At 41.0% G+C, this 71,855-nt stretch overlaps 2 protein-coding genes across 7 annotated transcripts; both read left to right on the forward strand.

Moving 5' to 3' along the window:
- The first annotated feature begins 12,976 nt into the window (after positions 1–12,976).
- Positions 12,977–16,886, forward strand: LOC120311208 (phospholipase A2 inhibitor subunit gamma B-like). The gene is made up of 5 exons (XM_039350430.1): positions 12,977–13,792; positions 14,323–14,448; positions 14,712–14,864; positions 15,357–15,500; positions 15,658–16,886. The coding sequence occupies exons 1-5, from the start codon at positions 13,738–13,740 to the stop codon at positions 15,807–15,809; spliced, it is 630 nt and encodes a 209-aa protein (XP_039206364.1). The 5' UTR covers positions 12,977–13,737; the 3' UTR covers positions 15,810–16,886.
- Positions 16,887–29,563: 12,677 nt separating this feature from the next.
- LOC120311206 lies at positions 29,564–44,990 on the forward strand. Of its 6 annotated transcripts, none has more exons than XM_039350429.1 (10): positions 29,564–30,218; positions 30,305–30,373; positions 30,915–31,040; positions 31,294–31,446; positions 31,950–32,093; positions 42,130–42,285; positions 42,748–42,873; positions 43,303–43,455; positions 43,949–44,092; positions 44,669–44,990. In XM_039350429.1, exons 3-10 carry the CDS (start codon positions 30,974–30,976, stop codon positions 44,857–44,859), a joined length of 1,134 nt encoding a protein of 377 aa, XP_039206363.1. In that variant the 5' UTR covers positions 29,564–30,218; positions 30,305–30,373; positions 30,915–30,973; the 3' UTR covers positions 44,860–44,990. The 6 variants fall into 6 exon arrangements, with proteins under 6 accessions (XP_039206363.1, XP_039206360.1, XP_039206361.1 ...); XM_039350426.1 differs by lacking the exon at positions 30,305–30,373 and having other exon boundaries at positions 29,574–29,735; positions 29,853–30,218; positions 44,669–44,981; XM_039350427.1 differs by lacking the exon at positions 30,305–30,373 and having other exon boundaries at positions 29,574–29,735; positions 30,093–30,218; positions 44,669–44,981.
- Positions 44,991–71,855: the final 26,865 nt, after the last annotated feature.

Genomic DNA, 71,855 nt, shown 5'->3' on the forward strand with positions numbered 1-71,855 from the left:
CCTTTGGAAAATAGCTTGACTCGCTCTTCTTTGGGGCAGCCCCTGAGATATCGGAACACTGCTATCATGTCCCCTCTCGTCTTTCTCTTCGTTAAACTAGACATATCCAATTCCAGCAACCGTTCCTTATATGTTTTAGCCTCCAGTCCCCTAATCATCTTTGTTCCTCTTCTCTGTACTCTTTCTAGAGTCTCAACATCTTTTTTACCTCGTGTTGACCAAAACTGGATTCAGTATTCCAAGTGTGGCCTTACCAAGGCATTAAAGAGTGGTATTAATACTTCACGTGATCTTGATTCTATCCCTCTGTTAATGCAGCCTAGCACTGTGTTGGCCTTTTTGGCAGCTGCCGCACACTGCTGGCTCATATTTAAGTGATTGTCTACTAGGACTCCGAGGTCCATCTCACAGTTACTACTATTGAGCATGGTGCCACCTATGCTGTACTTGTGCATTTGGTTTTTCTTGCCTAAATGTAGAACCTTGCTTTTTTCACCGTTGAAATGAGAAAGAAAGAGTTGCTCACGTGCACGTATACTTAATTTCGCTTTGTAACATTGGTCCTCATCCCCGAGACAGAGAACGGATCCATTTATTTCAGAAACACCATTTTCTTCGTAAGAGCCTGGGCAGACAAACCCGTTGGGTTTAAGGATGTCACGCCCTGGAACTGCAGAAAGGAAGCTTCCGAATTAGCAAATCATTTCATAGCCATAATCCTTTCTGAAATATTTATAGCCCAACTAAATGCCCTCTAAGCATTTTGACTATGGTTTTTATTCTCAGTTAGGAAAAGATTTGTTTTCCCCAAACAGCTGATCACCTCGTGTTCCTACTCGAGTAGAGTGTGAAATCTGGAATGCACCATTTCTTAATGAACTTCAAGCACATAGTGGAGTCTTTAGAAATAATACAAAATAAAATTTTAAAGAAAGACAAAATGTTGTCCTTCTTTTCGCTACAACCTCTTTCTAGGGATTTTCATTCTACTTGATCCCTCCACCACCAAACATACAAGGTGCTGAAAGCAACAAGAATCTACTCTTTCAAACGGAGAGTCTGCTGGCTGATAGAATGGATATTTTAATCTTAGGTTACTTACTGGGAAGAAGTGCAGTATTACAGCCATCATTCTCACAACATGCTATTCTCATCTGTTGGTACTTTCCAGCTAGTGACGTGACGCTATGATAACCAATAGAACATTGCTCAGCTTTTGCACATGACTTGGCAGTAAAGGAGAGTGGAGGAGAGACTGCAAAATTTAATCAGATAAAAACAAAAGCCCATTGTGGCCAATAACAGAGAAATAAAAACATCAAGACTTCCTATTTAAAGTCAGATGCATCTGAGGATCTATTCTTAGTGGCTGAGAAGATTTAAGTTGAGGATAGGAAGGCGTAAATGTTGGGTTGCTCCCTCTAGGTATGCTGAGATTGAAATGGAAATAATGGAGATATTAATAATGTTTTGAGGTGAATGAGATACAGTATGATAAAAATAACAGATATCATTCTGTTCCTGGATTGGTGGCCACCAGACCTAGAAACAGCCCAGGTATGATGAAAGATCTGTTGTGATTCCCACCAAGGCCTATAAGTTATTCCTTGATGCTCTGGGGACCAAAGGATGAAAATGGCAGCCATCATTAATACTGAAAGTGCATTTTACTCACACATAGTGGTACTAAAGGAAAATGTAAGGCAATATTTTTCATCCTCTCCACATTCCACCAACTGCATGTCCTCATTTCTGCATTCATCCCTGCAGGAAAAACAGGTCTGGCATTTCAAAGATGCCGCTGCAGATAGAAAAGAAAGAAAAAAAGAAAGAAAGAAAGAAAGAAAGAAAGAAAGAAAGAAAGAAAGAAAGAAAGAAAGAAAGAGAAAAAGGGAGGGAGGGGGAAGGAGGAGAAAGAAAGAAAGAAAGAAAGAAAGAAAGAAAGAAAGAAAGAAAGAAAGAAAGAAAGAAAGAAGGAGAGAGAGAGGGAGGGAGGGAGGGAGGAAGGAAGCCATTTTTTCATTAGTGATGCTGTACTTCTAGCAATGTTCGAGATGTGTAATGAGATAATTACAGGTAGTCCTCAACTTACAACCATTCCTTTACTGACAATTCAAAGTATAGAGATTGCTTGAAAGAACCCACAATTGAAGTTCTTCCTATATTTTGGAGAAATCCTTAACCATAATTTAATGAAAATTCTTCCAGACTTCTCTTCCCTCCCAAATTTACCCTTGTGTCACTTACCTGTTGAGATGAGTGAAGAGAGGAGGCACAGGACAAGGATTCTAGCAGACATCATGATGACAGCGTGAATCAACTGTGTCTAGCAAAGGCATTTATGTGAGGCATTTATAGTTCCTGGAGTATGCCTACCTTGGAGGATGAGTTTGAAGAATTCTCTTGAGGAGGTGGAAGGGGAGACAATCAAATCCCACACAGAGTAGAGCAATATCGACTTACACAAGAAGTTGGAGAAAGGGAAAATGTGCACACAATCCATCAAGATGAGTAAGGCAGTTTTGTTACATTGATGGTGAAGGAAAACTTGATTTGTGCTCTTATGTGGGGCCCATGTTTAGCAGAAGCTTTGCGTGTCAGTAATGCCCATCTATTAATGGGGTAAGAAATGAGGTTCAAAATCACCATTGGGTTGAAATTATTGTGGTAACATTTCAGGAGGAACCACACTTGTGATCAGGCAGAGTAGAGGCCCCTGGCTCAATAGTACTGACTGTGAGAAGGATTTTCGAGTGCTAGTGGACAGTCACTTAAATAGGAGCCAGCCGTGTGCTGCAGCTGCCAAAAAAGCCAACACCGTTCTAGGCTGTATGAACAGAGAGATAGAATCAAGATCACATGAAGTGTTAGTACTGCTTTGCAATGCCTTGGTAGGACCACACTTGGAATATTGAATTCAGTTTTGGCTATAACTGGTTTAAAGGGCCTTTTAATGAGGGGCCTATTTAATAATAATAATAATGATGATAAAGTTGGAAGGGATCTTGCAGGTCATCTAGTCCAACCCCCTGCTCAGGTAAGAAACCCTATACCATTTCGGACAAATGGCTGTCCAGTTTCTTCTTAAAAACTTCCAGTGTTGGAGCATTCATGCTTCTGGAGGAAAGTTGTTCCACTGGCTAATTGTTCTAACTGTCAGGAAGTTTCTCCTTAGTTCTAGGTTGCTTCTCTCCTTGATGAGTTTCCACCCATTGCTTCTTGTCCTGCCTTCAGGCGCTTTGGAGAATAGCTTGACTCTCTCTTCTTTAGGGCAGCCCCTGAGATACTGGAAGACTGCTATCATGTCCCCCCTCGTCCTTCTCTTCTTTAAACTAGACATACCCAATTCCAGCAACCGTTCCTTATATGTTTTAGCCTCCAGTCCCCTAATCATCTTTGTTGCTCTTCTCTGTACTCTTTCTAGAGTCTCAACATCTTTTTTACATCGTGGTGACCAAAACTGGGTGCAGTATTCCACGTGTGGCCTTACCAAGGCATTGTAAAGTGGTATTTAGACTTCACGTGATCTTGATTCTATCCCTCTGTTAATGCAGCCCAGCACTGTGTTGGCTTTTTTGGCAGCTGCAGCAAACTGCTGGCTCATATTTAAATGATTGTCCACTAGGACTCCGAGGTCCCTCTCACAGTTACTACTATTGAGCAAGGTACCCCCTATACCAGCGGTTCTCAACCTGTAGGTCGCAACCTTTTGGGGGGTCAAACAACGCTTTCACAGGGGTCGCCTAAAACCATTGGAAAACACATATTTTTGATGGTCTTGGAAATTGAGACACCACTGCTCTATCCGGCCGTGGCTGCCGCCACCCTCCTCCTCCTCCTCCTCCTCCTCCCCCTCTGCCAGCTCCTCCACCTCCAGGGTGCCCTTCTCCTCTGACAGCGCCTGCTCCTGCCACTGCAGTGCCATCGTGCGCACCCCTGATGCTGCCCTGGGCTGGCTCAGCGGCCAGTCCGAGCCGAGCCGGGTCTGGGCCGTTGCTGGCGCTGCCGCTGGGCTGCTCCACCGCTGCCGGCTGAGCTGAGCTGAGCTGCAGCATCGAACTAGTCTCCATCCCTCCTGGTTGCCCAGCTGCACTCCGCCCCCGGCCGCCCTTTCCGCTGCGTAGGCCCTCTGGTGCCCGGCGCGGCCGTGGAGGTGCCGGGCAGGATCCTTCCTGGCTTGCCGGGCTCCGTGCCTCAGAAGCAGCCAGGGGGCGGGGAAGAAGGCGAGGTGACGGCGATGCCCACATGTGCGTCGGAGGCCAGGTGGCCGGGCCAGGAGGAGAGAAGCGGCGCCTTCCGAGTGGGAGCTGGCACTCCGGCCGCGCCCCTCTCGCATGCAATGGGCTTCCCGGTGTGGAAAGGGGCTCCCACAACCCCGCCACTGCGATGGTGCTCAGGAGGCTGGAGAGGCGGGCAGGTCCCGGGGGGGGGGGGTGGCTGGGAGAGGGCAAATTTAAATTACAAATTTAAATCAGCATTCCCATATGTGTAATTAGCAGGGCTTTTTTGTCATAGAATGCACAGAACAGAATTCTGGCACTTTTTTTGGATGGAACCTTGTAGGATAGGCAAGGCGAATGACATGTGTGAGTTCCAGAACCTTTTGTTTTTACGAAAAAAGCACTGGAGATTAGTATTAAAATATGGCTAGGTTCTAGTCTAGACATAATCTCTGGAATTCCCCAATAGTTTCCCACAGTTAGCCCTATTCCAACATCACCCAAAATAGACAGGGGCTACCATCTAGTGCAAGATTTCTCAACCTCCACAACTTTAGAAAATGTGGACTTCAAGTTCCAAAACTCTCCAGCTGGAATACTGAGGTTGAAAAACACTTGAAGTTTTTTTTTAACACTGAAAGTTGTGTTAAGAGAATCTGGACTATAAGCAAAATATGATGAATCACAGGGTAGGAAAAATGGAAAAAGAAGGGAGGAGGAGGAGGAGGAGGAGGAGGAGGAGGAGGAGGAGGAGGAGGAGGAGGAGGAGGAGGAGGAGGAGATCCACTGGATCTTCATGTAGATTTAACCATGTCACCTGCAGTAACAACTAGGTTTGAATAGTTTCAACATTGGATAATTGTGATTTAGTGGCCTACCATATTGCATGATTCCATTCAGTTAGCCAATATTGCAATTGTGCAAATAAAGAAAATAGAATAACCAGTTGTGAGTAAATACAGCTTCTGTTTTTCACAGTTAAGTAAAAAAGTTGAACCTCGTCCAATTCCAATTCTTTATCCACTAAAGGGGAGGGTAAAATTTCTTGAGTAGCTGGCTGAGGGCTGCAGTGCAAAACATTGAGTGGGGCCAGGGTACAATTATCAAAGTACTCAAAGTGCTCCTCCCTTTATATTTCACACTGAACATACAGTGAAAGCTTGACAACCATATTCAGATCCAGTAAAATCACCCTGATGTCCTGTACTCACACTTTAACAATCTGGCTCTTCTGGAAGGAATGAGTTTGTGGAGCCTTCACAGGGCAGGGTCCACGTCTTCCCCACTGATCAGGACCAAAGAAACAAGGAACTGGGTGCATAAATCAATCCCATGCCAAACTCAGGTTTCAGGCTGAGTTTTTAGCCACTGGAAAACTAGTACCAGAGTTTGCCAGCCTTTCTCAATTCTTTGGAAAATCAAAGGTACAACAAAGTCTCTGAGAGGGAAGCTGAAAGCAGACCAACAGTTTACCACAAGGGTGGAGGCCAAGGGAGCTGGCTCCAAGCCTTACAGGGACCAGGTTCAATTATTTCCTCATTCAACCAGCTACTATTTCTCACACCTCTCCATCCTCCTTTCCCACCCACACACGTCATAATTCTGGACTTTCTTACTGAACGGTCCAAAACGTTGCAGAGCTCATTTATGTGAATTCTTGCAAATGTTGCAATCTAGTGCAACACTAATGGAACTTGACCGTATTGAATTCAGGGTGATTTACAATAAATGGTTTTAGGAATGGGTGGTTTTTTGAGCGTGTCATGTCTCTCCTATCTGTGAGCATGGCAAACTGGCCTCACTGGACAGAATAGACATGTTCAACCTTGATGATTAGGAGTGTCACCAGTGCTTCAGTCCATAGATAGAGATGCTAGCGAGAAGGACCTTGAGGACACTTTTTTATCACACTTTCCTGGTAAATAACAATGTAACACAGGGGTCCCGAACCCTTGGTCTGTGGACCAGTACCGGTCCATGGCATGTCAGCAACCGGGCCACCAAAACAAGCAAAGCTCCATCCACGAGATTCAGGCAGCACATAAAGCCATGGGCCCTCCGGTCTGTGGAAAAACCTCTCTCTATGGAACTGGTCCAAATCTGTTTGGAAGGGACCCTGGAGGTTTTCTAGTCCAATCCCCTGTTCTGGCAGGAAAACTTACACCATGTCAGACAAATGGTTGTCCAATCTTTTCTTAAAAGCCTCCAGTGTTGGAGCACCCACAACCTCTGGAAGAAACTTGTTCCAATAATTAATTGTTCTCATTATCAGGAAATATCTCCTTAGATCTAGATTGCTTCTCTCCTTGATTAGTTTCCATCCTTTGCTTCTTGTTCTGCCTTCAGGTGCTTTGGAGAATAGGTTGATCCCCTGTTCTTTGTGGCAGCCCCTCAAACATTGGAATGCTGCTATCATGTCACCCCTAGTCCTTCTTTTCATTAGATTAGACATACCCAATTCCACCAACTGTTCTTTATACGTTTTAGCCTCCAGTCCCCTAATCATCTGTGTTGCTCTTCTCTGCACTCTTTCTAGAGTCTCAACCAGTGGTGGGATTCAACCAGTTCGCACCAGTTTTATACTGTGGCAACCAAAACTGGATTCAATATACCAAGTGTGGTCCTACCAAGGCATTATAAAGCGGCACTAACACTTCATGTGATCTTGATTCTATCCCTCTGTTAATGCAGCCTAGAACCGTGTTGGCTTTTTTGACAGCTGCAGCACACGGCTGGCTCATATTCAAGTGACTGACCACTAGCACTCTAAAATCTCTCTCACAGTTAGTACTATTGAGCCAGGGATCTCTACTCTGCCTGATCACAAGTGTGGTTCCTGCTGAAATCTTACCACAATAATTTCAACCCAATGGTGATTTTGAACCTCATTTGTTACCCCATTGATGGGCATTACTGACACACAAAGCTTCTGCTAAACATGGGCCCCACATAAGATCACAAATCAAGTTTTCTTTCACCATCAATATGACAAAACTGCCTTACTCCTCTTAATGGATTGTGTGCACATTTTCTCTTTCTCCAACTTCTTGTGTAAGTCGACGTTGCTCTACTCTGTGTGGAATTTGATTGACATCCTCAGCTCCACTTCCACCTCCTCAGCAGAATTCTTCAAACTCATCCTCCAAGGTAGGCATACTCCAGGAACTATAAATGCCTCACATAAATGCCTTCGCTAGACACAGTCGATTCACACTGTCATCATGATGTCTGCTGGAATCCTTGTCCTGTGCCTCCTCTCTTCACTCATCTCAACAGGTAAGTCACACAAGGGTAAATTTGGGAGGGAAGAGAAGTCTGGAAGAATTTTGACTAAATTGTGATTAAGGATTTCTCCAAAATAGGGGAAGAACTTCAATTGTGGGTTCTTTCAAGCAATCTCTATACTTTGAATTGTCACTAAAGGAATGGTTGTAAGTTGAGGACTACCTGTAATTATCTCATTACACATCTCGAACATTGCTAGAAGTACAGCATCACTAATGAAAAATTGCTTTCCTTCCTCCCTTCCCTTTTCTTTCTTTGTCTTTCTTTATTTATTTATTTATTTATTTATTTATTTATTTATTTATTTATTTCTCTTCCTTTCTTTCTCCCTCCCTCCCTTTTTTCTTTCTTTTTCTTTCTTTCTCTCTGTCTGTCTTTCTTTCTTTCTTTTTCTTTCTTTCTGTTTTTTCTTTCTTTCTTCCTTCCTCCTTCCCTCCCTTCATTCCCTTTTCTTTCTTTCTTTTTCTTTCTTTTTCTCTTTCTTTCTTTCTTTTTTTTCTTTCTTCCTTCCTTCCTCCCTCGCTTCCATCCTTTCTCCCTTTTTCTTTTTTCTTTCTTTCTTTATCTTTTTTTCTTCTTTCTTTCTTGTTCTAACTTACTTACTTCCTTCCTTCCTTCCTTCCTTCCTTCCTTCCTTCCTTCCTTCCTTCCTTCTTTTTCTTCTTCTATTTGCAGTGGCATCATTGAAATGCCAGACCTGTTTTGCCTGTGGGGATGAATGCAGAAATGAGGACATGAAGTTGGCGGAATGTGGAGTGGACGAAAAATATTGCCTTACATATTCCTTTCGCAGCACTATGAGTGAGTGAAATGCACTTTCAGTATTAATGATGGCTGCCATTTTCATCCTTTGGTCCCCAGAGCATCAAGGAGTAACTTATAGGCCTTGGTAGGAATCACAACAGATCTTTCATCATACCTGGGCTGTTTCTAGGTCTGGTGGCCACCAATCCAGGAACAGAATGATATCTGTTATTTTTATCATACTGTACCTCATTCCCCTCAAAACATTATTAATATCTCCATTATTTCCATTTCATCTCAGCGTACCTGGAGGGAGCAACCCAACATTTATGCCTTCCTATCCTCAACTTAAATCTTCTCAGCCACTAAGAATTGATCACTAGATGCATCTGAGTTTAAACCTTTAAATTGGAAGCCTTGATGTTTTTATTTCTCTGTTATCTGCCATAATGGAGTTTTCTTTTTTCTTTTTTATTAAATTTTGCAGTCTCTCCTCCACTCTCCTTTACTGCCAAGTCATGTGCAAAAGTTGAGCAATGTTATAATGCTTATTATTATGGCGTCACGTCAGTAGCTGGAAAATACCTGCAGGCAAGAGTAGCATGTTGTGAGAACGATGGCTGTAATGCTGCACCTCTTCCCCGTAAGTAAGCTGAGATTAAAATGTCCATTCTAACAGCCAGCAGATTCTCCGTTTGAAAGAGTAGATTCTCCTTGCTTTCAGCACCTTGTATGTTTGGTGGTGGAGGGATCAAGTAGCATGAAAATCCTTAGGAAGACGTTGTAGAGAAAAGGAAGACAACGTTTTTGGAAACCCTCTCCAGCATCCGTGGAATGATCTGGTTCCTTCTGATAGAAATTGGAAGGTGCAAGAGGGGAGGAGATTAAAGATTTTTTTGCATTATTTCTAAAGACTCCATTATATCCTTGAAGTTCATTGAGAAATTGTGCATTCCAGATTTCACACTCTACTCCAGAAGGAACACAAGGTGATTAGCTATTTGGGGAAAACAAATCTTTTCCTGTCTGAGAATTATAAGAACCATAGTCAAAATGCTTAGAGGGCACTTAGTTGGGCTATAAATACTTCAGAAAGGATTGTGGCTGTGAAACTATTTGCTAATTCGGAAGCTTCCTTTCTGCAGTTCCAGGGCGTGACATCCTTAAACCCAACGGGCTTGTCTGCCCAGGCTCTTTGAAACAAAATGGTGTTTCTGAAGAAAGTGGACCCGTTCTCTGTCTCGGAGATGAGGATCAATGTTTCAGTTCGAAGTGCAGTATGCGTGTTTGTGAGCAACTCTTTCTTTCTCAATTTGGGGAGGAACATTCTAGAAAAAAGTAAAATTAAGCATACGGGAAATGGAAGAAAAACATAAACAAAGTAAAACTAATAGGAAGTCATTCCTTGGGAGAATATTTCATTCATTGGCAATGTTCAGTTCTTTTTTTTTTAAGTGCATAAGAGAACAAAATAGATTTAATTTGGATTAAAACTGATTTTACTAATTTGGGGGTAATAATATTAATAATAATAATAAAGTTGGAAGGGACCTTGGAGGTTATCTAGTTCAACCCCCTGCTCAGGCAGGAAACCCTATACCATTTCAGACAAATGGCTGTCCAGTTCTCAGTTGACAGAATGGGAGTAGGACATGCATCAGGGGAGAGAGTGCCCTACCAAACAAAGACCTGTTACCTCATCTACTATTTATTTACCTTGCAAGTAAGGGGAATGCTCAACAGGCCTTGTCTAGATGACCAAACAGATACAGTATATACTTTTGTTAATTTATCTCAATGCTACGCCATTACAAGTGAATAGAAAACTAAGAAATGTGTCCTAAATCCTTTATTCTTGCCCTTCCCAGTGTCAGCATACTTGTCAATAATCAATGGCCAGGGATGTACAACCAGGAATTTCTGTTCCTACCCAAGAGGAAGGACAGAAGAAGGAAATGGACTAGTAATTTTCGACATTGGAACAATAAAATGCCAGAATCCTCAGGCACTAGAAGGATGGAGGGACCTTTCAAAAACATTTGGTCGGAGTTGGAATTAAGGACTTAATCCAAAGAGCAATAAGAATTTTAGATGAAAGACACTGAAGTTTAAGATTAAAGTTTAAGATTTGAGTTGGTGATGGGTGATGGGATTTTATTACTACACTGTGATATTCTAGCCCACTGTGAGGTTCTTTCTTAACTTTCAACTGTCATGAAGCTGTAACCAAAATAAACTAGAATGCAAATAATCGAGTCTTATGTAGTTCATTCAAGTTCATTTTAATAGCTTTTTATCTCATCTCTATTATTTTTATAAATACATAATACTTCTTTCTCCTCCTGTTTTCCTCATGACCACTACCGTATGTGAGGTCAGTTGGGCTGAGAGAGAAGGCCTGGCCCAAAGTCACCCCGTCAGCTTTCATCCTTAAGGCAGGACTAGAACTCACAATCTCCTGGTTTCTAGGGTGAAAGTTGTCCCTCATAGCATCCATTCTTAAGTATTCATATCAATAATCTCAAGGAATTTTCCTTTCAAAGACCTCCTGTAGTTCACCCTTGGGAGTCAAAAGGGGGATAAGGATATTTTACCCTGGATAATCTGGTATGCTTATTGAGATAATTTATATAACTACTGAAAATTGTATTAAGAGAATCTGGACTTTAAGCAAAATATGATGAATCACAGGGCAGGAAAATGGAAAAAGAAAAGAGGAAGAGGAGGAGGAGGAGGAGGAGATCCACTGGATCTTCATGTAGATTTAACCATGTCACCTGCAGTAACAACTAGGTTTGAATAGTTTCAACATTGGATAATTGTGATTTAGTGGCCTACCATATTGCATGATTCCATTCAGTTAGCCAATATTGCAGTTGTGCAAATAAAGTGGAATTGTGAGTAAATACAGCTTCTGTTTTTCACAGTTAAGTAAAAAAAGCTGAACCTCATTCCAATTCTTTATCCACTAAAGAGGAAGGTAGCCAATTCTAGGAGTTGAAGTCCACAAGTCATAAAAGAGGCAAGGTTCTCCACCCCTGACCTAGATGTAGGAGAGATAGAGAATTGTTTCGTGTCTGTCTGTTTGTGTGTGTGTGTGTGTGTGTGTGTGTGTGTGTGTGTACAGATGGTCCTTGCCTTACGAACACAATGGAGCCCTAAATTTCTATTGTTAAGCGAGACAATTGTTAAATGAAAGATCACGGCCTTCTCTGTCCCATTTTACGTCCTTTCTTGACACAGTTGTTAAGTAAATCACTTAACAACCAAGTTAGTAACTTGGTTGTTAAGGCAATCTGGCTTATCAGATGGTCACAAAAGGGGATCACGTGACCCCCAGGGACACTGCAGCCGTCATCAATCTGAGTCAGTTGCCAAGCCTCTAAATTTTGATCACGTGACCCTGGGGATGCTGCCACGGTCATGTGAAAAATAGTCATAAATCACTTTTTTCAGTGCCGATGTAAACTTTAACGGTCACTAAACAAACTGTTGTAAGCCGAGGACTCCCTTTATATATGTGATATGCCAGCAGAATAAATGTTTCCAAATTCTGGATACATTTCCAAATTTTTTGACACATTTTTGACACAAGGTTCACCATCACTGCTCTATGATTTGACCCTTGGTTGTGGGAAGTCAGCCCCCTCAGAGAAGGAAATATTAAAAGGGTAGAATATTATATTTCCTCAAATGATCTTAAAGAGGCAGAAAAGCATGCCCACTTTTTCTTAATAGCCCCAAGTCTCCCTCCCCCAAACAGAAACCAGCTCTGTGGAAATGCAAATGTAATAATCCATTCAGGAAGGTTACAGCCCTCCAGTTAGAAGCTTAGGAAGACAAAGATACCTAAAATCTACATACCCCACCCAAACTATAAGAAAGGACATAATAGGATTAACCCACAAATGCCAAATGGGCACAGTCAGACTCAGGTCAAATACATGACACAGGAAAAACAAAGCCTCAAACAGGAACAGGAAACAACTCCAAACAAAAGCCCAAGAGGGTATAAAAATCCATTCCCTACTACATGTGCTCACTTTTCTTCTTTCCAGAGCGATCTTTCTGTCTGGCAACCCTCCTTAATAAACTACAACCTTCTTTCTAAAGCAGTCGCCATATTGTTTATTCCCAGCTTGGACCGAACCCTGATGAAGACTTTTGACCTTCCACACGGGCATTCCAGTCCTGGCTCCATCGGTGATTGTGGACCGATGTTGTGGAATTACCATGAAACTATTCATCTTAATATTCCAAATGGTGTGCCTTAACCGTGGGGCAAAATTTATTCAATGGTTTGAATCATTACTGTCCTGTCCTTTGAGCTTTTTTGCCTCCCTCGATTTTTAGCTGGTTGAATATGATGTTCACACTCATGGAGAAATGTAACAGGCCTAATTTAGTATTTGAATCAAGATCTACATCTACAATCTAACTGATTTTATCTCCTGTGCAGAACCAAAGCTCAAATCCTAAAACAATCTTAATCATTTTCATTCATTTTAATATGCGTCAACCAAAATTCTTTGCACTTTAAAGCTGAAAAATCATGACAGGGAACCAAGCACTATCCATCATTTCAAAAGATCAGATTCATAAAGAAAGATACAGGTTGAACCATTTCTTTCTGTACGCAACGTAGTTCCTGTTATTGTTAAAAAATTAATGATTAAGAGAAGCCCTTGGGTTTCTTTTCAAATGGCTAATCTTTTGCTCAAGGAAAGGATTCTCTTCCACCTTTGCCCAACCCCAAATTCACATTCCGGTTGGCCTAACCCACAACGTCTCTTTCTAATACTTCACAACAAAAAAGAATCTTTCAATCAGGCCACTCATTAAAAGGCCCTTTAAACCAGTTATAGCCAAAACTGGATTCAATATTCCAAGTGTGGTCCTACCAAGGCATTATAAAGCGGTACTAACACTTCATGTGATCTTGATTCTATCTCTCTGTTAATGCAGCCTAGAACGGTGTTGGCTTTTTTGGCAGCTGCAGCACACGGCTGGCTCCTATTTAAGTGACTGTCCACTAGCACTCCAAAATCTCTCTCACAGTCAGTACTATTGAGCCAGGGGCCTCTACTCTGCCTGATCTCAAGTGTGGTTCCTCCTGAAATGTTACCACAATAATTTCAACCCAGTGGTGACTTTGAACCTCATTTCTTCCCCAATAATAGATGAGCATTATTGACATACAAAGCTTATGCTGAACATGGGCCCCACATAAGAGCACAAATCAAGTTTTCCTTCACCATCAATATGACAAAACTGCCTACTCATCTTGATGGATTGTGTGCACATTTTCCCTTTCTCCAACTTCTTGTGTAAGTTGATGTTGCTCTACTCTGTGTGGGATTTGGTTGTCTCCCCTTCCACCTCCTCACCAGAATTCTTCAAACTCATCCTCCGAGGTAGGCATACTCCAGGAACTATAAATGCCTCACATAAATGCCTTCGCTAGACACAGTCGATTCACACTGTCATCATGATGTCTGCTAGAATCCTTGTCCTGTGCCTCCTCTCTTCAGTCATCTCAACAGGTAAGTCACACAAAGGTAAATTTGGGAGGGAAGAGAAGTCTGGAAGAATTTTGACTAAATTGTGGTTAAGGATTTCTCCAAAATAGGGGAAGAACTTCAATTTTGGGTTTTTTCAAGCAATCTCTATACTTTGAATTGTCACTAAAGGAATGGTTGTAAGTTGAGGACTACCTGTATCTTATTACACATCTAGAACATTGCTAGACGTATAGCATCACTAATTAAAAATTGCCTTCCTTCCTCCCTCCCTCCCACCCTCCCTTTTTCTTTCTTTTTCTTTCTTTTATTCTTCATTCTTTCTTTCTTCCTCCTTCCCTCCCTCCCTTCATTCCTTTTTCTTTCTTTTTCTTTCTTTCTTTTTGCTTTCTTTCCTTTTCTTCCTTTTTCATCCTTTCTCCCACTCTCCCTCCCTTCCTTTCGTCCTTATCATCTTTCTTTCTTTCTTTATCTTTCTTTCTTCTTTCTTTCTTTTTCTTCCTAACTTCCTTCCTTCCTTCCTTCCTTCCTTCTTTTTCTTCTTCTATCTGCAGTGGCATCTTTGAAATGCCAGACCTGTTTTGCCAGCGGGGATAAATGCCGAAATGAGGACATGCAGTTGGTGGAATGTGGAACGGACGAAAAGTATTGCCTTACATTTTCCTTTCGTAGCACTATGAGTGAGTGAAATTTTTATCATACTACACCTCATTTACCTCAAAACATTATTAATATCTCCATTATTTCCATTTCATCTCAGCATACCTGGAGGGAACAATCCAACATTTATGACTTCCTGTCCTCAATTTAAATATTCTCGACCAGTTAGAATTGATCCTCAGATGCATCTGAGTTTAAACCTTTAAATTTGAAGCCTTGATGTTTTTATTTCTCTGTTATCCACCATAATGGGGTTTTCTTTTTTTCTGATTAAATTTTGCAGCCCCTTCTCCACTCTCCTTTACTGCCAAATCATGTGCAACAGTTGAGCAATGTTCTAATGCTTATTATGGCGTCACGTCAGTAGCTAGAAAATACCTGCAGGCAAGAATAGCATGTTGTGAGAACGATGGCTGTAATACTGAACCTCTTCCCAGTAAGTAACTTGAGATTAAAATGTCCATTCTAACAGCCAGCAGACTCTTCCTTTGAAAGAGTAGATTCTCCTTGCTTTCAACACTTTGTATGTTTGGTGGTGAAGGGATCAAGTCCTTAGAAAGACGTTGTAGCGAAAAGAAGGACAACATTTTTGGAGGCCCCCTCCAGCATCAGTGGAATGATCTGGTTCCTTCTGACACAAATCGGAAGGTGCAAGAGGGGAGGAAGTTAAAGTTTTATTTTGCATTATTTCTAAAGACTCCACTATGTGCTTGAAGTTCATTAAGAAATGGTGCATTCCAGATTTCACACTCTACTCCAATAGGAACACAAGGTGATTAGCTATTTGGAGAAAACAAATCTTTTCCTGACTGAGAATTATAAAAACCATAGTCAAAATGCTTAGAGGGCATTTAGTTGGGCTATAAATATTTCAAAAAGGATTGTGGCTGTGAAACTATTTGCTAATTCGGAAGCTTCCTTTCTGCAGTTCCAGGGCGTGACATCCTTAAACCCAATGGGCTTGTCTGCCCAAGCTCTTTCAAACAAAATGGTGTTTCTGAAATAAATGGATCCATTCTCTGTCTCGGGGATGAGGACCAATGTTTCAATACAAAATTCAGTATACGTGCAGGTGAGCAATGCTTTCTTTCTCAATTTGTGGAGGAACATTCTAGACGCCCAAACAGATATAGTACATATTTTTGTTAATTTATCTCAATGCTACACCATTAAAAGTGAAGAGAAAACTAAGAATTGTTTCTTAAATCCTTTATTCTCACCCTTCCCAGGGTCAGCATATTTTTCAACAGTCAGTGCCCAGGGATGTGCAAACAAGAATTCATGTTTCTACCCAAGAAGAAAGATGGAATTAGCAAATGGATTAATCATTTGTGACATTGAAACACTAGAATGCCAGAATCCTGAGGGACTGGAAGGTTGAAGGGACTTTTCAAAAATATTTGGTCGGAGTTGAAATTAAGGGCTTAATGCAAACAGCAATGAGATTTTGAGATGAAAGACACTCCAGTTTGAGATTAAAGTATAAGGTTTGAGTTGGTGATGGGTGATGCGATTTAATTACTACACTTCAATATTCTCGCTCACTGTGAGGTTGTTTCTTAACTTTCAATTGTCATGAAGCTGTAATCAAAATAAACTAAGAATGCAAATAATCGAGTCTTCTGTAGTTCATTCAAGCGATTAAACAAGTGGCAGGAGATATTTATTTTAATACCTTTTTATCTCATCTCTATTATTTTTATACATATATAATACTTCTTTCTCCTCCTGTTTTCCTCATGACCACTACCGTATGTGAGGTGGGTTGGGCTGAGAGAGAAGGCCTGGCCCAAAGTCACTCAGTCGGCTTTCATGCTTAAGGCAGGACTGGAACTCACAATCTCCTGGTTTCTAGGGTGGAAGTTGTCTCTCATAGCATCCATTCTTAGGTATTCATATCAATAATCTCTAGGAACTTTCCTTTGAAAGACCTCCTATAGTTCACCCCTGGGAGCCAAGAGGGGGATAAAGATATTTTACCCTGGATAATCTGGTATGCTTATTGAGATAATTTATATAGCTTCCATTCTCTTAATGTCTCTGGATGCTTTACCAATATTAATTAAAAATTTGTTGGAGGTAGTAATTTGTGTTATACAAGAACTAGTAAAGCAATTAAGTTAAAGCAAGTGAAAGAGGGGTGTCATTGGAAATAAGCTTAGAATGGTCCCAGGGGTTCCAAATGACAAAAATAGTGGACCAGAGCAATGCTGTGGATATAATTTACTTGGACTTCAGTAAGGCATTTGACAAAGTAGATCACAACCTACTACTTGATAAGATAGAAAAATGTGGGTTAGAAAGCATCACCAACAGATGTATCCATAGTTGGTTGACCGGCCGGACTCAGCGTGTGGTCCTCAATAGAACTACATCTACACGGAGGGAAGTCTGTAGTGGGGTGCCCCAAGGCTCTGTTCTGGGCCCAGTGCTCTTCCACATCTTCATAAAGGATCTGGACAAGGGGATAGATGGGGAACTCATCAAATTTGCAGACGACACCAAGCTGGCAGGAATAGCCAACACTCCAGAAGACAGGCTTAGGATACAGAAGGATCTGGACAGACTTGAACACTGGGCGCTATCTAAGAAAATGAAATTCAATGGTGAAAAAAGTAAGGTTCTACATTTAGGCAAGAAAAACCAAATGTACAAGTATAGTATAGGGGATACTCTGCTCAGTAGTAGTAACTATGAGAAGGATCTTGGAGACCTAGCGGACAATCATTTAAATATGAGCCAGCAGTGTGCTGCAGCTGCCAAAAAATCCAACACAGTGCTAGGCTGCATTAACAGAGGGATAGAATCAAGATCACGTGAAGTGTTAATACCACTTTACAAGGCCTTGGTAAGGCCACACTTGGAATACTGAATCCAGTTTTGGTCAACACGAGGTAAAAAAGATGTTGAGACTCTAGAAAGAGTACAGAGAAGAGGAACAAAGATGATTAGGGGACTGGAGGCTAAAACATATAAGGAACGGTTGCTGGAATTGGATATGTCTAGTTTAACGAAGAGAAAGACGAGAGGGGACATGATAGCAGTGTTCCGATATCTCAGGGGCTGCCCCAAAGAAGAGCGAGTCAAGCTATTTTCCAAAGGACCTGAAGGCAGGACAAGAAGCAATGGATGGAAACTAACCAAAGAGAAAAGCAACCTAGAACTAAGGAGAAACTTCCTGACAGTTAGAACAATTAGCCAGTGGAACAACTTTCCTCCAGAAGCATGAATGCTCCAACACTGGAAGTTTTTAAGAAGAAACTGGACAGCCATTTGTCCGAAATGGTATAGGGTTTCTTACCTGAGCAGGGGGTTGGACTAGATGACCTGCAAGATCCCTTCCAACTTTATCATCATTATTATTATTATTATTAAATAGGCCCCTCATTAAAAGGCCCTTTAAACCAGTTATAGCCAAAACTGAATTCAATATTCCAAGTGTGGTCCTACCAAGGCATTGCAAAGCAGTACTAACACTTCATGTGATCTTGATTCTATCTCTCTTTTAATGCAGCCTAGAACGGTGTTGGCATTTTTGGCAGCTGCAGCACACAGCTGGCTCCTATTTAAGTGACTGTCCACTAGCACTCCAAAATCTCTCTCACAGTCAGTACTATTGAGCCAGGGGCCTCTACTCTGCCTGATCACAAGTGGGATTCCTCCTGAAATGTTACCACAATAATTTCAACCCAATGGTGATTTTGAACCTCAGTTGTTACCCCATTAATAGATGGGCATTACTGACACGCAAAGATTCTGCTAAACATGGGCCCCACATAAGACACAAATCAAGTTTTCCTTCACCATCAATGTGACAAAACTGCCTTACTCATCTTATTGTGTGCACATTTTCCCTTTCTCCAACTTCTTGTGTAAGTCGATGTTGCTCTACTCTGTGTGGGATTTGATTGTCTCCCATTCCACCTCCTCACCAGAATTCTTCAAACTCATCCTCCAAGGCAGGCATACTTCTGGAACTATAAATGCCTCACATAAATGCCTTCGCTAGACACAGTCGATTCACACTGTCATCATGATGTCTGCTAGAATCCTTGTCCTGTGCCTCCTCTCTTCACTCATCTCAACAGGTAAGTGACACAAGGATAAATTTGGGAGGGAACAGAAGTCTGGAAGAATTTTCACTAAATTGTAGTTAAGGATTTCTCCAAAACAGGAAAAGAATTTCAATTGTGGGTTCTTTCAAACAATCTCTATACTTTGAATTGTCACTAAAGGAATGCTTGTAAGTTGAGGACTACCTGTAATTATCTCATTACACATCTCGAACATTGCTAGAAGTGCAGCATCACTAATTAAAAATTGCCTTCCTTCCTCCCTCCCTTTTTCTTTCTTTCTTTCTTTCTTTCTTTCTTTCTTTCTTTCGTTCTTTTTCTTCCTTTCTTCCTTCTTTCCTCCCTCCCTTCCTCCCTCCCTCCCTTCCTTCCTTCCTTCCTTCTTTTTTTTCTATCTGCAGTGGCATCTTTGAAATGCCAGACCTGTTTTGCCTGCGGGGGTGAATGCAGAAATGAGGACATGCAGTTGATGGAATGTGGAGCGGACAAAAACATTGCCTTACGTATTCCTTTCGCAGCACCATGAGTGAGTGAAATGCACTTTCAGTATTAATGATGGCTGCCATTTTCATCCTTTGGTCTCCAGAGCATCAAGGAGTAACTTATAGGACTTGGGGAAAATCATAACTGATCTTTCATCATACCTGGCCTGTTTCCTAGGTCTGGTGGCCACCAATCCAGGAACAGAACGATATCTGATATTTTTAGTATACTGTACCTCATTCCCCTCAAATCATTATTAATATCTCCATTATTTCCATTTAAGCATACCTGGAGGGAGCAACCCAACATTTATGCCTTCCTATCTTCAACTTAAATCTATTCAGCCGGTTAGAATTGATCCTCAGATGTATCTGAGTTTAAACCTTTAAATTGGAAACCTTGATGTTTTTATTTTTCCATTATTGGCCACAATGGGGTTTTGATTTTTTCTGATTAATTTTTGCAGCCCCTTCTCCACTCTCCTTTACTGCCAAGTCATGTGCAAAAGCCGAGCAATGTTCTAATGCTTATCATAGCGTCACGTCACTAGCCGGAAAGTACCAACAGAAGAGAATAGCATGTTGTGAGAACGATGGTTGTAATACTGCACCTCTTCCCAGTAAGTAACCTGAGATTAAAATATCCATTCTAACAGCCAGCAGACTCTCCATTTGAAAGAGTAGATTCTCCTTGTTTTCAGCACCTTGTATTTTGGTGGTGGAGGGATCAAGTAGCGTGAAAATCCTTAGAAAGAAGTTGTAGTGAAAAGGACAGCGTTTTTGGAAACCCTCTCCAGCATCCGTGGAATGATCTGGTTCCTTCTGACAAAAATCGGAAGGCGCAAGAGGGGAGGTTAAAAAGGTTTATTTTGCATTATTTCTAAAAACTCCACTATGTGCTTGAAGTTCATTAAGAAATGGTGCATTCCAGATTTCACACTCTACTCCAGTAGGAACACAAGGTGATCAGCTATTTGGGGAAAACAAATCTTTTCCTGACTGAGAATTATAAAAACCATAGTCAAAATGCTTAGAGGGCACTTAGTTGGGCTATAAATATTTCAAAAAGGATTGTGGCTGTTAAACTATTTGCTAAATCGGAAACTTCCTTTCTGCAGTTCCAGGGCGTGAGATCCTTAAACCCAACGGGCGTGTCTGCCCTGGCTCTTGCAAACAAAATGGTGTTTCTGAAGAAAGTGGACCTGTTCTCTGTCTCGGGGATGAGGACCAATGTTTCAGTTCGAAATTAAGTATACGTGCACGTGAGCAACTCTTTCTTTCTCAACTTGGGGAGGAACAGTGTACAAAAAAATAAAATTAAGCATACGGGAAATGAAAGAAAAACATAAGCAAAGTATAAATAATAATAATAATGGGGATGCTCAACAGGCCTTGTCTAGATGACCAGACGGATACAGTACATACTTTTATTAATGTATCTCAATGCTACACCATTAAAAGTGAAGAGAAAACTAAGAAATGTTTCCTAAATCCTTTATTCTCATCCTTCTCAGTGTCAGCATACTTTTCAACAGTCACTGGCCAGGGATGTACAACCAAAAATTCATGTTCCTACCCACCAGGAAAGGTGGAAGAAGCAAATGGATTAATCCTTTATGACATTGAAACACTTGAATGCCAGAATCCTGAGGGACTGGAAGGATGGAGGGACTTTTCAAAAACATTTGGTTGGAGTTGAAATTAAGAGCTTAATGCAAAGAGCAGTAAAAATGTGGCATGAAAGACACTCAAGTTTATTTATTATTTATTTATTTATGAGACTTATATACCGCTTTAAGTGCAAGCACTCTCTAAGCCCGTGGTTCTCAACCTGTGGGGTCGAACGACCATTTCACGGGGGTCTCCAAACAACGCAGCCCACCATTTTTTCCCCCCTTTTCCTTAGCTGTGCTACTCCCTTTTATTCTATTGGCTTTTGAAAGCCAATAGAATAGACTCTCTTGAATAGAGTCTAATTCTATTGGCTTTCAAAAGCCAATAGGAATTGTCCAGGCTGTCTCTGCCCTGCTGAGCCCGCCAAAAGTCCCATTCTGCAAACGGTGCTGCACCAGTTGAGTAGTCCTCGACTTACGACCGGTTGGGGGTCGCGGCATTAAAAAGGTTGAGAACCACTGCTCTAAGCGGTGTACACCAGTAAGCAATGTATATATATATATATATATATATATATATATATATATATATATATATATATATATATATATATACATTGCCCCCAGCAATCTGGGTCCTCATTTTACCTACCCCGGAAGGATGGAAGGCTGAGTCAACCTTGAGCCAGTGAGATTTGAACCGCTGACCTGCTGAACACAGTCAGCTAAAGTGGCCTGCAGTACTGCACCCTAACTGCTGCGCCCCGCCAGTGGTCGGCCTGCTCCGTTTCTGCCGCTTGCCAGCTACATCTCGGCCGGCGCAGGGGCAGCACCACGCATGCGCGGCGCTCCCGGGCAGGGAAAATCCTCGACTTACGACCGGTTGGGTAGTCCTCAACTTACGACCGGTTTAGTCCTCAACTTACGACTGGTTGGGGGTCGCAGCTTTAAAAAAATTGAGAACCACTGATCTATATAGAGTAATAAATGAAAACAAGTTGTTGCACTAACAGCTGATAATACAAACACAAATTTGGTGGGCGAAGACACAAAGGGGTGAATAATGTGTATGTAAAATTACAAGATTTACTCGAAAAGAAAATACTAATAGGTTGTAACGCACATATTTTGTCAAATGCAATCAAAACGGCATCATGTGCCATGCCAATTGATGTAGAAGTAACAATAACTACAATTTATTTGTATATTAGTCATTTTACCGTTCATGTGGCTACTTTAAAACAATTTTGTGAAAAAGCCAATGTTCAATACAAAAAACTTTTAGAATATTCAAAAGTTAGATGGCTTGCTCTAACACCTGCTATAGAGCATGTTCTACAATTAGTTGAGCCTCTCCATTCATATTTTTTAAGTTTAGACAAATGGAATCATTTTTCAGTAATGAAATATCTGAGATATTACTGTATTTTGTACATAATCAAGCATCTATTTTTCACAAAATGATTCAAAAGATTGAAGGTGAACACATTTCAGCTACAGAAGTTAATCTTATTTTGAATGACTTTATCCTTCAATATAAAACTCAATTTGAAGAAAAAATTCTTCCTTTAGTTATAAAAAGAAAATTGTCAGACTTAGAGGAATCAAATCCAGGCATAACGGAAAAGTTTATCAAAGAAGTGCAGAATTTTTACCAAACATGTTTTCAATATATCAAAGAATGGTCTGAAACAAACATCACAGGAAATAACAGTTTCAATGGTGTTTTTTGACTTCAGCAATATATTGGACAGATATTGAATCTTGTGTTGAGTTTTTATCTAAAGAAATGCCAGACATTAAAATAGATGACAATTGTTTCTTTGAAGAAATTAGAAGACTGAATGTATTTTTAAATTCTGAAAAATTAATACAATGGGAAAATAAACACGTTGAAATTGATAAAAGATGGGTGGAAATATTCAGCCATTTCAAAAATGAACATATTCCATGTGAAAATTTATTTATTCTTGTTCAATTTACGTTGTGCTGCCCTGGAACTAATGCAGCAGTTGAAAGGGTTTTTTCAATTGCTAATGAATTTTGGAAAAGTGAGAAATCGAGATTGAATGTTGATACTCTACCTGCAGCACTTGCCGTAAAATTCAGTATGAAGGATATTTCTTGTTCAGATATTTCCAGTATACTGTTAGAAGATGATACATTGACAAAAAATATTAATTCAATGGAAACGTACTCATTTAAATAATAATTAATAGGCATGTAAGCATAATTACAATATAAAATGTTATTGTTACAAATGTTTTTATTATGCATTTATCATATTATAGTGTATTTTTTATTATTGTTGCAAAGAATACAATGTTTCTTTTATTAATGATATTTTTTCTTCAATTTATTTGTGTCCTCCTTTTCATTGTAAAAAAGTTGGTCACCTTATTTAGAGGTAATCTGCTGAGGCCATCTGCATTGCCCATCTCTTTTCCAGGTTTGTGAATTAGAGTGTAGTCATATGCTGACAGGAAAATGGACCATCTCAGCATATGTGGAGAAATAATGTGTGGTGTCTGTTTGTTAGTAGTAAACAAACCTAGAAGAGGTTTATGGTCTGTGTAGACCATGAAATGGTGGCCATATAAGCAATCATGGAATTTCTTTATGCCAGCCACTATGGCCATGGCTTCTCTGTCAATCTGAGCGTAATTACGCTCTGCAGATGACAAGAGTCCTTGAATAATAGGCCACAGGGACTTGTGTCCCATCAGCCTTCATGTGACTAAGTACTGCTCCCACCCCATATGGAGATGCATCACATGCGATGCACACAGGCAGTTGCTCATTGAAATGCACTAATACAGCATTTGAAGAGAGCAAGGCCTTAACCTCATTGAAACTTCTTTCATGGACCTTAGCCCACTGCCATGGAGCTTGTTTATCTAAGAGCCGGTGTAATGGCTCTGTCACTGCAGCCTTATGGGGAAGAAATGCATGATAGAAATTTAAGAGTCCCAAGAAAGCTTGTAGCTCGCTTTTGGACTTGGGACTTGGGGCCTGCTGAATCGCTTGAATCTTCGATTCAGCAGGATGGATGCCTTGAGCATCAATTCTGAAGCCTAAGAATTCAGTGGAAGTGACTCCAATTTTACACTTGTCTTGCTTCAGTTTCAGACCCGCTTGGTGGAAACGAAGCAACACAGCCCTTAATCTCTCAGCTAAGTTTAGAGATGACTCTCCAGCAATGAAGATGTCATAAAAGTAGGAACAGACCCCAGGAATACCATGAAGTGTGCGCTCCATGACACTTTGGAATATGCCAGGGGCTACATTAACCCCAAACTGCAATCTTTTGACCTTAAAGGCTCCTCTATGTGTTACTATTGTAACTGTTGGTAAGCCTGTGCCAAATCAAGTTTTGCAAAAATGCTCCCCCCCTTGAGGGAGGCCAGAATGTGGCTTACCACAGTTCCTGGATATGCATGCTGTTGCAGCAGTTTGTTCAATGTACATTTATAGTCTGCACAAATTCAGACTTCTCCATTGGCCTTTAGAGGCATTACAATGGGGTTTTCCCATGGACTAGAGTCCACAGGTTCTAAGATGCCCTGCTAGAGCAGCTTGTCCAGCTCTGCATCAATTTTGCTCTTGAGAGCAAAAGCACCCTTCTAGGCATAATCCTAATAGGTGTGATAGTTGGGTCTAAGCGTAGGGCAATGGGAGGCCCCTTGTAGGAGCCAAGCTCTGAGCTAAACACATCAGCAAACTCCTTGCAGACTTCTGCAAGGCCTGGCGTTTGCAGGCTGTGCAGCCTGGTCACTTGGATTCCAAGGGCCTCAAACCAATTGAGTCCAATGAGATTCGTGCGATCACCCCCAACTACCACCACATCTAGTAGGCCTTCAAAAACCTTATGCTGCACTTTGAGCGTAGCCTCCCCCTTCACACTGACTTGGAATTCTGGAAGTCAGTGAGGATTAAGTTCGATGGCCTGAATTTGACTCGAAGACTACTACTGCTGCAAATCCTTTTGAAGGTGTCATGTGAAATGATTGATAGAGCAGACCCTGTGTCCAACTCCATTGATAAGGGAACCCCTTGCAACTTCATGTCAATGCGAAGCTTTTTCTTAATAGTAGTAAAGTTGGAAGGGACCTTGGAGGTCATCTAGTCCAACCCCCTGCTCGGGCAGGAAACCCTACACCATTTCGGACAAATGGCTGTCCAGTCTCTTCTTAAAAACTTCCAGTGTTGGAGCATTTACTGCTTCTGGAGGCAAGCTGTTCCACTGATTAATTGTTCTCACTGTCAGGAAGTTTCTCCTTAGTTCTAGGTTGCTTAAGGGGCTTGTGTGTTCCCGTCTTTAGAATACTCCTGCGCGATGCACAGAAACCCACCCTATGTTGGCTGGGGACCCTAGTACCTTTCCGAAGCAATTCTTCCTGAGGTTGGACCTTCTGGTGACCCAAACAGATGGGGGCAATGTGGCCTCGCCTTCCACATGCCCGGCAAATGGTGGAGTGGAATCTGCAGTCAGCGCGCTTGTGGCATCCTCCATACCCAAAACACTGAGGAGATGCTGGAGCCTTCTCTGGACACTCCTTCGGCCTTCTCTCAGCTGGCTGGTGTAGCCTATCCACCTCCTCTTCAGGATCCAGTGCTGGATCTTCTTGAGTGACCTCTTGATGGACGGTCACAGTGGCTGGAGGATTTCTGGCAAGCCTCAAAGCCTTCACAGCACCGCCCACTGCTTCTTCAGCTGCAACCTCTCTCGAGGCTCCCTACTCCTTAGGCAACAAATGAAACAATCTTGCAGCCTCTCTTCCAGGTCCTTGAATTCACAAGGCCTGGCCGCCTGTCTTAAGACAGCAATAAAGTCCGCAGCAGACTCACCCAGCCTCTGGTCTCTCTGCTCGAATGCATGCCTCCAAGCAATTACAGAAAGTGTAGGCTGGAAATGTTCTTTAAGCATTTTCTTCAAGTCAGTGTAAGGTACTGACTCCAGAAGTGCAGGGGCCACCAGATTCTCTCCTATGTCAAACGTTTCCTGTCCACAGTCACACAGCAGGGTTGCCGCTTTAAGGCTGTCTTCCCTTATCTGATTGACCCTAAAGTAGTTCTCCACCCGCACCACACATGAATTCTAGTGCTCCGGGTGGGTAACATCAAAGTCAGATAAGTGGCCAATCTTAGACATTTTAAGTCTTTATAGCCCTCATTAATGCCTTTCACTGCAAGCCTTGTCTTGTTGGGGAAGGAGCCCGTTTGCCAAGTTCACCTCCAGTGTTGCAGTATTGGCAGGCTGAGTTGCAGAGCTGGACGCTAACTTCCTAAGCTTCAGGACCTTCTCTGAGTCCTAAATTCAGTTGTAGATCTTCCTCTTGCCTGCAGCGATCACACCTTCGTTGCCAGTTTTATGTTTGCAGGGTTGAGGTATTAAACGGAGACCCATGGTGAACAAACAAGCTTCCTTTATTGATCTCTTCTTACAACCAGCAAAAGCAAAATGACATGCAGGCCTTTTATAGCGTCCTAAACCCGGACAGTGTCACCCAATGAAAAAAGGCTGTTTTTCGCGCCTTGCGCATATGTGCAAGGCTGACGACAGCCAGTCTGGTCCCGGGCAGCTTTCGGTTTGCCCAGGACCATTTGCAACATTTTTGAGCCTGCTGAATGCTTCAGCAGGCTCAGGACACAGCAATTACTGTCCTGTCCTCTGAGCTTTTTTGCCTCCCTCGATTTTTAGCTGGTTGAATATGATGTTCACACTCATGGAGAAATGTAACAGGCCTAATTTAGTATTTGAATCAAGATCTACATCTACAACCTAACTGATTTTATCTCCTGTGCAGAACTGAAGCTCAAATCATAAAACAATCTTAATCATTTTCATTCATTTTAATATGCGTCAACCAAAATTCTTTGCACTTTAAAGCTGAAAAATCATGACTGGGAACCAAGCACTATCCATCATTTCAAAAGATCAGATTCATAAAGAAAGATACAGGTTGAACCATTTCTTTCTGTACACAATGTAGTTCCTGTTATTGTTAAAAAATTAATGATTAAGAGAAGTCCTTGGGTTTCTTTTCGCATGGCTAATCTTTTGCTCAAGGAAAAGATTTCTTCCACCTTTGCCCAACCCCAAATTCACATTCCAGTTGGCCTAACCCACAACGTCTCTTTCTAATACTTCACAACAAAAAAGAATCTTTCAAACAGGCCCCTTAAACCAGTTATAGCCAAAACTGGATTCAATATTCCAAGTGTGGTCCTACCAAGGCATTATAAAGAGGTACTAATACTTCAGGTGATCTTGATTCTATCCCTCTGTTAATGCAGCCTAGAACGGTGTTGGCTTTTTTGGCAGCTGCAGCACATGGCTGGCTCCTATTCAAGTGACTGTCCACTAGCACTCCAAAATCTCTCTCAGTCCTATTTAGCCAGGGGCCTCTACTCTGCCTGATCACAAGTGTGGTTCGTCCTCAAATCTTACCACAATAATTTCAACCCAATGGTGATTTTGAACCTCATTTCTTCCCCAATAATAGATGGGCTTTACTGACACGCAAAGCTTCTACTAAACACGGGCCCCACATAAGAGCACAAATCAAGTTTTCCTTCACCATCAATATGACAAAACTACCCACTCATCTTGATGGATTGTGTGCACATTTTCCCTTTCTCCAACTTCTTGTGTAACTCGATGTTACACAAACATGTTACCAGGGGAGAAAGAACTTTCCCTTTCTCCAACGTCTTGTGTAACTCGATGTTACACAAATATTTACCGGGGGAGAAAGAACTTCCTGGCAGATGCATGCCCCAATATAACAGCACGCGAGCCACAGACTCTAAACCAATGATGGCAGAGTCACAACTGGCAGCACCAGTAACCACCAGAACCCAAGTTAAATTAAAACCACAACTGGACAGCCAAACTGGAATTGAATTCCGGAAAAGTTTGGAAACAGATGAATGGTTCCAGAAAAACAAAAATGTGTGCACAATGAGAGACGGGTTGCCTTCGGTACGGGAAAAGTTATATATACCAACAACCCAAAGAGTCACATTCATACAGCTTTGCCATGACACAAAATCAGCAGGGCATTTTGGATTTGTGAAAACTTTACACTTAATTAAACGGCAATTTTGTTGGCCATCCATAAAAAGGGACATAGAAAGCTACGTGGCCAGCTGCCCAAAATGTGCAACTGCAAAGAGGTTGCAAGGGAAATCGCCAGGACTATTACAAACAGTGGCAAATCCCTCAGCCCCCTGGAGACAAATAGCCATGGACTTTATAGTGGAATTGCCAGAAAGCAATGGAAATACTGTCGTCTGGACGGTCACGGACTTGTTTTCCAAACAGGTGCACTTTATCCCTTGCCAAAAGATTCCCACCGCAAAAGCCTTAGCGAAACCTTTCATCCAGCACATTTACAGATTGCATGGGGCACCCCAACGCATCATCTCTGATAGGGGAGTGCAATTTATGTCTGCATTTTGGAAGGAATTTTTATCCCTTTTAGGGACCACTCAGGGACTGACATCTAGTCATCACCCACAAGAGAATGGGGGGCTGAGAAAATGAACTCAGTACTTGAGCAATATTTAAGATGTTTTCTTAGTTTCCAGCAGACCGAGTGGGCGGACTTACTCCCTTTTGCAGAAGTTGCCTACAATAATGCAGTCCACTCCAGCACAGGTTACACTCCTTTTCAAATAGCCACTGGTCAAAGTTTCAACCCCATGCCAGAATTAATCCCAAACAAACCAACAATCCCATCACTGAAAGAATGGATGGAAAAACTACAAAACACCTGGCCAATAGTTAGAAAAGCATTAGATGAAGCTAGGCAGGCATATAAAGCACAAGCCGATAAAAAAAGGGTTGAGTCTACACCTTTCATTATAGGAGAAATGGTGTACTTATCTACAAAATACCTAAAGTCCCTACAACCCTGTAAAAAACTTGGACCAAAATATATAGGGCCTTTTCCAATTAAAAGAATCATAAACCCAGTAACAGTAGAATTAGAATTAACAAAAAATCTCAGGCAAATACACCCAATTTTTCATTGCAGCTTGCTGAAAAGAGAACATCAGGCATCTTTACAGCCAAAAATCCCCCCCCCACCACCTCCAATCATGGTGGAGGGCGAACAACACTTCAAAATAAAGGAAATCCTTGACTCTAGGAGATATCATGGAGCGACTCAGTACCTTGTTGCATGGAAACATCTCCCTGCCTCACAAAATGAATGGGTCCATAAACGTCATGTCAGAGCCCTGAAGCTATTAAAGAAGTTTCACACAGAGTATCCTAACAGACCCGACTAACTTTTATACCTGTTTTGTTTTCTTTCAGGTGGATCTATCTTATTTTTAAGGGGGCAGGATGTCAAAATCCAATTATATTTCATCTCTAGTTATCAACTATGGAAAACCCCATTCCTGCCTTCTCTGGATTCTGTCATACAATGAAGGGAAGGGGGTGAACAAAGGGGTTTTATGGCCCTCACTTCCTTCAGTATACTTCAAAGAGACTGGATGTGGATACCACCAAAAGGACTAACCATAACAATGAGGCTATTACCTTTCATGTACTCCTCTCTGAAGTCTACCTCTTGTCGGCAGTGAGAGAAAGGGGGTGGGAATGTAATGCCTGAGACTGTCGCTGGAAGAAGGGGGTGTTTGGGTGGGGCTACAGGGGAACCCCTTAAAACCTTGAACCATAGGGCTTGGCCCCCAAGTTCTGTCTAGAATGCCTGCAACCAGTTTCTCTTAATAAAGATGCCTGTTGGAAGAAAGATTCCAAGAGTTCTGTCTTTTTAAGATGCAAAGTGGGATGGGTCTGTTCTGGACCTCGCATAGCTCTATGTAACCCAGCTAGAGAGCATGTATCAGTATGTTAGAATATCTGGCAGTTATTGGGTTAAATGCTAGGTATGTTGATGGGCCAGTGGGAGAAGTCTCAAAGGATCATTGGTCATTGGGAGACTTCCTGGACACAAGCCAGATGGGAATACCTTTGTTCATCCAGCCTCATGTCTCCTAGCCACACGGCTTGGAGATCCTTTGCCAACATGTGATGCTCATGAAGAAGAAGAGGGGAAAATTCAATATCAATTTACCTATAGGAATGAACAGATATGAAAAGACCAGACACATCTACAGCATAGTAAGTCTCTGCTTAGAATTCCTGGACAATAAATATTTGTTATGAAATCATTTCTATCGAGTTACAATAATTTCAACCCAATGGTGATTTTGAACCTCATTTCTTCCCCAATAATAGACAGGCATTACTGACACGCAAAGCTTCTACTAAACACGGGCCCCACATAAGAGCACAAATCAAGTTTTCCTTCACCATCAATATGACAAAACTACCCACTCATCTTGATGGATTGTGTGCACATTTTCCCTTTCTCCAACTTCTTGTGTAACTCGACATTGCTCTACTCTGTGTGGGATTTGATTGTCATCCTCAACTCACCTTCCACCTCACCAGAATTCTTCAAATTCATCCTCCAAGGCAGGCATACTCCAGGAACTATAAATGCCTCACACTGCCTTCGCTAGACACAGTCGATTCACACTGTCATCATGATGTCTGCTAGAATCCTTGTCCTGTGCCTCCTCTCTTCACTCATCTCAACAGGTAAGTCACACAAGGGTAAATTTGGGAGGGAAGAGAAGTCTGGAAGAATTTTGACTAAATTGTGATTAAGGATTTCTCCAAAATAGGGGAAGAACTTCAATTTTGGGTTCTTTCAAGCAATCTCTATTCTTTGAATTGCCACTAAAGGAATGGTTGTAAGTTGAGGACTACCTGTAATTATCTCATTATACATCTTGAACATTGCTAGAAGTACAGCATCACTAATTAAAAATTGCCTTCCTTCCTTCCTCCCTCCCTCCCTTTTCCTTTCTTTTTCTTTTTTTTCTTTCTTTCTTTTTTCTTCCTCCCTCCCTCCCTTCATCCCTTCTTTTTTCTTTCTATTTCTTTCTTTTTCTTTCTTTTTCCACCCTCCCTTCCTTCCTTTTTCTTTCTTTTTATTTCTTTTTCTCTTTCTTTCTTTCTTTATTTTTTCCCTCCTCCCTCCCTCCCTCCCTTTTTCTTTCTTTTTCTTTCTTTTATTCTTCATTCTTTCTTTCTTCCTCCCTCCCTCCCTTCATTCTTTTTTCTTTCTTTTTTTCTTTCTTTTTTCCTTACTTTTTCTGTCTTTTTCATCCTTTCTCCCACTCTCCCTCCCTTCCTTTCATCTTTTTTCTTTCTTTATCTTTCTTTCTTCTTTTTTTCTTTTTCTTCCTAACTTCCTTCCTTCCTTCCTTCTTTTTCTTCTTCTATCTGCAGTGGCATCTTTGAAATGTCAGACCTGTTTTGCTAGCAGGGATGAGTGCCGAAATGAGGACATGAAGTTGATGGAATGTGGAACGGATGAAAAATATTGCCTTACACTTTCCTTTCGTAGCACTATGAGTGAGTGAAATTTTTATCATACCGCACCTCATTCACCTCAAAACATTATTAATATCTCCATTATTTCCATTTCATCTCAGCATACCTGGAAGGAACAATCCAACATTTATGCCTTCCTATCCTCAATTTAAATCTTTTCAACCGGTTAGAATTGATCCTCAGATGCATCTGAGTTTAAACCTTTAAATTTGAAGCCTATTTCTCTGTTATCCACCATAATGGGGTTTTCTTTTTTTCTGATTAAATTTTGCAGCCCCTTCTCAACTCTTCTTTACTGCCAAATCATGTGCAACAGTTGAGCAATGTTCTAATGCTTATTATGGCGTCACGTCAGTAGCTAGAAAATACCTGCAGGCAAGAATAGCATGTTGTGAGAAGGATGGCTGTAATACTGCACCTCTTCCCAGTAAGTAACCTGAGATTAAAATGTCCATTCTAACAACCAGCAGGCTCTCCGTTTGAAAGAGTAGATTCTCCTTGCTTTCAACACCTTGTATGTTTGGTGGTGGAGGGATCAAGTAGCATGAAAATCCTTAGAAAGACGTTGTAGCAAAAAGAAGGACAACATTTTTGGAAACCCCCTCCAGAATCAGTGGAATGATCTGGTTCCTTCTGACACAAATTGGAAGGCGCAAGAGGGGAGGAGACTAAAGTTTTATTTTGCATTATTTCTAAAGACTCCACTATGTGCTTGAAGTTCATTAAGAAATGGTGCATTCCAGATTTCACACTATACTCCAGTAGGAACACAAGGTGATTAGCTATTTGGGGAAAACAAATCTTTTCCTGACTGAGAATTATAAAAACCATAGTCAAAATGCTTAGAGGGCACTTAGTTGGGCTATAAATATTTCAGAAAGGATTGTGGCTGTGAAACAATTTGCTAATTCGGAAGCTTCCTTTCTGCAGTTCCAGGGCGTGACATCCTTAAACCCAATGGGCTTGTTTGCCCAGGCTCTTACGAACAAAATGGTGTTTCTGAAATAAATGGATCCATTCTCTGTCTCGGGGATGAGGACCAATGTTTCAACGTAAAATTCAATATACGTGCAGGTGAGCAACGCTTTCTTTCTCAATTTGTGGAGGAACTTTCTAGATGACCAGACAGCTATAGTACATACTTTTGTTAATGTATCTCAATGCTACACCATTAAAAGTGAAGAGAAAACTGTTTCTTAAATCCTTTATTCTCATCCTTCCCAGTGTCAGCATATTTTTCAACAGTCAGTGCCCAGGGATGTGCAAACAAAAATTCATGTTTCTACCCAAGAAGAAAGACGGAATTAGCAAATGGATTAATCATTTGCGACATTGAAACACTAGAATGCCAGAATCCTCAGGCACTGGAAGGATGGAGGGGCTTTTCAAAAACATTTGGTCGGAGTTGAAATTAAGTGCTTAATGCAAACAGCAGTGAGAATTTGGGATGAAAAACACTCAAGTTTGAGATTAAAGTATAAGGTTTGAGTTGGTGATGGGTGATGCGATTTAATTACTACACTTCAATATTCTCGCTCACTGTGAAGTTGTTTCTTAACTTTCAATTGTCATGAAGCTGTAATCAAAATAAACTAAGAATGCAAATAATCGAGTCTTCTGTAGTTCATTCAAGCGATTAAACAAGTGGCAGGAGATATTTATTTTAATACCTTTTTATCTCATCTCTGTTATTTTTATAAATATATAATACTTCTTTCTCCTCCTTTTTTCCTCATGACCACTACCATATGTGAGGTGGGTTGGGCTGAGAGAGAAGGCCTGGCCCAAAGTCACTCAGTTGGCTTTCATGCTTAAGGCAGGACTGGAACTCACAATCTCCTGGTTTCTAGGGTGGAAGTTGTCTCTCATAGCATCCATTATTAGGTATTCATATCAATAATCTCAAGGAATTTTCCTTTGGAAGACCTTCTGTAGTTCACCCTTGGGAGTCAAGAGGGGGATAAAGCAATTTTACCCTGGATAATCTGGTATGCTTATTGAGATAATTTATAGAGCTTCCATTCTCTTAATGTCTCTGCATGCTTTATCAACATTAAATTAAAAATCTGTTGGAGGTAGTAATTTGTGTTATGCAAGAACTAGTAAAGCAATTAAGTTAAAGCAAGTCAAAGAGTGGGTGTCATTGGAAATAAGCTTGGAATGGTCCAGGGGTTCCATCACTACCATCCTGAAATCACAAGCTCTTCTAGACTTGTATCTCTCAACCTCAGCAATTCAACATGTGAAAACCTCAACTCCCAGAATTCCCCAGCTAGACATTAATTCTGGAAGTTGGTTAAAGTTGCTCGTAACATGATCTACACAGGAACATAAAAAATCAGAATAACATAATTACAGTGTTGTAAGGAACCTTGGAGGTCTTCAAGTCCAACCCCCTGTCCAAGCAGGAGACCTAGTGGTGGGATTCAAATATGTGAAAAACCAGTCATCTGTGTGGATGCCACTTCCAAAAGTTCATTCTGGGTGTCGGCAACAAAAGATTAGCTACCGGTTCTGCCGAACTGGTGCGAACTGGCTGAATCCCACCACTGAGGAGACCCTATTCTATCACAGACAAATTACTATCCAGTCTCTTCTTAAAAGCCCCCAGTGATGGAGCACACAAAACTTCTGAAGGCAAGCTCTTCCATGGGTTAATTGTTCTCACTAGTAATCATTGTTAGCCACTGTTAATCAGTTTCTGTCTGATTATGTTCTGTCCAGAGCAGGAACTAGAAGGACCTGGTGATCTCTTAAGAAAATGCCAACTGCTTTTCTAACACTTCCCTTCCTTAGAATGGAAGGAAAACATTTGTTGTTGTTTTTCTCCATGCCACAAAAGGGGGGGACAGAGAAGCAATTAGTGAGGCGTCTCCTTGGAAGCAAGAAAGCAGGCATCTAGTTGATGTTGATGTTTTTGTCGCTTGGAATCTAGAGCATCAAAGGAGGAGAATGAGAACCTCTACAGACATTTGATCTTAAAGGGAAAAAATAAAGGTTTCCCCTGTCCAGTTGTTCTCCAATTCTAGGGGGAGGTGCTCATCTCCATGTCCTAGCCAAGGGAACTAGTGTTGTCTGAAGACGCTTCCATGGTCATGTGGGAGGCATGAGCATACATTGAGGTGCACAGAACGCTGTTACCTTCCCACCAAAGGGGTACCTATTTATCTACATGCATTTGCCTCTTTCAAACGGCTAAGTTGGCATGGAGCTGAGGCACGAACAGGAGCTCACCCTGTTATGCTGCACTCGGGTCTCAAACCGTCAGCCTTTCGGTTGATAAGCCCAGCATATCTTCATATCCCATTTTGCACCGATCCAAGAGCAATAATGAATCCCTAGTCCAGAATCAGCAGCTTGATCAGCTAAAAATGCAGAAAGGATGCAGAGACCACTGTCGTAAATTAATTTTTTATTGCTGTTTCTTTATTAAAAACGTATTTGAGGTGTTTTAAGAGCAGTATAAAATATTTGAACTAACTAAATATTGAAAGGAAGGCAGAAGTGAATAAAAATTGCCAGAACAGCAGTGGCAACACCATTTAAAGCTTATTTTCTTATAGCCACAAAAAAAACAGGAATGGGGGCCAGATATAGGGGCAATAGTAATTGAGCTTCCTTTGATCCCATTTTTTTTCCTGTATCCCATCTGCTTTGAAATGTCCAATGGCTGCATTCACACAACAAGCTTAATCAGGTCAGTTACAAATTTAAATCAGCATTCCCATATGTGTAATTAGCATTTAAATATGGCTAGGTTCTAGTTTAGACATCATCTCTGGAATTCCCCAATAGTTTCCCACAGTTAGCCCTGTTCCAACATCACCCAAAAATAGACAGGGGCTACCATCTAGTGGAAGATTTCACAACCTCCACAACTTTAGAAAATGTGGACTTCAAGTCCCAGAACTCCCCAGCTGTAACGCTGAGGTTGAAAAACACTTGAAGTTGCTTTTTAACAACACTTAAAGTTGTATTAGAGATAATAGTAGTAAAGTTGGAAGGGACCTTGGAGGTCATCTAGTCCAACCCCCTGCTCGGGCAGGAAACCCTACACCATTTCGGACAAGTGGCTGTCCAGTCTCTTCTTAAAAACTTCCAGTGCTGGAGCATTTACTGCTACTGGAGGCAAGCTGTTCCACTGATTAATTGTTCTCACTGTCAGGAAGTTTCTCCTTAGTTCTAGGTTGCTTCTCTCCTTGATTAGTTTCCACCCGTTGCTTCTTGTCCTGCCTTCAGGTGCTTTGGAAAATAGCTTAATTCCCTCTTCTTTATGGCAGCCCCTGAGATATTGGAATACTGCTATCATGTCCCCCCTTGTCCTTCTCTTCGTTAAACTAGACATACCCAATTCTAGCAACCGTTCCTTATATGTTTTAGCCTCCAGTCCCCTAATCATCTTTGTTGCTCTTCTCTGTACTCTTTCTAGAGTCTCAACATCTTTTTTACATCGTGGTGATCAAAACTGGATGCAGTATTCCAAGTGTGGCCTTACCAAGGCATTGAAGAGTGGTATTAATACTTCACGTGATCTTGATTAAGAGACTCTCTTAAAGTTGCAGAGGTTGAGAAACACTGATCTACTGAGACACACTAGATATCTGGACTATAAGCAAAATATGATGAATCACAAGGGAGGAAAAATGGAAAAAGAAAAGAGGAGGAGGAGGAGGAGGAGGAGGAGGAGGAGGAGGAGGAGGAGGAGGAGGAGGAGGAGGAGGAGGAGGAAAACTATGGGGCCTTTGGTGCTCTCTGAGCTTGGTGGTTTCTTGCAGACATTTCATTTCAAAACTAGGTAACATCATCAGTGCTAGAAGGAGGAGGAGGAGGAGGAGGAGGAGGAGGAGAAGGAGGAGGAGGAGAAGGAAGAGATCCACTGGATGTCTTCATGTAGATTTAACCATGTCACCTGCAGTAATAACTAGGTTTGGCTAGTTTCAACATTGGATAATTGTGATTTAGTGGCCTACCATTGATTCTACTATGATTCCATTTAGGTAGCCAATATTGCAGTTGTGCAAATAAAGTGGAATTGTGAGTAAATACAGCTTCTGTTTTTCATAGTTAAGTAAAAAAAGCTGAACCTCGGCCAATTCCAAATCTTTATCCACTAAAGAGGAGGGTAGCCATTTCTAGGAGTTGAAGTCCACAAGTCATAAAAGAGGCAAGGTTCTCCACCCTGGCCTAGATGGAGGAGTGATAGAGAATTGTTTCGTGTCTCTGTGTGTGTAGATAGTCTTCACCTTATGACCACAATGGAGCTCCAAATTTATGTTGTTAAGCGAGACAATTGTTAAATGAAAGATCACGGCTTTCTCTGTCCCATTTTACATCCTTTCTTGACACGATTGTTAAATAAATCACTGCAGTTGTTAAGTTAGTAACATGGTTGTTAAGGCAATCTGGCTTGTCAGATGATCTCAAAAGGGGATCACGTGACCCCCAGAGACACTGCACCCGTCATCAATCTGAGTCAGTTTCCAAGCCTCTGAATTTTGATCACGTGACCCTGGGGATGCTGTCACGGTCATGTTAAAAATGATTATAAGTCACTTTTTTCAGTGCCGATGTAAATTTGAATGGTCACCAAATAAACTCCCAAATAAGACTCCCTTTATATGTATGTCATTCCAGCAGAGTAAATTAGGCAGTTTCCAAATTTTGGATATATTTCCAATTTTTTGACACATTTTTGACACATGGTTCTCCATTACTGCTCTAGGAGTTGAGCCTCAGTTGTGGGAAGGCAGCCCCCTCAGAGAAGGAAATATTAAAAGGGCAGAAGATTATATTTCCTCAAATGATCTTAAAGAGGCAGAAAAGCATGCCCACTTTTTCTTAATAGCCCTAAGTCTCCCTCCCCCAAACGGAAACGAGCTCTGTGGAAATGCAAATGTAATAATCCATTCAGGAAGGTTAGAGCCCTCCAGTTAGAAGCTTAGGAAGACAAAGACAATCTACATACCCCACCCAAACTCTATGACAGGATATAATAGGATTAACCCACTAATGCCAAAGGGGCACACTCAGACTCAGTTCAAAGTACATGACACAGGAAATACAAAGCCTCAAACAGGAGCAGGAAACAACTCCAAACAAAAGCCCGAGAGGGTATAAAAATTCACTCCCTATTACATGTGCTCACTTCCTTTCTTTACATCTTTCTCTCTTGCTCCCCTCTTCAATAAACTACAATCTTCTTTCTAAAGCAGTCGCCATGTTGTTTATTCCCAGCTTGGACTGAACCCTGATGAAGACTTTTGACCTTCCACACAGTCTTTCCAGTCCTGGCTCCATCGGTGATTGTGGACCAATGTTGCGGAATTACCATGAAACTATTCATCTTTTTTTTTAATGTGGATTATATCTCTTTTTTAATAAAGTTTTTTTATTTTCCATTTATTCGTACAAAATACAATTCAATTAAAATAAATTCCTAACCACTGGTACCGCCTGCCCATTCCCCCGAGCCACGTCCACCCTCTCTAATCCTTCCCTACTTCCCTCCTCTTTCTCTCCTCCCCTCCTACTCTCTTCCCCTCCCCTTCTCCTCTAACCATCCTACTTCCTCCCTGCTCCTTCCTCCCCTCTCATCCCTCTCACACACATGAACACAGCATAGGGGAAATGCCCAAGCATTTACCATGACTATATTATCATTACCCACCCACCCACTCACCCACCCACCTACCCTCAACCCCCCCCCTCACTTCCCAGAGCAGAGTACAGGGTTATTAATAAGAAAATTAACAATAATAAAAAAAGGAAAAGAAGAAAGAAAAAAGAAAAAAAAGAAAGAAAAACATCATACTTAACCTTTAACTCCCCTTAAATTAAGTCATATAAACAAATCTCTACAACAGTTACTATAAAATTTACTCATAAAGTAAATGAAACTTTATAGTCCCATATTTTTTCTGAATATAATCTATCCACCTTCTCCATACAATAATATATCTTTCTTGTGTATGATCCTTCAAATAAGCAGAAATTTTTGCCATTTCTGCAAAGTTAGAAACTTTAAATATCCATTCTTCTAAAGTAGGCAACAAATCCTTCTTCCAATATGAGCCTACTAGTAACCTTGCTGCAATTAATAAATTCAACATTAAAGTGGTTTCTTTGTCATTTAAATCCACAAAGATTCCCCAGATGAGTATTTTATAGTTTAACCTATAATAATACTTTTTCCAAACTCGAAGTAAGGCACTCCTCAAAATATGTGATTTGAAAGCCCGGTCCACTTTCTTATTAAAAATTAAATATGCATGCCAACCATACATTAAATTCCACCCTTCAAGAGCAAGAATATCCTTATTTGTTAAATTAAGCCAATCACTTATCCAACTTAAGGCGGCTGCATCATAATATAATTTCAAGTTAGATGCTTTAAGTCCTCCTCTTTCTCGGGCATCTTGCAAAATCTTAACTTAACCCTTGGTTTTTTCCCAGCCCAAATGAATTTATTAATACCCTTCTGGCATTCCTCCAAATTTACATCTTTTTTTAAAATAGGTATCATCTGAAACAAGAAAAGAAACTTTGGTAGAAAATTGATTTTTACAGCTGAAATTCTCCCCAACAGTGACAATTGCAGTTTTTTCCAGTCATTTAAATCCTTTTGCACTTTTGCCCATAATAATTCATAATTATTTTTATACAATTTTCAATTTGAGGCAGTTAAATATACTCCCAGATATTTAACCTTTTTCACCATCTGAAAACCTGTGGCTTTAACCAAACTTTCCTTGTCATTGGCTGACATATTCTTAGATAATATCTTAGTGTTATGGTTATTGACTTTAAAACCAGAAACTTTTCCATACTGTGTTATAAGTTCTAATAGACAATCAACCGCTCTAATCGGTTGTTCCAAAATCAAAACCAAATCATCTGCAAAAGCCCGTAATTTATACTCATTTTTTCTTATCTTTATGCCCTTGATTACCGTTGATTCTCGAATCTGGATCAACAAAATCTCCAATGTTAAAACAAATAACAATGGAGATAATGGACATCCTTGTCTTGTCCCTTTTTCAATATTAAAAGTCTCAGTCAATCCCCCATTAACAACAATTTGAGCAGATTGTTGCTGATATATAGCTTTAAGTGCATGTAAAAAATTATCCCCAAAATTCATTTTCTCTACCAGTGAAAATAAGAATTGCCAATCTAATTGATCAAAGGCTTTTTCAGCATCCAAAAATATAAAAGCCACAGGAATCTGATTGTTCTTATCCAAATACTCAATTAAGTTAATAATTTGTCTGACATTATATTTCATGTATCGCCCTGTTATGAATCCTGATTGATCACTGTGAATCAAATCCTTTATAACCTGCATTAATCTATTTGCCAAAATTTTAGTAAAAATCTTGTAATCTACATTTAATAATGATATCGGCCTATAATTCTTAGGCTCTGTAAGATCTTGATCCTCCTTCAGAATCAATAAACGCTCTTTTCCAAGAAGGAGGAACTTGTGCTCCCAGCAAGATACTATTAAAAAGCTCCTTTAATGACTCCAACGTTTCTTCATATAAATTTTTATAATACGTCAACGTCAATCCATCTGTTCCTGGAGACTTTCCCACCTTTAACTGCTTGATAGCTAAGCCAATTTCCTCCACAGTAATTAAACAATTCATCCCATTTTGCTGTTCCTCAGAAAGTTTAGGAAAATGTACTGATTGTAAATATTTGTCTATATCCATTCCCTTTATATTATTACTTGAGTTTAGTTTTGTGTAAAAATCTAAAAAACTCTTTTTAATCAAATTTTGCTGAAAAACCTCAGTACCTTTATATTTTACTTTCTCTATAATCCTAGCCTTCTGTTTCTTTCATAACTGATAAGCCAACCACCTCCCAGGCTTATTCGCATTACAAAAAGTATTATGTCTCATATAACGCAAATTGGTAGCCACCTGATCTGCCATCAACATATTAAATTGTTCCCTAAGCATCTTTATAGAAACCTTTAAGTTATTATCAGTTGGGTTAAGAGCAAGCGCTTCTTTTATTTTAATCTCATCTTCTATTGCTCTACATCTTTGTATCCTTTTATCCCTAGAAACTTTATTTAAATGAATTAAAATTCCCCTCATATATGCCTTACTGGCATCCCAGACCATGGGCATCGATGTACCCTTATTCATATTTAAAGCAAAAAACTCCTTTAAATACTCTTTACATTTTTGTACAAACTCTCCCGGGTAAACAAATTCTCATTCAGTCTCCAAGGCCTTCTGTTCCCATCTTCCAAGTATAGCTCCATCCACACAGGACTATGGTCTGATAGGGTCCTGGGAAAGATTTTTACCTTTCTCATCCTAGAAAGAAAATCACTAGTAATCAAAAAGAAGTCAATCCTTGAAAATGACTGATGTATATCCAAATAAAAGGTAAAATCTCTATCACTTGTGTTCCTTTCTCACCAAATGTCAATAAGTTCCAACTCTTCTTTCAAATCAAAAAAAGTTTTGGGTAATTTAGTTTGAGTGAAATTTTTTGAAGAGCTCTTTTTATCTATAGTTATATCCCAAACTCCCTTCCAGTCACCCATCAAAATTACAGATTTATAATCCAGCTGGGATATCTTCCCATACAAAAGCTTATAGAATTGCTTCTGTTGTTGATTAGGGGCATATAATCCAACAATAAGAACTTTCTTGCCTTGTAACAATAGTTCCACAAAGACATATCTTCCTTCAAGATCAACCTCAATTAATTTAGCCAATAAATTTTTCTTCACATAAATTACAACATCCCCTTTTTTCCCTGGAGCTGGAGCTATAAAATGTGATCCCAAACGAGAATTTGTCAGATATTTTGAGTCCTTTGAAGTTATATGAGTCTCTTGCAAACATACCAAGTCATTATTATGTTGTTTCAAATAGTGGAAGATCTTTCTCTGTTTCTGAGGTGAATTTAAGCCATTAACATTCCAGGTCAGGAACTTGGCCATCTACACTGGCCTGAAGCCTTTGAAGCATAGCCTGAAGATCAACTGTCGAAGATCTTTTAGGTCTTGCCCCTCCCACAGGCTCTGTAGTAACCATTCCTTCTACTTTATCACCACTCTTCTGCTGCTGCTCTTTTTCTTTACGTTTATGGGTAGCTCGTGTCATCCTTTGATCTTTTATCTCAAGATTCTGTACAGGCAACACCACTTGTTCCATGACCATCAATGAGGAAGCTCCTGCCATAACAGGCTCTTCAATTATCCTTGTTTGTGGAGGTGAAGACGGTCTTGCCTTTAGAATAGAGTGATAAAAATCTCTTGCCTTTGAAACTGTAGTTAATCTGTAATGTATTCCATCATAATTCACTACTATTCCTCTTGGAATCTCCCATCTGAACTGGATTTGACGACGTTTTAACTCATCAGACAGAAAAGTAAAATCTTTTCTACCTCTTAAAATTTTTATTCATCTTAATATTCCGAATGGTATGCCTTAAGCATGGGGAAAAATTTATTCAGCTGTTTAAATCGTTACTTTTATGTTTGCAGGGTTGAGGCATTAAATGGAGACACATGGTGAACAAACAAGCTTCCTTTATTGATCTCTTCTTACAATCAGCAAAAGCAAAATGACACGCAGGCCTTTTATAGCATCCTAAACCCGGACAGTGTCAGCCAATGAAAACTGGCTGTTTTTCGCGCCTCGCGCATGTGCGCAAGGCTGACGACAGCCAGTCTAGTCCTGGGCAGCTTTCAGTCTGCCCAGGACCATTTGCAACATTTATTGATCTCTTGATCTCCAAAATCTCTCTCACAGTTAGTGCTATTGAGCCAGGGGCCTCTACTCTGCCTGATCGCAAGTGTGGCTCGTCCTACAATGTTACCACAATAATTTTAAACCAATGTTGACTTTGAGCCTCATTTCTTCCCCAATAATAGATGAGCATTATTGACATACAAAGCTTATGCTGAACATGGGCCCCACATAAGAGCACAAATCAAGTTTTCCTTCACCATCAATATGACAAAACTGCCTACTCATCTTGATGGATTGTGTGCACATTTTCCCTTTCTCCAACTTCTTGTGTAAGTCGGTGTTGCTCTACTCTGTGTGGGATTTGATTGTCTCCCCTTCCACCTCCTCAGCAGAATTCTTCAAACTCATCCTCCAAGGTAGGCATACTCCAGGAACTATAAATGCCTCACATAAATGCCTTCGCTACACACAGTCGACTCACACTGTCATCATGATGTCTGCTAGAATCCTTGTCCTGTGCCTCCTCTCTTCAGTCATCTCAACAGGTAAGTCACACAAGGGTAAATTTGGGAGGGAAGAGAAGTCTGGAAGAATTTTGACTAAATTATCGTTAAGGATATCTCCAAAATAGGGGAAGAACTTCAAATGTAGGTTCTTTCAAGCAATTTCTATACTTTGAATTATTACTAAAAGAATGGTTGTAAGTTAAGGACTACCTGTATCTCATTACACATCTAGAACATTGCTAGAAGTACAGTATCACTAATTAAAAATTGCATTCATTCCTCCCTCCCTCCCTTTCTTTCTTTCTTTCTTTCTCTTTCTTTCTTTCTCTTTCTTTTTCTTCCTTTCTTCCTTCCTCCCTCCCTCCCTTCCTCCCTTCCTTCTTTTTCTTTATCTTTTTTCTTCTTTCTTCATTATTTCTTTTTCTTCTTAACTTCCTTCCTTCCTTCCTTCCTTCCTTCCTTCCTTCCCTTCCTTCCTTCTTTGTCTTTTTCTATCCGCAGCAGCATCTTTGAAATGCCAGACCTGTTTTGCCTGTGGGGATGAATGCAGAAATGAGGACATGCAGTTGGTGGAATGTGGAGCAGATGAAAAATATTGCCTTACACTTTCCTTTCGCACCACTATGGGTGAGTAAAATGCAATTTCAGTATTAATGATGGCTGCTATTTTCATCCTTTGGTCCCCAGAGCATCAAGGAATAACTTATAGGCCTTGGTGGGAATCACAACAGATCTTTCATCATACCTGGCCTGTTTCCTAGGTCTTGTGGCCACCAATCCAGGAACAGAACGATATCTCTTATTTTTATCATACTTCACCTCATTCACCTCAAAACATTGTTAATATCTCCATTATTTCCATTTCAATCTCAGCATACCTGGAGGGAGCAACCCAACATTTATGTCTTCCTATCCTCAACTTAAATATTCTCAACTGGTTAGAATTGATCCTCAGATGCATCTGACTTTAAACCTTTAAATTGGAAGCCTTGATGTTTTTATTTCACTGTTATCTGCCACAATGGGGTTTTGCTTTTTTCTGATTAAATTTTGCAGGCCTTCCTCCACTCTCCTTTACTGTCAAGTCATGTGCAAGAGCTGAGCAATGTTCTAATGCTTATTACGGCTTCACGTCAGTGGCTGGAAAATACCAGCAGAAGAGAATAGCATGTTGTGAGAACGATGGCTGTAATACTGCACCTCTTCCCAGTAAGTAACCTGAGATTAAAATGTCCATTCTAACAGCCAGCAAACTGTCCATTTGAAAGAGTAGATTCTCCTTGCTTTCAGCACCTTGTATGTTTGGTGGTGGAGGGATCAAGTAGCATGAAAATCCTTAGAAAGAAGTTGTAGCGAAAAGGAAGACAACATTTTTGGAGGCATCAGTGGAATGATCTGGTTCCTTCTGACAGAAATCAGAAGGTACAAGAGGGGAGGAGATTAAAATTTTATTATGCATTATTTCTAAAGACTCCACTATGTGCTTGAAGTTCATTAAGAAATGGTGCATTCCAGATTTCACACTGAACTCCAGTGGGAACACAAGGTGATTAGCTATTTGGAGAAAACAAATCTTTTCCTGACTGAGAATTTTAAGAACCATAGTCAAAATGCTTAGAGGGCATTTAGTTGGGCAATAAATATTTCAGAAAGGATTGTGGCTGTTAAACTATTTGCTAATTCAGAAGCTTTCTTTCTGCAGTTCCAGGGCGTGACATCCTTAAACCCAACGGGTTTGTCTGCCCAGGCTCTTACGAAGAAAATGGCATTTCTGAAGAAAGTGGACCCGTTCTCTGTCTCGGGGATGAGGATCAATGTTATAATTCGAAATTCAGTATGCGTGCACGTAAGCAACTCTTTCTTTCTCAATTTGGGAAGAAACATTCTAGAGACAAATAAAATTAGCATACGGGAAATGAAACAGAAACATAAACAAAGTAAAACCAATGGGAAATCATTCCTTGGGAGAATATTTCATTCATTGGCAACATTCAGTTCTTTTGTTTTAAGTGCATAGGAGAAGAAAACAGATTTAATCTGGATTAAAACAGATTTTAGTAATTTGGAGATAGTTATAATAATAATAAAGTTGGAAGTGATCTTGGAGGTCATCTAGTCCAACCCCCTGCTCAGGAAAGAAACCTTATACCATTTCAGACAACTGGCTCTCCAGTCTCTCAGTTGACAGATTGGTAGTAGGACATGCCTCAGGGGAGAGACTGCCTAAGATTATGGAGTACCAAACAAAGACCTCATCTGCTATTTATTTACCTCACAAGAAAGGGAATGCTCAACAGGCCGTGTCTAGATGACCAGACAGATACAGTACAAACTTTTGTTAATGTATCTTGATGCTACACCATTACAAGTGAATAGAAAACTAAGAAATGTTTCCTAAATCCTTTATTCTCGCCCTTTCCAGTGTCAGCATACTTTTCAACGATCAATGGCCAGGGATGTACAACCAAGAATACATGTTCCTACCCACTAGGAAAGAAGGAAAAAGCAAATGGATTACTCATTTTTGACATTGAAAGCGTAGAATGCCAGAATCCTCAGGCACTGGAAGGATGGAGCGGCCTTTCAAAAACATTTGGTTGGAGTTGGAATTAAGGGCTTAATTCAAAGAGCAATAAGAATTTGGGATGAAAGACACTCAAGTTTGAGATTAAAGTTTAAAATTTGAGTTAGTGGGTGGTGATGGGAATTAATAACTACACTTCGATATTCTAGCTCACTATGAAGTTCTTTCTTAACTGTCATGAAGCTGTAATCAAAATAAACTAGAATGCAAATAATCGAGTCTTGTGTAGTTCATTCAAGTGATTAAACAAGCGGCAGGAGATATTTATATTAATAGCTTTTTATCTCATCTCTATTATTTTTATAAATATATAATACTTCTTTCTCCACCTTTTTTCATCAAGACCACTACCATATGTGAGGTGGGTTGGACTGGAGAGAGAGCCTGGCCCAAAGTTACCCAGTTGGCTTTCATCCTTAAGGCAGGACTAGAACTCACAATCTCCTGGTTTCTAGGGTGAAAGTTGTCCCTCATAGCATCCATTCTTAGGTATTCATATCAATAATCTCAAGGAACTTTCCTTTGAAAGACCTCCTTTAGTTCACACTTGGGAGTCAAGAGGGGGATAAAGCAATTTTACCCTAGATAATCTGGTATGCTTATTGAGATAATTTATAGAGCTTCCATTCTCTTAATGTCTCTGGATGCTTTACCAACATTAAATTAAAAATCTGTTGGAGGTAGTAATTTGTGTAATGCAAGAACTAGTAAAGCAATTAAGTTAAAGCAAGTCAAAGAGTGGGTGTCATTGGAAATAAGCTTGGAATGGTCCAGGGGTTCCATCACTACCATCCTGAGATCACAAGCTTTTCTAGAACTGTGTCTCTCAACCTCAGCAATTCAACATGTGAAAACCTCAACTCCCAGAATTCCCCAGCTAGACTTTAATTCTGGGAGTTGGTACACAATGTTAAAGTTGCTGAGAACATGATCTACAGAGGAATGTAAAAAATCAGAATAACAGAATAACAGAGTTGGAAGGCACCTTGGAGATCTTCTAGTCTAACCCGCTGTTCAAGCAGGAGACCCAGTGGTGGGATTCAAATATGTGGAAAACTGGTTTTCTCTGTTGATACCACTTCCGGAAGTTCATTCTGGGCGTGGGCAACAAAAAGCTAGCTACCGGTTCTGCCAAACTGGTGCGAACTGGCTGAATCTTACCACTGGATGTTCCACTGTCTTAATAGCACTAGGTGCTTCATACAAAAATGAAGGTATTAAACCCATCTTTAAAAAACCTGCTAACTTTTAAATGTGTAAACATTTAGCAGTTTGGTCCTTCTTTGGTTTAGTTGGAAAGTGACACTTCTCTAATCCAGTTGGTCCCGGAAGTTAAGAAAATGGATTTACAAGGGGAATCCTTGTCTCCAGTTGAATGAATTATAAGGACTTTGCAGCAGCCAAGGGCTTGAAACAATTAAATAAGTAGGGAGATCTATTGAATTGACCCCAAAGTTTAGTCTGCCTATGCTCTGGGCACTGAAATTCCAGCACCATCCTCCATTTCCATCCTCCATTTAGCACCTCTGGGAGTTGGCATAAATGTGATCAAAAAAGAAATGTTAAGGACTTAAAGTAGATATTTTCAACCTGGATGGTTAGCAATGTCAGCATTGACTCAGCCCATAGATTGGGATGCTAGAGAGAAAGACCTTGAGGAAATTCTTCTTTCATAACACCTTCTCAGTGTTTCAGAAACAATCACATGTCCTTTCTCCTAAAATGTTACCGCCGTGATCTTAGCCAAATGGTGGTTTTGAACCTGCTTTCTTGCCCCCTTAATAGATTGGCCTTGCTGACTTACAAACCTCTGCTAAAGGTGGGGCAAACACCATGAACTGGAAGAGCTTAAATCAAGTTTTCCTTCAACCTCAATGTGACAAACTGTCTTACACATCTTGAGGGATTCTGTACAGATTTCCCTTTCCCCAACTTCTTGTGTAAGTTGACGTTCTTTTACTCTGTGTGGGATTTGATTGTCATCACCAACTCCCTTTTCACCTCCTCAACAGAATTCTTCAAACACATCTACCAAGGTATGCTTTATATACAAGGTATAATTACAAATGTCCCAGACTGGCTTCAGAAAGCACTGTCAATTCACACTAGCATCATAATGTCTACTAGTATCTTTGTCCCGTCCCTCCTCTCCTCAATCATATCAACAGGTAAGTAACCAATGGTCAATATGGGGGCAAAGAGAAATTTGGCAAAAAAATTTGTTGTGAAGGATTCCTCCAAAATAGAGAGAAGATTTCAATCCAGGTCTCGCTCAAGGAATCTCTCTTCAACATGGTATTATTTTCTTCCAAAACTACAAGTGTTCAGTTTTAATGAGGACACATTGAGCCAACTTCTTTAAAATACAGGTTTCCATGGGATTAGAAGAGGAGACTGGGAGGAGAATTTGAAGAATTATTGACCTGACTAATTTTTTTGCCATGGTTTGTTTGCCACATACCTTATCTAAATTCAGTGCTAATATTATCTTTGCAACAGATTCCAATCTCTGTTCCCCTCTCCAAAAGCATCACTATCCAGAACAATTGTTAAAATACATTCCTAGGAAAAATATCTCAGGATGAATCTTAAACATTGTTAGACTGGGTCAACTATAACATAATGGATTGGAAATTTCCTTCCTTCCTTCCTTCCTTCCTTCCTTCCTTCCTTCCTTCCTTCCTTCCTTCCTCTTCTCTTTTCTTCTCTTCTCTTCTCCTCTCCTCTCCTCTTCTCTTCTCTTCTCCTCTTCTCTTCTTTTTTTTCTTTCTCTTATTCTATTTGCAGTGGCACCTTTAAAATGCCAGACCTGTTTTGACAGTGAAGAACGCAGAAATGAAGACATGAAGTTGGTGGAATGTGAAGAGGATGAAGGACATTGTCTTACAATTTCTTTTAGCAACACTAAGAGTGAGTGAAATCTACTTTCAGTTTTAATGATGGTTGCCATTTTCACCCCTTGGTCCCCAAAGCATCAAGGGGCGATTTTTAGGTGTTGGTGTGAGATACAGTACAGATGTTTCACCACACTTGGGCTCTTTCCTAAATCTTGTTGACAGTTCAGGATCAGAACGACATCTGTTAATCTCATCATAGTGCAAGTCACTCACCTCAAAAAGAACAGAACATTCCCTTCCTCCCAGGTGAAGTCAAAGATGCTACAATGCTCTCCAATCACTCTTCTCCATTTCATTTGAGCCTATCTGGAGGAAGAAGCTGGAGAAAACTTTAGTGTAACTTTTTGAATTGTTTTTCCACAAAGATTTGATACTTATCTCTCCTTGTTACCCATTCCTTTTTTTCTCTGATTGTATTTTGCAGTCTTTCCTTCAATCAGCTTTACTTTCAAGGGGTGTGCAAGAACTGAGCAATGTTCTCAAGATTATTAGAGCACCACATCAATAGATGAAAGATTCCTCCAGATGAATGTGGCATGTTGTGAAAGTGATGGCTGTAACACAGCACCTTTGCCTTGTAAGTACCTTGAGGTTAAAGCATTCATTCAAATAACTTGCAGTCTGGAATGTCTATGGAGATTCTCAGTCATCCAGATCATAGTTGTCCCAAAGATGTTTTTCATGAGTCAACTGGAGTCTGGAAAGATGAAGTTCTCATCTCTTTGAGGGTCCAGTGGATTTGATGGTAGAGGGACCAACGGAGCATGACATTTCTTAAAAAGAAGCTGTAGCTAAAAAAAAGAATCACAAGAATTATACTCTCAAAATATCTAGAGGACACTAAGTTGTGATATAAATACTAAGAAAAGATATTGCTTGGAAACCATTTGAGGTTAACTATGAGACTTTCGTTCTGTAGTGCCCAGGCGTGACGACCTTAGACTCAATGGGTACCTCTGCCCAGGCTTTTATCAACAAAATGGAGTTTCCTATGAAGGATATGGACCCATCCTCTGTCTTGGTGATGAGAACCAATGTATCAATCTGAACTTCCACATAAATGTATATGAACCACTCATTCTTTCTAAATTTCTTTGGGCATATTTTAGAAAGACAGAATGAAGCATATCTTGTGTCTTTGGCTGTGTTCAGTGAAAAAGAAAGTCCATGAAAGAAGAAAATAATGTAACCAGAAAAAGTTGCTGAACTAAAATAGATTTTAATAATTCCTGGAAAGTTAAGAGACTAGGGGCAGGATATGCCTAGGGGAGAGAGTATTCCACAGATTATGGCCTGTATTTCCCCCCCCTCCCCATGTATCTCCCAAGGAAGGGGAGTACTAAACACACCTGTCTAGATAACAGGACAGATGTGAATGTGGTTGGATGTATCTCCATGCTACACCAATTAGGGTGGGGAAAAAAGAAGGAGGTTTTCCTAAATTCCTTAAATATGAACCAGCCGTGTGCTGCAGCTGCCAAAAAAGCCAACAGAGTCCTAGGCTGAATTAACAGAGGGATAGAATCAAGATCACTTTATAATACCTTGGTAAGACATTATACCACTTTATAATGCCTTGGTAAGACCAAAGGGATATTGGTTGAAAGGCAAGAGGGAGAATTTAGTTTTGGACCCTAACTGGGGCAGGGAGAGAGAGGGAAGATCAGCAAATCAGTTAGCTACAAAATAGAGCTGGAAGAGACCTTGGAGGTCCTCTAGTCCAACCCCCTGCTCAAGCAAGAGACCCTACACCATTTCAGAGAAGTGGTTGTTCAGTCTCTTTGGAAAATCCTCCAGTGTTGAAGCATTCAGAACTTCTGGAAGCAAGTTGTTCCACTGATTGATTGTTCCAACTCTGTTCTTCTGTTATTCTATTCATTTATTCTTTTTTATTTATTTATTTTATTAACAAAATTTTATTAAATTTATATAGGTAAGGAAAAATAGGAAAAATGCAGATATGGTAAAGGGAAGGGTAAAAAGGAAAGGGGGAGGGGAAGGAAATAAGGGATTAGGATAAAATAAGGATAGGTACAATCATATATTTCAACAAACAAGCAACCATCCAGTTCATAATAATGAGTAAGTATCATATTCAACCATTTTAACAAAGCTTAAACTGTAACATATTAAAAATAATTAGTAAACAAATATGTTGATCTATTAAGTGAACACTACTAATAAAATCACAAAAAAAAAATAAAATAAGTAAAATAAAATAAAAAAATAAATCCTAACAATCAAAAGTAACAAATGAAAATCAGTAAGTCAGGAAAAGTAATCGTATCATCAAAATGTTAGTTAGAACTCGATTAAAAATCAGTCATCTATTCTAAAATATTAAATCCTTCAAATTCTAACGTGTCTCTAACCATTGATAAAAAATTTTCCCAAGTTCTAAAATAAATTGAATCATCTTTTTCTTTCATTTCTAATGTTAGTCTATCCATTTCTGCACACTCTACAATTTTGGTAATAATAATCTGGTCAGATGGTAGATTCTCATTTTTCCAAAATTGGGCAAATACTATCCTTGCAACAGTTAAAACAATATCAAGTAGTCATTCTCTTTACCATAATTAGGTCTTAATATTCCTAACAAAAACAATTCTGGTTTAAATTCTATTTGTAGTTTCATCATCTTTTCCAACCATCTATGAATATTAGACCAATATTTCTTAGCGATAGGGCATGTCCACCAGGCATGGTAATAAGTGCCTGGCTGTTGTTTACATTTCCAGCAAATATCCGAAACATTTTTAAACATTTTCGCTAAGCAAACTGGTGTCATATGCCATCTATAGAACATCTTATATAAGTTTTCTTTATATGCTACCGCTTTTGTAAGCTTAATGTTTTTGCCACTCTTCCAAATCTATAGAATATCCAAAGTTCTTTGCCCATACTATCATTGTTTCTTTCACTTGTTCTTCTTCCATCTTCCAGTTTAGAAGAAATTTATAGAGTTTTCTAATCAAATTCTCATCTGTTTTTAACAAAATTTTATCCAATGGGATCTGTTCTTTGTAAAAACCTGTCAATTTTATATCTTTTTCGTATCTTGTTTGAATTTGCAAATAGGACCACCATGTCAAATCAATACCTTGTAATTGTAAAGTTTGCCTGTCCTTAAGTTTTCCCTCTTTATCTAAAATATCTTTATAACTAACCAGTTTGTCATAATTAATCAGATTTGGATAAGCAAATGCTTCCATTGTTGAAAGCCACTCAGGTATTTTTATGTATATTTTATGTTTAATTTTTTCCTATTCTGAAAGTAGTACGTTTCAGAATTTTTTCCATGATTCTGAAAGTACTTATGTGCTTTAGATTTCTCATACCATATAAAAGCATGCCAACCTAGCTGAAGGTCATGTCCCTCTAAATAAAGCAATCTTTTATTTCTCAATACAATCCATTCTTTAAGCCAAAGCAAAATAGCTGCTTGATAGTAAAGTTTCCAATCTGGAAGTCCAAAGCCCCCTCTATACTTAGATTCTTGTAACAATTTACATTTGATTCTTGCCTTCTTTTTTTGCCATATAAATCTTAAAATCATTGCATTTAAATCATCAAAAAAATTCTTAGTAAGTTTAACAGGCACTATTTGAAATAAGAAAATTAGCTTTGGTAAAATGTTCATCTTAACCGTCGCTATTCTTCCTAAAAGTGATAATTGAAGATTTCCCCATCTTTCCAAGTCCATTTTTATTTGTTTCATTAATCTCTCATAATTGTCTTCTTTTAGTGTAGTATATTTCGCCGTTAAATAAATACCCAAATATTTAACTTTTTTAACTATTTGAAGATTTGTCATTTTAGTAAGTTGAGTTTTCTGTTAGATTTTTTGTTATTACTTTAGTCTTTTCCCTGTTGATTTTCAGACCAGCCACTGCTCCAAATTTCTCAATTTTCTGCAGAGAGTTTATTAGCTGTTTGCAATGGCTCCTCCAGAATAAAGACCACGTCATCCGCAAAAGCCTGTAGTTTGTATTTCTGATCTTTACTCTCCAGGCCTTTAATTTCTGTGTCTTGTCTGATATTTCTTGCCAAAACCTCTAATATAAGGATAAACAACAGAGGAGACAACGGGCATCCCTGTCTAGTGCCTTTTTTAATCTCAAATCTATCTGTGTAATCTCCATTTAAAAGTATTCTTGCTGTTTGTTTCTTATAAATTGCTTGAACTGCTTTATTAAAATTTTCACCAAAGTCCATTTCTTGAAGTTGTTGAAACATAAATTGCCAATTTAAATTATCAAAGGCTTTTTGTGCGTCAAGAAATATAAGTGCCATCTGATTCCCTGGATGGATTTCATAGTACTCCAGAACGTTTAAAATAATCTTCAAGTTATTATTTATCTGTCTTTTTGGTAGGAAACCATTTTGGTCTGGGTGTATAAATTTATTCAAAAAAATGTTCATTCTTTCTGCCATTATTGCAGCAAAGATTCTGTAATCTACATTTAATAGCAATATCGGTCTGTAATTTTTAATTAGTGTATGATCAGTATCTTCTTTAGGTATCAAAGTAATATTAGCTTCAGTCCATGAGTCTGGTATTTTTGTATGTGTAAAAACTTCATTATATAAGTCTTTCAGAGTTGGAGTTATAGTATCTTGTAATGCTACATAAAATTCAGCAGGAAGACCATCAGGTCCTGGTGTTTTATCTTTCTTTTGCTTTTTTATTGCCTCTGTAATCTCCATCATTGAAACATTCTCGTTTAGCCTCTGACACATATTCTCAGGAACCTTTGGGAGATTTGCTTCTTTTAAATAAGCCTGAATTACATCTTTAGAAACCGTCTCCGCCATATACAGTGTCTAATAATATTCCTTCATAATTTTTTTTCATTAAGTCATTATGACATTGTAGGTCACCATCCGTATCCCGTAGCTTACTTATTAATCTTTTTTCTCTTTCTTTTTTTAGTCTATATGCCAACCATTTCCCAGGTTTATTGGCATTTTCAAAAAAATTCTGTTTGGACCTTTTAATCTGTTGTGCCATTATATTTGTCTCAAGTAAGTTTAACTTACGTTTTAATAGTTCCATTTGTATTTTCAACTTTTTCTTTTGAGGATCTAATTGTAATTCAGTTTCCAACATACTAAGTTGTTCTTTCAGTCTATGCTGAAATAGTTTCTTTTCCTTGTTCTTTTTAGCAAGATACGTTATGGCCAAACCCCTAAAATAAGCTTTTGCCATGACCCTTACAATTTTGAATAGAGGTTTCTTCTTTCTTATTAACTTTAAAGAAGAATTCCATTTCTTTTATTGCAAATTGTAAAAACTTCTTTTCTTTCAATATTGATTTATTCAAGGACCATCTTGGTCTATTCATTTATTCTTGAGGCCTGCCTATAGACCATCTTTGCTCTGATCTCTTCTCTACTCGCTGGGTGCAACCGCTGGGTGGCCTGGTCATCATCTCAACTGCTCCAGCTATTCAAACGTGGAGGGGGCTCAAATCTGAGTGTCCTCAGGCTGACTTTCCAAAGGTTCTGAACAATGCAGTCATTGTCTTCGCCTCTTACATAAACCAACAGAATATAATGCCTGTCTCTCAGTTATGAACTTTGGCTAGGACTTCAGCGTAGCATGAGGGCCCTGTCAGGGAAGATTCATCATAACTTCATTCATTTAGTTTGATTTTTCTTGAATGAAAAAAAATTGAATGAATTTCTCATTTTTCATCTTCTTCCTATATTGGCCATGCCCGTAGAGGAATCCAGTGGTATCCTTAAAGTAAGAGTGCAAGAACCGGTGGGTAAACATTAATTCAGGAGACAGTTGAGAAACAAAGTCAAATTACTTCACCTTGATTATGTTTGGTATTAATGCAGTAGAAGTAGACTTCAGATGAATTTTGAGTTGGTATACCCTAAAACAATAAAGTGGAATTTTGGTACTCCTTGTATTAGCTGCCTCAAGGGGGTGACATTGCCTAAATTTTATTCTCCATCTACAAGATGCTACTCTACTCAGCCTGAAGATCCGCATTGTAAAAGATGACCAGGCTGAGCCCGAGGGAGGGGTCAAACACATCATATGTCATGAGTCCCTTTGCACCTTCAAGTCCAGCCCACCTTGAATTCCTTCTACTCTCATCTCCCACTAACTTCGCTTGGCTGTTAGTAGTTCAGATTGTTGTAGAGAGCTTAATTTTACAATAAATATTTTACTGATGTATATATATATATTGTCAAAATAATGATCACCAAGAGAATATCTATCAAAAATAGAATTTAATCCACCAAGCTTTCGTCAAATACATTTGACATCGTCAGGGTTAAAAGGCAAACGCCGGGGAAAGTCTTATATACAGTTGTTTAATGCCTGTTTCCGGCTCCTGGAGCGTGTCATCGGCCCCAGCCAATGACACGCTCCAGGAGCTGGAAACAGGCATTAAACAACTGTATATAAGACTTCCCCTGGCGTTTGCCTTTTAACCCTGACGATGTCAATTGTATTTGACGAAAGCTTGGTGGATTAAATTCTATTTTTGATAGATATTCTCTTGGTGATCATTATTTTGACAATATGAATACTCCCAAGAGTCGCATTTTAGTAGTTTTCTACATTTACAATTCATAAGTGCTTGGTAAACAATGTGTTGTCTGGTTCCATTTGTTTTACTTAATAATACATATTGCATTCCTAATCTCTACCCCGTTTTTCCAGCCATTGATAAAATACATCCCATATTTGAAAATATTCTGTGTCTTCTTTTTCTTTAATCTTCAGTGTAAGTCTATCCCTTTCTACACAGTCCAGTATTTTCTTGATTATCTCTTCTTCAGATGGTGTTTCTTCATTTTTCCAATATTGAGCAAATACAATTCTTGCTGCTGTTAATACATGCAACATTAAATATACACTCACTTGAATATTTTACTAATTTGAACTAATTTGATTTCTCTGCGTTTGAGACTCATCCTAATAAAATGTGGAGCAACCTGTCCTGAATGAATCAAAAATTTTAGTGAGATTAGATAGAAATTACCGTACTTTCCGGCATATAAGACGACTTTCGAATGCGTTCTAATCGGCGCCGAAGTCGGGGGTCGTCTTATACGCTGAGTCATCTTGTACGCCAGAAATAATGGTAGTTTCCGGCGTATAAGATGACTTTCTAGGCATGCGACTCGGCACTGAAGTCGGGGGTCGTCTTATACGCTGGGTCGCCTTATACGCCAGAAAATACGGTAAATGCCACCAATGTTTTTCCACCAAAGTCATGCATTATAGACTTACCTTTATACAGTTTGGGGTATAGACATCTAGGAGAAAACAAAAGATGCAAATCATGTAATTTGTACCAGGCACACCATTTATATATTTATTATTAGCACATCCACATTAAAGCAAATACAATTAGACCATCACCCAAACAAAAAGTACAAGCAGTAAAAATAGAAAATAAAGATGGCTTGATCAAATCAAGAGAGCGTTAACCGAAATAACTCTTATTTTAAAGGCTTCTGAAATGATAATATGGATTTAGGAAGCTCATTCAGAAAACTGCACTTCCTCACTTCAACCATTGTGATGCTCTCCAAAATTATATGCTCTGCTCATTATATTAGTCAGGTTGTTACTGGACAGAATAGGTGGCCTTGCATGATTCATGATGCAATGTCATTTACACTATTTGCATGCTGATGTCTTCCTTCATGTTGCCCATGTTACAGATTTCCATAATTCGGGAGAGAAGCTGATGCCTCCCTTTTTCAAAAGTGTCTTTCTGCTTTTTGCAAAGCAGTTCACCACAAGGCTGGAGACCAAGGGAGCTGGCTCCAAGCCTACAGGGACCAGGTTCAATTATTTCCTCGTTCAACCAGCTACTATTTCTCACACCTCTCCATCCTCCTTTCCCCCCCACACACAAGTCATAATTCTCGACTTTCTTATTGAATGGTCCAAAACGTTGCAGAGCTAATTTATGTGAATTCTTGCAAATGTTGTGCTTCAATCCAGGGCAGCACAAACGGAACTTGACCATATTGAATTCAGGGTGATTTACAATAAACGGTTTCTAGGAGTGGGTGGATTTTTGAGCGTGTCGTGTCTCTCCTATCTGTGAGCATGGCAAATTGGCCACACTGGACAGAATAGACATGTTGAACCTTGATGATTAGGAGTGTCAGCAGTGCTTCAGTCCATAGATAGAGATGCTAGTGAGAAGGACCTTGAGGACAATTTTTATCACACCTTCCTGGTGAATAACTGTGTAACACAGGGGTCCCTAACCCTTGGTCTGTGGACCAGTACCAGGCCACAGCATGCCAGCAACCGGGCTGCACAAACAAGCAAAGCCCCGTCCATGAGATGCAGGCAGCACACAAACCACACAACTTCTGGTCCATGGAAAAACCTCTCTCCATGGAACCGGTCCCTGGTGCCCAAAAGGTTGTGGACTCTGGTGAAAAAGATTTGGAAGGGACCATGGAGGTTTTCTAGTCCAATCCCCTGCTCTGGCAGGAAAACTTACACCATGTCAGACAAATGGTTGTCCAATCTTTTCTTAAAAGCCTCCAGTGATGCAGCACCCACAACCTCTGGAGGAAACTTGTTCCACTAATTAATTGTTCTCATTATCAGGAAATATCTCCTTAGATCTAGGTTACTTCTCTCCTTGATTAGTTTACATCCTTTGCTTCTTGTTCTGCCTTCAGGTGCTTTGGAGAATAGATTGATCCCCTCTTCTCTGTGGCAGCCCCTCAAATGTTGGAAGACTTCTATCATGTCCCCCCCTAGTCCTTCTTTTCATTAGACTAGACATACCCAATTCCACCAAGTGTTCTTTATACGTTTTAGCCCCCAGTCTCCTAATCATCTTTGTTGCTCTTCTCGGCATTCTTTTTAGAGTCTTAACCAGTGGTGGGATTCAGCCAGTTCGCACCAGTTCGGTAAAACCGGTAGCTAATTTTTTGTTGCCCAAGCCCAGAATGGACTTCTGGAAGCAACATCCACATAGAGAACTGGTTATTCACATATTTGGATCTCACAACTGGTCTCAACATCTTTTTTTATATTGTGGCAAACAAAACTGGATTCAATATTCCAAGTATGGTCCTACCAAGTCATAATAAAGCGGTACTTCATTTGATCTTGATTCTATCCCTCTCTTAATGCAGCCTAGAACTGTGTTGACTTTTTTAGCAGCTGCAGCACACAGCTGGCTCATATTCAAGTGACTGTCAACTAGCACTCCAAAATCAAGTTTTCCTTCACCATCAATATGACAAAACTGCCCACTCATCTTGATGGATTGTGTGCACATTTTCCCTTTCTCCAACTTCTTGTTTAAGTCGATGTTGCTCTACTCTGTGTGGGATTTGATTGTCATCCTCAACTCCCCTTCCAGCTCCTCACCAGAATTCTCCAAATTCATCCTCCAAGGTAGGCATACTCCAGGAACTATAAATGCCTCACTCTGCCTTCGCTAGACACAGTCGATTCACACTGTCATCATAATGTCTGCTAGAATCCTTGTCCTGTGCCTCCTCTCGTCCGTCATCTCAACAGGTAAGTCACACAAGGGTAAATTTGGGAGGGAAGAGAAGTCTGGAAGAATTTTGACTAAATTGTGGTTAAGGATTTCTCCAAAATAGGGGAAGAACTTCAGTTGTGGGTTCTTTCAAGCAATCTCTATTCTTTGAATTGCCACTAAAGGAATGGTTGTAAATTGAGGACTACCTGTAATTATCTCATTACACATTTCAAACATTGCTAGAAGTAAAGCATCACTAATTAAAAATTGCCTTCCTTCCTCCCTCCCTCCCTTTTCCTTTCTTTTTCTTTCTTTTTCTTTCTTTTTTCTTCCTCTCTCCCTCCCTTCATCCCTTTTTCTTTTTTCTTTCTCTTTCTTTTTCTTTCTTTTTCCACCCTCCCTCCCTTCTTTCCTTTTTCTTTCTTTTTCTTTCTTTTTCTCTTTCTTTCTTTCTTTCTTTCTTTTTTTCCCTCCTCCCTCCCTCCCTTCCATCCTTTCTTCCTTATCTTTTTTCTTTCTTTCTTTTTCTTTCTTCTTTCTTTTTTCATTCTTTTTCTTCCTAACTTCCTTCCTTTCGTCATTCATTCATTCATTCATTCATTCTTTTTCTTTCTCTTCTTCTATCTGCAGTGGCATCTTTGAAATGCCAGACCTGTTTTGCCTGCAGGGATCAATGCAGAAATGAGGACATGCAGTTGATTGAATGTGGAACGGACGAAAAATATTGTCTTACATTTTCCTTTAGCACCACTATGTGTGAGTAAAATGCACTTTCAGTATTAATGATGGCTTCCATTTTCATCCTTTGGTCCCCAGAGCATCAAGGAGTAACTTATAGGCCTTGGTGGGAATCACAACAGATCTTTTATCATATCTGGGCTGTTTCTAGGTCTGGTGGCCACCAGTCCAGGAACAGAACGATATCTGTTATTTTTATCATACTGCACCTCATTCACCTCAAAACATTATTGCTATTTCCATTACTTCCATTTTATCTCAGCGTGCCTGGAGGGAGCAACCCAACATATAAATAAGCCTTCCTATCCAAAACTTAAATCTTCTCAGCCGGTTAGAATTGATCCTCAGATGCATCTGAGTTTAAACCTTTAAATTGAAAGCCTTGATCTTTTTATTTCTCTGTTATCAGCCATAATGGGCTTTTGTTTTTTTCTGATTAAATTTTGCAGCCCAATCTCCACTCTCCTTTACTGCCAAGTCATGTGCAAAAGCTGAGCAATGTTCTAATGCTTATTATGGCAGAACGTCAGTAGCCGGAAAATACGAGCAGACGAGAATAGCATGTTGTGAGAACAATGGCTGTAATACTGCACCTCTTCCCAGTAAGTAACCTAAGACTAAACTATCCATTCTAACAGCCAGCAGACTCTTCCTTTGAAAAAATGAGGACCCAGATTGTTGGGGGCAATGTAAATATATATATATCCATTGCTTACTGGTGTACACCGCTTAGAGAGTGCTTGCACTTAAAGCGGTATATAAGTCTCATAAATAAATAAAATAAATAAATAAAAGTAGATTCTCATTGCTTTCAGCATCTTGTATGTTTGGTGGTGGAGGGATCGAGTAGCATGAAAATCCTTAGAAAAAAGTAGCAAAAAGCAGGACAGCGTTTTTAGAAACCCCCTCCAGCATAAGTGGAATGATCTGGTTCCTTCTGACAGAAATTGGAAGGCGCAAGAGGGGAGGAGATTAAAGTTTTATTTTGCATTATTTCTAAAGACTCCACTGTTCTGTTTCCAAGTAAAAGGCATTGAGACGAAGCGGAGTAACAAAAACAGTCTTCCTTTATTGCAATTCACCAACAGAACAGAGAACAAAATGGCGCAGGCCCTTTTATAGTCCCCTGGCAGGGACAGCGTCAGCCCATCATTCCACAGCATTCTCCCGCCTTGCATATGCACACAAGGCTGGAGACAGCCTGTCTGGTCCCGTGCAACCATGTGGTCTGCCCAGGCCTTTGTGCAGCTTCCTGAGCCTGCTGAGCAATTCAGCAGGGCCAGGAGGTAATATACACTATGTCCTTAAAGTTCATTAAGAAATTGTGCATTCCAAATTTCACACTCTACTCCAGTAGGAACACAAGGTGATTAGCTATTTGGGGAAAACAAATCTTTTCCTGACTGAGAATTATAAGAACCATAGTCAAAATGCTATGTTGGGCAATAAATATTTCAGAAAGGATTGTGGCTGTTAAACTATTTGCTAATTCGGAAGCTTCCTTTCTGCAGTTCCAGGGCGTGACATCCTTAAACCCAACGGGTTTGTAAGCCCAGGCTCTTTCGAACGAAATGGTGTTTCTGAAGAAAGTGGACCCGTTCTCTGTGTTGGGGATGAGGATCAATGTTTCATTTCGAAATTCAGTATGCGTGCACGTGAGCAACTCTTTCTTTCTCAATTTGGGGAGGAACATTCTAGAAACAAATAAAATTAAGCATATGGGAAATGAAAGAGAAACATAAACAAAGTAAAACCAATAGGAAATCATCTTTTGGGAGAATATTTCATTCATTGGCAATGTTCAGTTCTTTTTTTTAAGTGCATAGGAGAAGAAAACAGATTTAATCTGGATTAAAACAGATTTTAATAATATAGGAACAGTTATATTAATAATAATGATAAAATTGGAAAGGACCTTGGAGGTCATCTAGTCAAACCCCCTGCTCAGGCAGGAAACCCTATACCATTTCAGACAAATGGCTCTCCAGTCTCTCAGTTGACAGAATGGGGATAGAACATGCCTCAGGGGAGAGACTGTCCAAGATTATGGGCTACCAGACAATAACCCCATCTACTGTTTATTTACCTCACAAGGAAGGGAATGCTCAACAGTCCTTCTCTAGATGACCAGATAGATACACTACATACTTTTGTTAATGGATCTCAATGCTACACCATTAAAACTGAAGAGAAAACTAAGAAATGTTTCATAAATCTTTTATTCTCATCCTTCTCAGTGTCAGCATACTTTTCAACAATCAATGCCCAGGGATGTACAACCAAGAATTCATGTTCCTTGTTGAGCCCGTGGCGGGAAAACAGACACGAGAAGCAGCTGGAGTTCTCAGTTTCTTTTATTCAGCGTTCAGCTTACAGGAAGATGGCTTCAGACTCGCCCAAATGCCTTGCAGCCTCTTATATAGGCAACTCCCGGGTAAATGGGTTACTTTTCCCGCGCCAGCACCCGCGCATGCGCACGGCGCTGGCGACAGCCTGTCTGGTCCCGGGCAGCTTTGCACCTGCCCGGGACTGCCTGCAAACGCCCGAGCCGTTTGCAAGGCTCGGGACATAACACCCCTTTCCCCCGGGCTAAAACTACTACCAACATACAACATTTATTTATATGACAATTTGCTCCCCAGTGCTCCCACTGTTTACTGGCTTTTGCCTTGCCAGCAATGTTATGTAATCTTCTAGGTACTTAGGAGATTTCTTTGCTCTCTGTGACCTTCTTAGCTCTGGGTTACTGGCATAAGTCCCCTGACTGGAGGGAGGCGTGAGCCTGTTCTCTCTATTGTGCCCTGGTGTCTTCCAAGGACTGTGCCCCGATGCCTGGCCTGCTTGCTTGCCCACCGGGCTCGTCAGGCCAGGGCTTCTGTTGCTTTGTGACCTGGTTGTCCTACCTAGCTGTAGACCCTCAGGCCCCTTGAAGTGATAGCCACTGCTGGGCGTCTCTGTAGAACCTCCTAGGTCAGTCCAAGACCTGTCAGGAGGCTGTCCATTCCCTGAACCCCATTCTGTGTTCGGGCTCGTGTGGGTTTCTGTACTTTCCCAAAACTCAGGTGTTCCCTGATTTGTGCTAGGGTGTTGTAGTCGGGACTTGGTTCCTCGACTAGCTCTGTGTATGTTTGACCCCCTGTAGGATTTGGGGTAAGGTCAGGCCAACCTTGGGAATTGTGTGCCAGCTCTCTTGCGGGGAATGATTTGTTGGGATGCCCCCGGGTATCCTCCGTTGCTGGAGTGCTGTGTGATGTGTGTGGAAAGTGAGTATGCCCCCGGGGTGACTCCCTGGCTGGAGTAGGCGTGAGTGCCTGTTGTGTGGGTAAGCTCCATGACTTCCTTTTCGGAGCAATTGCGGAATCTTGGGATGGGCCGTTTGTGGCTCCCTCAGTGGAGATGGGCAGTAGCTCTTGCCCTTCCCTTTGCTCCAAAGGGTCCCCCTCCCCCCCTGGAAAAGACCCAGGAGTCTCATCAGAAAAGTCTCGCCTAGAGCGAAGTTGGTCGATGTGCCGACGCAGGACACGACCGTTGTCCAGGGCTACCTCGTAGGAGAGAGGACCTGTGACCCTGGAAACAGAAGCGGGGACCCATGTATGACCAGGCCCGTAATTGCGAGCCCAAACCGGGGCACCCACAAGTAGTTGTCTAGGTGCCCTAGGATGTGAGGTAGATGAAGGCAGTCTGTCCGGATGCAACCGGTCAAGTCTAGTAGTAAGTTGGCGCCCCCAACGAAGTTCAGCTGGACTTCTCCAATGATGTGGGGAGTCTGCTTACGTGTGGTAAACAGTCCCAGCAGAGGCTTATGGTCAGTGAAGACCGTGAAATGCCTGCCATATAGAAAATCGTGGAATTTTTTAATTCCAGCAACAACAGCCAGAGCCTCCCTGTCTATCTGAGCGTAGTTGCGCTCGGCAGAAGACAGTGTTCTGGAGTAGTATGCAATAGGAACCTGAGTTCCATCAGACCTGAGGTGACTCAGGACAGCTCCAACCCCGTAGGGGGACGCATCACAAGCGATGCACACAGGAAGAGACTCGTTGAAATGTGCAAGAACACTGTTAGAAGTGAGCAAGGCCTTGACTTCTTTAAAGCAAGCCTCATGTGCTTGTGACCACAGCCACACAGCTTGTTTGTCTAGTAGCCTGTGAAGAGGCTCAGCTACACTAGCTTTATGTGGAAGAAAAGAATTGTAGAAATTCAGGAGGCCTAAGAAGGCCTGAAGTTCGGCCTTAGACTTTGGCCTGGGTGCTTCTAAAATAACAGTTAGTTTGGATTCAGCAGGATGAATCCCAGCAGCATCAATTTTGAATCCCAGAAATTCAGTAGAAGGCACCCCAATCTTGCATTTATCTTTTCTGAGCTTGAGGCCTGATTTCCTGAATCTTAACAGGACAGCCCTAAGCCTTTCAGCTAGAATGTGTGTGGAGTCTCCTGCAATCAAGACATCGTCAAAGTAGGGGCAGACCCCTGGTATACCTCGTAGTGTGTTTTCCATTACGCTTTGGAAAATCCCAGGAGCGACATTCACTCCAAACTGTAGCCTTTTTACCTTTAAAGGCTCCCCTGTGGGTCACAATGGTCTGAGCTATAGCAGCATCATCATCAACAGGCAGCTGTTGATATGCTTGAGCTAGGTCAAGCTTTGCAAAAACACGCCCCCCCTTGAGAGAGGCCAGGATGTGACTGACCACAGGAACAGGATAGGCATGTTGCTGCAATGCCTTATTGAGTGTGCATTTGTAATCAGCACAAATGCGAATGTCCCCATTTGCCTTTAGAGGCGTGACAATGGGGGTCTCCCACGGGCTGGAATCAACAGGTTCTAGGATTCCTGTTGGATTAGTTTGTCTAATTCAGTGTCAATCTTACTTTTTAAAGCAAAAGGGACTCTTCTTGCTTTAATCCTAATGGGAGTGACAGTGGGGTCTAGCTTTAAGGACACAGGTGGTCCTTTGAATGTGCCCAGCTGGGGGCTGAAAACATCTGCAAATTCTTTGCAGACTTCCTGTAGGTCGAGTGTTTGTAAGCTGTTGAGTCCTGTGACGTGTATCCCCAGGGCCTCAAACCAATCGAGTCCTATGAGACTCATTCGTTCACCCCCTACTACTAATAAGTCTAGTGGACCTTCAAAACTCTTGTATTGCACGTTAAGGGTGGCCTCCCCCTTAACACACACTCTTGAGTTCTGAAAATCTGTTAATACAATATCAGAAGGCCTTAACTTGGCCTTAGTCCCACTACTGGAACAAATCTTCCTAAATGTATGCAATGAAATGATGGAAAGGGCAGACCCTGTGTCTAGTTCCATAGATAATGGAACCCCTTGTAGCTTCACGTTGAGTGACAGCTTTTTCTTCATGGGCTTGTGTGTGCCTGTCCTACAGATGCTTCTTCGCGAAGCGCAAAAACCTACCCTATTCTGGCTGGGGAATCTGGTACCCTTCAGGCGTTCTTCTTGGGGTTGTGCCTTTCGTCGGGCCAGACACACAGCTGCAATGTGCCCTTGTTTGCCGCATGCCCGGCAGGTAGCGGAGCGGAACTTGCAGTCGGTTCTCCTGTGGCGACCTCCACAGCCGATGCACTTGAGCGGAGCCGAAGAGCTTCCCTTCTGGTTCTCTTCCTTCGCGGGGTGTAGACGGTCGACTTCTTCGTCCGGATCCTCCTCGGAGTTTCGTCGGACGTCTTCCTGGTGCACGGACGCACCCTCTGCACTGCTTCTGATCGGCCGCATGTTCTTGACGGCGCCGCCTGCTGCTTCTTCTGCGGTGACTTCCCTTAAGGCGTCTTGGAAGGATAATTCTTCCTTAGCGAAAAGTCTCTGTTGTAGCTCTCGATGCCTTAACCCGCACACGAATCGGTCCCTCAGTCGTTCCTCGAGGTCCTTGAACTCGCAGGGCTTGGCGGCCTTCCGTAACGCGGCGATGTATTCCTTGGCTGACTCACCGGACCGTTGATCCCTCTGTTCGAAGGTGTGGCGCCATGAGATAACGGACACCTTGGGGTGGAAGTGCTCCTTCAGCAGCTTCTTCAGGTCTGCGTAGCTTACAGACTCTACTGGGACAGGTGCTGCAAGGTTTTCTGCGATTTCGAAGGCGTCTTGGCCGCAAACGCAAAGCAGGGTGGCAGCCTTCAAGCTATCTTCCCTCACTTGGTTTGCCTTGAAGTAGTTCTCCATTCTGGATACGTAGGACTCCCACCGCTCTGGATGTGAGACGTCGAATTCCGAAAGCCTTCCGATTTTCGCCATCTTCGGATCTTCAGGAGACGGGTCTATCAGCCAGCCTACCCCCGAATGCGCACCGGATTGGCGGGCAGCTGCCGAGTCGACGCCGTTCCTCTTCCACCGCTCAGGACTCCTTGGGTAAGCTTACACTTCTTCCTTTCCAGGTACTGCAAGGCATCCCACCTTCGTCGCCAGTGTTGTGTCCATGGTGGGAAAACAGACATGAGAAGCAGCTGGAGTTCTCAGTTTCTTTTATTCAGCGTTCAGCTTACAGGAAGATGGCTTCAGCCTCGCCCAAACGCCTCGCAGCCTCTTATATAGGCAACTCCCGGGTAAATGGGTTACTTTTCCCGCGCCAGCACCCGCGCATGCGCACGGCGCTGGCGACAGCCTGTCTGGTCCCGGGCAGCTTTGCACCTGCCCGGGACTGCCTGCAAACGCCCGAGCCGTTTGCAAGGCTCAGGACATAACATTCCTACCCACCAGGAAAGCTGGAAGAAGCAAATGGATTGCTCATTTGTGACATCGAAACACTAGAATGCCAGAATCCTCAGGCACTGGAAGGATGGAGCGGCCTTTCAAAAACATTTGGTTGGAGTTGGAATTAAGGGCTTAATCCAAAGAACAGTAAGAATTTGGGGTGAAAGACACTCAAGTTTGAGATTAAAGTTTAAGATTTGAGTTGGTGATGCGTGAGGGGATTTAATTACTACACTTCGATATTCTAGCTCACTCTGAGGTTCTTTCTTAACTTTCAAGTGTCGTTAAGCTGTAATCAAAATAAACTAGAATGCAAATAAGGAAGTCTTGTGTAATTCCATTCAAGCGATTAAACAAGGGGCAGGAGATATTTATTTTTATAGCTTTTTATTTCATATAATACTGTATAATACTTCTTTCTCCTCCTTTTTCCTCACGACCACTACCGTATGTGAGGTAGGTTGGGCTAAGAGAGAGGGCCTGTCCCAAAGGTACCCAGTCGGCTTTCATGCTTAAGGCAGGACTGGAACTCACCATCTCCTTTTATTTTTTAAAACAACAAAACATAACACACATACACACATAGTGAGATAATTTATAGAGCTTCCATTCTCTTAATGTCTCTGGATGCTTTACCAACATTAAATTAAAAATCTGTTGGAGGTAGTAATTTGCGTAATGCAAGAACTAGTAAAGCAATTAAGTAAACAAGTCAAAGAGTGGGTGTCATTGGAAATAAGCTTGGAATGGTCCTGGGGGTTCCATCACTACCATCCTAAGATCACAAGCTCTTCTAGAACTGTGTCGCTCAACCTCAGCAATTCAACATGTGAAAACCTCAACTCCCAGAATTCTCCAGCTAGACTTTAATTCTGGGAGTTGGTGCACAGTGTTAAAGTTGCTGAGAATATGATCTACACAGGAACGTAAAAAATCAGAATAACAGAATAATAGAGTAGGAAGGAACCTTGAACCTGTGTCTCCTGTTCAAGCAGGAAACCCAGTGGTGGGATTCAAATATGTGAACAATCAGTTCTCTGTGTGGATACCACTTCCAGAAGTCCATTCTGGGCGTTGGCAACAAAAAAGTAGCTACTGGTTCTACCAAACTAGTGTAAACTGGCTGAATCCCACCAATGAGGAGACCTATACTATTACAGACAAGTTGCTGTCCAGTCTCTTCTTAAAAGCCTCCAGCGATGGAGCACACAGAGCTTCTGGAGGCAAGCTCTTTCATGGGTTAATTGTTCTCACTATTAATCATCATTAGCCAATGTTAATCACTTTCTCTTCTGTCCAGAGCAGGAACTAGAAGGACTTGATGACCTCTTAAGAAAATGTCAATTTCTTTTTCAACACTTCTCTTCCTTAGAATGGAAGGAAAATATTTGTTGTTTTCCAATTCTAGGGAGAAGTGTTCATCTCCATTTCCTAGCCAAGGGAACTAGCGTTGTCTGAAGGTGCTCCCATGGTCATGTGGCAGGCATAAGCATACGCCGAGGTGCACAGAACGCTGTTACTTTGTTATATCCTCCATTTATATTTCACACTTACATACAGTGAAAGCTTGACAACCATGTTCAGATCCAGTAAAATCATCCTGATGTCCTCTACTCACACTTTGCCAATCTGGCTCTTCTGGAAGGAATGAGTTTGTGGACCCTTCACAGGGCAGGGTCCATGTCTTCCCCACTGATCAGGACCATAGAAACAAGAAACTGGGTGCATAAATCAATCCCATGCCAAACTCAGGTTTCAGGCTGAGTGTTTAGCCACTGGAAAACTAGTACCAGAGTTTGTCAGCCTTTTAAAATTCTTTTGAAAATCAAAGGTACAACAAAGTGTCTGAGAGAGAAGCTAAAAGCAGAGCAACAGTTTACCATAAGGCTGGAGGCCAAGGGTGCTGGCTCCAAGCCTACAGGGACCAGGTTCAATTATTTCCTCATACAACCAGCTACTATTTCTCACATCTCTCCACATATAGGTCATCATTCTCGACTTTCTTATTGAACGGTCCAAAACCTTGCAGAGCTAATTTATGTGAATTCTTGCAAATGTTGTGCTGCAATCCAGTGCAACACTAATGGAACTTGATCATATTGAATTCAGGGTGTTTTACAATAAATGGTTTCTAAGAATGGGTGGTTTTTTGAGCATGTCATGTTTCTTCTCCTACCTGTGAGCATGGCAAACTGGCCACACTGGACAGAATAGACATTTTCAACCTTGATGATTAGGAGTGTCAATAGTGCTCCAATCCATAAATAGAGATGCTAGCGAGAAGGATCTTGAGGACACTTTTTTATCCACACCTTCCTGTTGAATAACAGTGTAACACAGGGGTCCCTAACCCCCGGTCTGTGGACCAGTATTGGGCCACAGCATGCCAGCAACTGGGTTGCACAAACAAGCAAAGCCCCATCCATGAGATGCAGGCAGCACACAAACTATGCGCTCTCTGGTCCATGGAAAAAACTTTCCACAGAACCGGTCCGAATCTGTTTGGAAGGGACCTTGGAGGTTTTCTAGACCAATCCCCTGCTCTGGCAGGAAACCTTACACCATGTCAGAGAAATGGTTGTCCAATCTTTTCTTAAAAGCCTCCTGTGTTGGAGCACCCACAACCTCTGGAGGAAACTTGTTCCACTAATTAATTCTTCTCATTATCAGGAAATATCTCCTTAGATCTGGGTTACTTCACTCTTTCATTAGTTTCCACCCTTTGCTTCTTGTTCTGCCTTCAGGTGCTTTGGAGAATAAGTTGATCCCCTCTTCTTTGTGGCAGCCCCTCAAATGTTGGAAGACTGCTATCATGTCACCCCTACTCCTTCTTTTCATTACACTAGACCAGACATTTCAAACACAAGGCCTGGGGGCCGGATGCGGCCTGTGGTTTCATGTGGCCCGCGAAGCCCTCCTGGAAACAGTGAGGGAATGGCCCCCACTGCCTTGGCCCTGGCCCTGGCTGTGTTTCTTCCCTGTTTTTCTCCCTCCCTCATCTCAAATATTTTCCCATCACTCTGTACTTAGGAAGGAAGAAAGGAAAGAAGGAAAGAAGGAGAGGAAGGGTCTGAGGGAAGTCCTGCCTTAGTCCTGCCCTGCTGCCCTTTTACTATCCCCTTGCCCCCTCCTCCTGGCCTATCCTGGGGTCTCCCATCCTATTGATAAGGAAGCTTTGGATGGAGATGGAATGGGCCTCCCTCTGACTTTGCCCTTGTACCCATCATGAGCAACCTGGCTAAGGAAAGCAAGCACAGCAGCAGCAGCCTTGAGGAGGAAGTAAGTGCAGCTGGGTGCCCCCTTGGGGAAGTGGGGCTGGGCTTGATGCCATGGGTGCTCGAGGGCCAGGCTGGGCATTTGACCTCTGCTGCCCAGGGCTCCGGGCAGCCTGCATCACCATCCAGCCCCCCACATGGCCTGAAAGGAACGGTGAGGCTCCTCCAGTGGACCATGCCTTGGTACTTGCCCTGGTCTCACCCCCTTCTGCCAGAGACCCTCAGATCTGTCCCACTCCTGCCCAGGCCCCCACAGGCACTCTTGACACAGAGCTGGCCATGCCCACCCAATAGGCCACACCCACTCCACACCCACCCAGTAGGCTGCACCCACCCTGGACACACCCATCCCAAGGGCAACCGCAATGCTGATGCGGCCCTCAATGAAATTGAGTTTGACACCCCTGATCTATATGTTACCAAAACTGGAACCTTCAACTCAGCAAAACAGTGCATTGTAGGGCAATAGTTTTGGAATCAATGTATCTCAAATCAGCCAACTTAAAGAAGGCTCCCCCAAATCTTGGGATTCGCTAGTCCCATTGAACTAAAATTTGACAAAGTTGTGGCCTTTTAAGTGCCATCACTTTCCCACGCCAGTCTGCTGCCACTCTGAGGCATGGTCAGGCGATTGTCATTTCCAAGGATGCCTGCCAGCTTTCCCTAAGGAAAGACAATGGGGAAGTCAGCAGGAAGTCAGAAGTTGTTCCTGCTTCCGCTGCTTTTTTTTGCCTGCCAGCGGTCGTCACCCTTTCTCTATTTACATAAGGAAATTTCTCTGAAACAACAACCCATCGGGTCACAGTGATAAGCTCCAAAATCCAAAATGATGAATGATGGGGGGTTTTTGTAAGCAATTTCTTTTATTGTTCCTCACCTATGTATTGCTGGGAAAGATGGAGGGCAATAGAAGAATGGGACAACAGAGACAGCAGGCAAGCAAAGTTCTCTTGCCTCCATACCAGCTATGGGAGCCCAATTTGGGATTTCAGAGAAGGAATGAAGGAAAGGTTCTAGAGAATGGCCAACTGACTCCCAGGACAGAAAGTTACGTGGAGATCCTGCGCCCTCAACCTGTGTCCAAGGTAAGGTGTCTTAGATTGAGATCTGAGCTGTTGCACTGTGCAGAAACATCCAAAGGAGACACGGTGATCCTTGTAACGTCATCTCAGAGGCATCTCTTAATGCTAGAACTCTCTCCCAGCTTTATTTTATTTTCTGTATTTAATCAAGAAAGTGTCCCAAAGCTTTTGAGGAGCAGGAGAAAGCCATGTTCTGTAGTGGTCCACCTAGGAATTCCTCCTCTCCCTGTATATGGCAGGTGCTTCCAAGAACACCTGTGTTGTGCACCTCTTCCCCACCTCCGTGAATTGAGACGGGACCTCAAAATGTGTCCTCAGCTGCACTCTTTAGGGGAAAATCGATGTCTTTCAGAGAAGTTGATCTGCCATCACTGATCTTATTGAGGACTTTTTTGAGGACTGTTTCCTAGAAGCCATGCTTGGAAAAATCACGCTTTTTTTTTCCTTCAACTTGCCATACAAGATTTATTTTTAAATCATTTAATGTCTGCTTTTTTTTTATTTTTGACTCACTCCCTTCCTTCTTCCAGCTTTTCTTTTCTTTATGCTTGTTTTGTATTCATATTCTGATCTTTTTTTTTTAAATTAACCCCAAAGGATTGAGAATCTCTAGCTTGGTATATCAATTTTCAATTTAATTGTAAGAACAAATCAGTGAAATAGTCAACAGTTTTACCTCACCAATGAGTAGTTCAGCTTGTATCTCTGTTCCCAGCTAAGAATATTTCTCCTTTTTTGCTCTCAGAGAGAGAGAGAGAGAGAGAGAGGGAGGGAGGGAGGGAGGGAGGGAGGGAGGGAGGGAGAGAGGGAAAGAGAGAGAGAGAGAGGGAGAGAGAGAGAGAGGCGAGATTGTGTCATACGCAATTCTGTCATGACTCATTTGAGAACGGATTGCAGTTGAGGTGTCTGTTGTAATTCTCCAATGGATGTTTTACAACTCCAATGGATGGCGGGGGAGGCAGCTGCTACTCATGAGTCTGACTGGGTTGAATTTTACTACATGTTCTGCTGCCTTTTGGGAACTCTAAAAAACGTTGTAACCGAGCAAAGAAATATTCTGGCATCTGATCTTCTCTAAATCTGCCCTCAGCAACCTTTCCAGGTCATAGTCGCTGATTTTGTTTTTAGTTACAAAAAGGGCTAAATTTTCATGAGTTTCCATGAGTTGGCTCTGACGCCTTTCTTTATCCGTGTCAGACATGCCTTCAAATTACGAACATGTAACATTCAACACTGAGCAAATAAGGTAGGTATAAAATAGGTCATGAAAATATATCACATTCTAAGAAGTATATGTCAATGTGAAAAGTATATGGCTATAAATAAAGTATATGGCTACGTCATGACGTTATGGCAGCTTTTTCTGCTACCCATTTTAACCAGTCTAAGGTCTCCCTTCCTTCCTTCTCAAGGAAATCAATCATGCAGTGGAACGCTCCTTTTCCTCCAATTTATCATCATCATTATAATCATTGCAGTGGCACTTTATGTTTTGCCCATCCTGAAGGATTACCTGCTTTTATCACATCTGCAGGAATTGCTCTTCTGGATAATTAATTAGAATAGAATAGAATAGAATAGAATAGAATAGAATAGAATAGAATAGAATAGAATAGAATAGAATAGAGTAGAGTAGAGTAGAGTAGAGTAGAATAGAATTAGAATAAGAACTAGAATTAGAATAGAACAGAATTAATAGAATAGAATTAGAATAGAACAGAATTAATAGAATAGAATTAGAATTAGAATAGAACAGAATTAATAGAATAGAACAGAACAGAACAGAACAGAACAGAACAGAATAGAATAGAATAGAATAGAATAGAATAGAATAGAATAGAATAGAATAGAATAAGGCAGCAGCTACCAAATTGTTTGGGGACTGTGTTGGGCTTCACGGATCACAAATCATTCAGGCAGGTTAGTATGGAATTTAGTCAGGACTACTCTTATCTCAAATCTTTGCATTTTTTAAACATTCCCTCATTAACCTTGGCTAAATCATTTTGCCTCTGGGCAAAGGTAACTATTAGATGCAGATTTAAGAGCTCCCCCCACCCAAATAAAGTATTTAAGCTGGCTAATTGTTTTCACTGTTAGGAAGTTTCTCCTTAATTCCAGGTTGCTTCTCTCCTTGATGAGTTTCCATCCCTTGTTTCTTGTTCTGCCTTCAAGTGCTTTGGAAAACAAGTGGATCCCTTCTGCTTTGTGGTCAATGTCTTTGAGAGGAAGATTCTGCATTAAGTGCTGGTATTAAACCTTGTAAGCTGAATAGTTCAGTGGCTATTTGCAGAATTTATACATCACATTTTCAGAACTTCTGATGCTGTTTTCTGGTAGTACAAATACACAAGAGTGAGTCTGGTGTGGTGGTTAAGGTGCTGGCCTAGAAATCAGGAAACTCTGAGTTCTACTCCTGCCTTAAGCACAAAAGCTGAATGGAGGACTTTGGATCAGTCATGAGGAGACTCTGAGTTCTGGCATGAAAGCCAACTGGGTGACTTTGGGCCAGTCATTCTTTCTCAGTCCAATCCACCTCACAGGTCGTTGTTGTGGGGAAAATAGGAGGAGAAAGGAGTACTAGGCATGTTTGCTGCCTTGAGTTATTTATAAAGGCAGAATAAAAAAACCCAATCAAATAAATACATTCCTACTTGTTGAGTCCGTGGCGGGAAAACAGACACGAGAAGCAGCTGGAGTTCTCAGTTTCTTTTATTCAGCGTTCAGCTTACAGGAAGATGGCTTCAGCCTCGCCCAAACGCCTCGCAGCCTCTTATATAGGCAACTCCCGGGTAAATGGGTTACTTTTCCCGCGCCAGCACCCGCGCAA

Source organism: Crotalus tigris, unplaced genomic scaffold, assembly GCF_016545835.1.
Source record: "Crotalus tigris isolate CLP2741 ecotype Arizona unplaced genomic scaffold, ASM1654583v1 scf7180000018331.87896, whole genome shotgun sequence".
Taxonomy (NCBI): domain Eukaryota; kingdom Metazoa; phylum Chordata; class Lepidosauria; order Squamata; family Viperidae; genus Crotalus; species Crotalus tigris.

Coding starts and splice junctions, on each gene's coding strand:
- LOC120311208 (XM_039350430.1), top strand. CDS start 13,738: ATGATGTCTGCTAGAATCCTTGTCCTGTGCCTCCTCTCTTCAGTCATC. Junction 14,449..14,711: donor TTCCTTTCGTAGCACTATGA/GTGAGTGAAATT, acceptor TAAATTTTGCAG/CCCCTTCTCCACTCTCCTTT. Junction 15,501..15,657: donor AAAATTCAGTATACGTGCAG/GTGAGCAATGCT, acceptor CACCCTTCCCAG/GGTCAGCATATTTTTCAACA.
- LOC120311206 (XM_039350424.1), top strand. CDS start 30,164: ATGATGTCTGCTAGAATCCTTGTCCTGTGCCTCCTCTCTTCACTCATC. Junction 31,447..31,949: donor TAATACTGCACCTCTTCCCA/GTAAGTAACCTG, acceptor TCCTTTCTGCAG/TTCCAGGGCGTGACATCCTT. Junction 42,874..43,302: donor TTCCTTTCGCACCACTATGG/GTGAGTAAAATG, acceptor TAAATTTTGCAG/GCCTTCCTCCACTCTCCTTT.